General features: G+C 38.5%; 1 pseudogene; it reads right to left on the bottom strand.

The window, feature by feature from the left end:
- Positions 1-36172: 36172 nt before the first annotated feature.
- Positions 36173-70207, bottom strand: LOC123793042 (2-iminobutanoate/2-iminopropanoate deaminase-like; annotated as a pseudogene).
- Between the last annotated feature and the right edge of the window lie 1882 nt (positions 70208-72089).

Genomic DNA, 72089 nt, shown 5'->3' with positions numbered 1-72089 from the left:
CTCTTGTTGTGTCAGAAAGCTCCAATTTTGATGGTGAAATTAGAGTTGCCAACCACTAGCTGAAGTTAGCAAAATGATTCATGGCTGCAAAACAGGCAATTTTTGGAAAGACTAGGTGTTGGTTTATGCACCTGGTCTGATGACCAACATAGCTGATGGCTCAGAGAGGCAGACTTTGGAACACTACCTGTGGATCTTTCCATAAACATGAATTGTTCTTGAAAAATTTGTTGGGTTTATTGGATGTGGTAGTCTTTTCTCCATGAGATGAATGTTTCCATTTACCAATGTCAAAAGACTAAATCTCATCATTAGTTTTGGAAATCTCAAAGAACGGAGCTTTTAAAAGGTAAAATTTTTCTTTTTTTTAAAGAGATATTCAAAACTCTGGCAAGTGTCTTGCACTATAATTTGTATAAAGTGGGATGCATTCATGGAAAAAGAGGTTATTGTGCAAACCACTGGGATTCTGGGAAACTAAGATAACATCAATATCATAATACTAATTTAGTAAACTTACACTTTATTTCTCCCTCTCCCAGTGATTAAACTTACTGGATGACCTTAAATGAATCATTTAATATCTTTGTACCTCAATTCTTCTCTAGAAAATGTAAATTAAGTTGACACTGTACAAATAAGAGCTTATTTCTAAACCTTGGATCTTCAGGTGTTTTGTATATACTTATAACAACATATTGTCCATCTTCTGAATGAATTAATAAATCAATCAGATTTCAGAAGAATCAGATGTAGAAATAGCAAACTTGTTTACTTCTTGTTTGAAACTTATCCATAATAGATAAATGAAGTTTTACATCCATTACCTTTTCCCCCCCTAATATGCCAGTTTTCTTGAGCAAAACAAAATCACTGCTTCTTCCTTTGAGTTATTTTTCAAGAATCATTAGTATTTTCTCATTGTGTTTTTTTTTCTGAACAAATCATGTGTTTTAAAATAGGACCTCTCTAAAAATTGTACAAGCCTGATTTGTTTTTTAGATTGAGTTGGAGGTCCTGTCTCTATTTTAGAGTAATGATCTGGTCATGAGATCCCATTCTAAAATTTAAACCATGAGTATAATATTTCTCAAAAATTATCCTGAACAAAATTAACGATACGAGATTTTATAAAATTGGCCTCCCCCCCATTAAAACACAAATTCAAGTTCTCGTGTCAATGTCAGGAAAAAGAACTTGAAAGAGGAGACTTATTCCCAAGAGTGATCTCTAAATGAAATCATTGATAGATTGAGTTATTTTATCCATTCTGTAATAAGTTTCTTGATTCTGATTACGTATAACTTAAAATAATTTAATTAATTGGTTCATGATGTGGTTCATATATACAATGGAATATTACTCAGCCATCAGAAAGGATGAATACCCACCATTTGCATTGACATGGATGGAACTGGAGTGGTTTCAATTTTCTGAAGCAAGAAGGGAGATGGTGGGGCTAGCTACTACGATATAAACTAACATCAGCTCCTTCCCCGCAAAAAATTCCTCCTAGGGTTCATAAAGTTAACATTAAAAATAGGTAATTATTGGGGCTCCTGGGTGGCTCAATCGGGTAAGCATTTGCCTTTGGCTTGTTTCATGATCCCAGGGTCCTTGGATCAAGTCCCACATCTGGCTCCTTGTTCGGCGGAGAGCCTGCTTCTCCCTCTCCCTCTGCTCCTCAAAAATTAAAGAAGGACTCTATAAAAGTCCTTCCCCTGGTGCCTGTCCGTGGAGTGCTCTCAATCACTTGCAGTTTGGCGTTGTTCGATTAGAATTGATTTTTGCTCAAATAAACTCTTAAAATTAAAAGAAAAAAAGATATCAGCCCCAACAATAACTTTTACCAAATAGAATAAGGTACAAGACAGAGGGTAAACATTACCTTCACCACACTGCCTCTGGCTAAGACGAAGCTTCAAGACAGCAGATGTTTTATTCTTCTCATCCTGAAGGTTTGACCTTATAAAATATAGCTTTGGGTTGGCAGTGATGAAATCGTCCCAGGTTTCTGGAGGGTTTATCTGACTAATTCCTACTGTGTATGTTTCTGTGTTATTGTTATAACAGGTAGGAATAAACCTTTGGCCTTTTCTAATCTCAGTTTTCTGGCAACAGTATCACAACATACAGAAGAATAAAAGTATTTTCTGACTCCAGCGTGATTTCTCTTTAGAAATCTTTGAGAACAATTTTTCTTTTAAGCATATATATATATAAAAAAATGCTTTGCTTTCTTTGTCATAAAGATGGAATATTTACAAGGGTCTGAGAGACCTTTGTTCTGGACAGATTTTGAAAAATCTCTGAAGAAAGCTGAATTGGCTTTCATATAAGCATAATTATTCAGAAAATATACCAGATTCCTTCTGAGCTAAAACAGTACATCCTTTAATAAAAATAAGAGCTGCTAGTCTAGGAAATGAAAATAGGAAAGATGGCATAAATCAGTGTTTCTACAATTACAAATGTCGTTTAGGTGCTTCGTCTTGTGTCCACTTAGATGACTCACTGCGGTCTCATGTCCTTGCTTCCTGTGTGTAACAAAGCAAGGTGGTCACTACTGGTTTCCAGTTTGGTGAAAATTTGGGTTTAGAGTGAACTGCAACTACGGTTAGTTTTGGAGGTGAGTTGCAGAATTCACCTCTAAGTTGTTTTAGTTCTGAAGATGCTCCAGAAAGGCTCATCATGCTGACCGTTCAATGTTTCTTTGGCTGATAATTAAAATATTTCGCTCATTACATAACAATAATTAGGAATGACTCCAGTATCATCAAACACCTTCCATATAGAGCCAACTCAACGGAAATTTAAACCAATTCATGTAATGAAATGGAAAAATCTTTAAATAAAATCTGAATAAGGAAAAATGTAAAATAATGCAAGACAGGGGAGAAGGAAGGTAAACACGCAGGTCATAGTGTCTTGCAAAAGTAGTTACTAAAGTTGAGTAGGAAATTGGTTCTAGGCTTCCTGGTTTTTGAAGATAAAGAGGAAGGAGAAAAGATTATATATGTCATTATAAAGGGAAAATACACTATTCTTAGGGAAATTGTCATATTATTCTTAGAAAAGAGAGACAGGTAAAATCTCCAAAAATCATTGTCTGTGGGAGGAGAGTTGTACTTTCCATGTCCCCCTTGGTCCGTAAATTTCTTAAATCATTAGAAGATGGCATGTTTGTCAAGAACATTGAGAAAGCGTGCTGTCGGTCTACATTGGCTCAGTGGATACAGCGTGTGCTATCAAACCGTTCAGGAGACCTCATCAACAATCAGGTCTGAGGATGTGTAAGGAGTTGTATTTATGTTAATCCACCAATCTCAAATAATGTCACTACTATTGTTATATACCTCTCAGTTGGAGTCATTCCTGGGACTAAAATGATATCCACGTAAAAGCATTTGGAACCCTGTTGCTTTTAATTTATGTAATATCTATAGACTCCTCAGGGTAAAAATTAAGACCGGTGTTTTTATCCCCGGCAGTGCCTCAGAATCTTTCATGGAAAAATGTGTGAATAATCCCAGGGCCCACAAGAGTTCCACAAAATCAGAATATCTGGGGGCGAAAGACCAGCATCAATATTTGTAAAAAAGTTTTGCAGGAAAGTTTAATGTAGAGCTAGGGTTGAAAATCACTGCTTTAGTAGTTGCTACTGTTTGCTAAAGAAAAGAGATAACACTTAAAAATGAGGAGAAGGAAAAGGATTACCTACTAACAACTACCTTTAAAAATCAGTTGGTACCAGGGTGCCTGGCTGTCTCAGGCAGTAGAGCATGTGACTCTTGATCTCAGGGTAAGTTGAAGCCCCACATTGGGTGTACAGATAACTTAAAAAGAAAATCTCAAAAAGAGTTGACTGGTGCTGTCTTTTGTATTTTAGAATTGCTTCAGAATATAGCCAGTTCTCTATAAAAATTTATTAATGTGCTGTTTATAAAAAGCATGGTGTTTAAGAACTCTAATAGCATTGCCATTATTTACTCCTGTAAAATATTTAATAAAAAATGACTTCCTAATATATTAAAAATTCTGTAAAAATAACTTGCTCCAAAGTAGAGGTAAGCCCTGGCCACAGCTGTTCATGCACTGATCTCATACAGCTTCATTTTCTACCTTCCACTTACATTCAGATAGCTTGCTTAAGAGACCCCGAACAATGTGGAATGGAGATTGTGCAGAGCTGAGTGAAGTCAAAATGACTTTGAGGTTTCCTATCCATTAAGTCTTATTTCTGTAGTTACTATGGCCAAGGACAGATGGTCTGTAAAACACAAAGGCTGTACACAATGTTATCTCAAACAAATACCTCTGATGGCTCAGTAGTACAGATAAGTTATTAATAGAGAAATACCGTTTTTGGAATTTGAAGTCTAATTTATCTCTGAAGGTAGATGCGTTCCTGCCATGAATATTATTAGTGCTTCTTTTGTATCCAAACCTCACGCAGTATGTCAGTGTGATTCATCTCGAATTGGTGTGTGTTTTAAATAAGGAAAAAAGTTGTTGTGTATTTTAAATAAGAAAAAATCTATTATTTGATGGATAGAACAGAAAGCTTGTTGTTTGTGGTATGAATTTGACACTCTACCATTTATTTTTTAATTTTTTATTATTTTTTAAAGATTTTATTTATTTACTTGACAGAGATAGACAGCCAGCGAGAGAGAGAACACAAGCAGGGGGAGTGGGAGAGGAAGAAGCAGGCTCCTAGTGGAGGAGCCCGATGTGGAGCTCGATCCCAGAACGCTGGGATAACACCCTGAGTCCAAGGCAGATGCTTAACGATTGTGCCACCCAAGCGCCCCAACATTCTACCATTTAATTGGGTTGTTTGAGTTTTGGTTATATGGCTCATGGCCAGAACCCACTTCAAGATCCCCAATTCCCAGGGTCTAAAATCCATCCTATTTATTTTAAAGCTCTCTCTCATTGCCTGGAGACCACACTGTTATAATAAATAGGTATGGAGATGCTTTCTACATCTCATCTTTTCTTTCCTCTATTGAGTTTCTTTTGTTCAGTTTCTGGGTCTTTCTGTCCATCCACCTGGGTCCTTTACTTTCTCCATTTTGTGATAGGCTGTAAGAATTGATATCTCTAAGGGCGCCTGGGAGGTTCAGTCAGTTAAGTGGCTTCTGCTCAGATCCTGATACCAGGATCCTGGGATCAAGCCCCACATTGGGCTCCCTGCTCAGAGTGGGGAGCCTGCTTCTCCCTGTCCTCCTGCTCTCTCTCTCTCTCTAATAAATAAATAAAATATTAAAAAAAAAAAAGGAATTGGTATCTCTCCAGTACCTGCCACACATTTCCATTGGCATATTTAACAGGGGGCTGGAAAATTCCTCTTATGTACTTGGGATGAGTTCAGAGAGTAGTTTTTGACTCATTATATGTCTAAGGTTTTTAGATGTATGAATTTTACTCTGTTTGGGGTTGAAAACTTTGACTACAGTGTATGCAAATAAATTAGGGAAGATGTCTCAGTTCATATGATAAGAAAGAACAAATGAACTTCTTGTGACATTAGGCATTTCCAGCCTTATTGTAGTCTTCACTCGAAGAAACAGGGTAGAAAAATCAGTATGATACCTATTAATATTTACATATTAAGCATTAGACATCATGTAACATAGGTTCCTGGTCTCAAAGAACTTACAGTCTGGTAAGTTAGAAAAGACAAAAACTTCATAACAGTTAGAGAATTTAATGCATTTTAATTTGGAGCTTACTTTCCCAGTTTCTTCCTGTTACTCCCGATAGTCTGAATATTGTAGAGAATATTGAAAAGTCGTGATTGACTCCGTTACACATCTGTAAATTCCTGCTTTATCTGGGCTTCAACAGAGTCAGACTTAACTATTATCAATTCCTTTTCCTATTTCTCACAGCAACTACCTCATGTCCTCCCCACCACCTGTTGGTTCTTCTTTAAAAAACCACTTTGTTCTCACCAACGACTTTTATTTCTCGTGTTGTTGACTTTAGCCATTCTGACAAGTGTGAGGTGATATCTCATTGTAGTTTTGCATTTCCTTGATGATCAGTGATATTGAGCATCTTTTCATATGTCTGTTGGCCATCTGTATGTCTTCGTTGGAAAAATGTCTATTCATGTTTTCTGCCTATTTTTTAGTTGGATTATTAGTTTTTGGGTGTTGAGTTTTAGAAGTTCTTTATATATTTCTGATACTAATCCTTTATCAGATACATCATTTGCAAATAGCTTCTCCCATTCTGCAGGTTGCCTTTTAGTTTCATTGATTGTTTCCTTTGCTGTGCAGATGCTCTTTATTTTGATGAAGTCCCCATAGTTTATTTTTGCTTTTGTTTCTCTTCTCTCAGGAGACATATCTAGAAAGAAGTTGCCCCAGCCAATGTCAAAGAGATTACTGCCTGTGTTCTCCTCTAGGATTTTAATGGCAAGTATATGGGAAAAGGGGAACCCTCCTACACTGGTGTTGGGAATGCAAACTGGTGCAGCCACACTGGAAAACAGTATGGAGGGTTCTCAAAAAGTTAAAAATAGAGCTACCCAATGATCCAGCAATTGTGCTACTAGATATTTACCCAAAGAATACAAAAATACCAATTCAAAGGGATACATGCACCCCAGTGTTTACAGCATCATTATCAACAATAGCCAAACCATGGAAAGAGCCCAAGTGTCCATTGACAGATGAATGGGTAAAGAAGATGTGGTACATATACAATGCTATCACTCAGCCATCAAGAAGAATGATATCTTGCCATCTACAATGACATGAATGGAGCTGGAGAGTATTATGCTAGGAGAAATGTCAGTCAGAGAAAGATAAATATAATATGATTTCACTCATATGTGGAATTTATGAAAGAAAACAAATGAGCATGGGGAAAAAAAAAGAGAGAGAAAGGCAAAATAAGAAACAGACTCTTACCTACAGAAAATGAACTGTGATTACTAGAGGGGAGGTGGGTGGAGGAATGGGTGAAATAGGTGATGGGGATTAAGGAGTGCACTTGTTGTGATGAGCACCAGGTATTGTATGAAGTGTTGAATCCTTAATTGTACACCTGAAACTGATATTACGCAGTATGTTAACTAACTGGAACTTAAATAAAAACTTTAAAAATATAAAAACAACTTTATTAAATTATAATTGACATAAAAAAGCTGTACATATTTAATATACACAACTTAATGAGTTTGGAGATAAGTACACACCTGTGTAACCATCACCACAATCTGTGCCATAATCATACTCGTTTCCTCCAAAAGTTTCCTCCTGTTCCATTAATTAATTATTATTATTTTTGTGCATTAATCTTAGGTACATGTCTCTTGTTACAGTCATTTCCTGAGATTGGATTTGCTCATTTCTATCCTAATGACTTGGGATCCTCTCCACATCTGAATGTGGTCAAAAGTAGCCTGATTCACTTGGGTCATCCTAAATCCTTTTATTGGCCTCCATGCCTCTGCTCCTTCATTCTGATTTATGCCACCTTTGTCACCTTGTTCCAGCCTCAGTATTTCCCTTGTAGTTTTTTTTTTTTTTTGTATTCCTGTGATTTCGACTTTGTTTGATATGATTTTTTGTTTTTGTTCTTGGATATGCTTCCCTTAAAAGTCTCAAGTCTCTCAGAATTTAAGAAGTGCCCATGAGCGTGTCTTACTGACTCCATTTGTGACCCTCCTTCAGTTTTCACATCAGTATTCTCCACATGCAATTTCCTGTGCACATAATATATGATCTTTCATATATTGGTTTCTACCTGTGTCTCCATCTGCTCTCCAAATGGACAAATTTCTGCCGTATTGTAGTATTTACTATAACCCCAGCAAGTTTGAATTCTGACACCATTTGAGAGAGTCCAGGAGTGCTCTGGGCATTCCTCAATCTGAAGTAAAAAGAAAAGCAACACAAAGGCATAATAAAATAATGAACAAAAACATTAAAATAATTTTACAATAAAGGCATATGATAAACCAAAAATATAAAGGGAACTATCAGGTGTCTGGATAATTAAGTTATGTTAGTTATAATAATAATATGTCATTTTCAACTATCAAATTGATATAAAATTTAAAAATAATGAATCCTAGTATTAGTTATGTGTGAGAAGTTTTTATTATACTCACACTCACCTAGAAACAGGAGGCATTTCAGGCCTGCAGGGCCACACGGGAAAGCACAGACAAGATGACCAGGCTGAGGTGGGAGGGACGGGAAAGAGAGAGAGAAAAGGAGAGAGGTGCTTTATTGTAGCTTTTCTGGGAGGGACTGGATGAGACAAGGTAAGCAAGTGAAGCGAGTATGAATAATTTGGGTGGTCTCTGAATTGTTAGGGTGATTCTTTAATGTCCAGTAATTGGTCCCGGGGTGATTAAGGTGGAAATAGTAGTTGTCAGACTGTGTGAGTCCAATAAAATGAGGCAGATGCAGTACGGACTAGGATTGGTTGGTTTGCATATCAAAGACATGCTCCCAGGCAAGTCCCTGACTATCTCTAGGAATTTAGCTAAGCCTAGGAGGGACAATTCCTTCCCAGTTAGACAATGCTCCAGATGCCAGAGCATTAAGAATACACAAAATAAGAAAATGTCGTCAACACAACGATTGTGAGTAATCTCATATACATGTCATAACAATTGTTTCCCTCTTTGAATCACCAATTTTCTCTTAGAGTCCTGCAAGAGCAGAACAAAGTTAGAGAACTTTCACCATTTGATTTCAAGGATTACTGTAAAGCTACAGTAATCAACATGAAGTGGTATTGACATAAAGATAGATAAACAGATCAATGGGACAGAATAAAAGGTCCTCACCAACTGACATCTGAGAAGGTCAGCAGTTCAATTCGATTCAATTCAATGGGTGAAAACAGTCTTTTCAACAAATAGGGCTGGAATAACTGTCAAAAATATGGGGAAAAAATGGACCTTGACACTCATCTGACACCCACTCAAAATTAATTAGAGTGAAGCATGGACTTAACATCAAAACTAAAATCATGAAATTTCTAGGGGAAAAAATTTCTTTCATGAAGAACAAAACCTTCCACACGATCTTCAAGATCTTGGAGTAGGCAAAGATTTCTTAGGGAGGATAATAAATCCACTAACTTCAATAGAAAGAAAATTAAGAAATTTACCTCATTGAAATTAATATATAATGAAAAGAAGCCCAATAATAAAAAAATAGCCCAATGAAAATGAGCAAAACTCTTGAACACACATCTCATCGAAGAGTCCCAAATGGACAACAATCAAAAGAAGAGGTGCTCAACATCATTAGTTATTAGGGAAATGCAAATTAAGTCCATGATGAATTGCCACTTTTTACTCCCAATGAAATGGCTAAACTTAAAAAGACCAATAATACTAAATGTTGGTGATGAGGTGGTACAACAGGGACTCTTGTTTTGGAAATCCGTTAGTGTTGGTTTGCAAATTCAGGAGTTCCCCCCTGAAATCTGAAGTTGGCCTTTGTACATTGAGGTTAGGAGAGACGGAAAAAAGAGGCAGACCCCTCCAAGTTGGTAGGTGGCAGTCTTAATAAGCAAGGGCACTTATACAAGGGGCTTGTCTTGGGCAGCTGCAAGATGAGCAGATCTCTGCACCATCCCATCAGAATTTTAAGCATATGTAAAGGCCTTAACAGGGATTAGTCCAGATGGTCTCAACAACACATTACCCTCTCAAAAGACTGCAGCCTTGAAATGGCACCCAGTGTGGGAATGAGGGGCAGAACACATATTCCAGGGACAGGGGAAGGGATAAGAGGTTCCCATGGCCTGGGTCCATCTTGCAAATCAACCAGAGGTCACATCCTCTCAATGACCTCCTCCAACTGTTAGGTAGTTTTTATAAAATTAATCATAAATTTATCTTATGACATGCTAATTCTACTCTTAAGTATTTATCCAAAAGAATTGCCATTTTCCTCCAGATTTTCATTTATGTTCTGACTAGGTTTTGGCAATGTAGACTAAATATGTTTGTTTTTTGTTCTTAGTCCTATAATTAGGTCAAATCAATACTCAATGCCAATGAATGTGTCCTCTAGAGAAGTAAGATCTAGTTAGAATTTTTTATTACAAAAGTGACCTAATCATTTTGCTTAGATACCTTTCTCCAGCTCTGTTTCATTACAATTGTAATGCAAATAATAATAGTGTCTATAACAGTACAACCTGCTTATCTCAGGTTGTGAGGATGAAATGAGGTACTACATGTAAAACATAAATGTGGATGATGATGATGATTGTCATAATTTGTTAATCTAAATAAATGATTTGTTAATCTGGCTCCATTTTCTTGTGGGAATTTTCTTTTCAATCTGTGATTTAATTTTTCCATTTCTAGGACATTTACTTAATTTATATCTTTTTTTTTCCTTTCCTAGTCCTTTGATTTTGTTCTTTGGTAACACTGCATATGCAAATGTTGCATCTCCTTTACCTATCTTCCCCCCCCCCCTTTTTTTTAAAGATTTTATTTGTGAGTAATCTCTACACCCAATTGGGGCTCGAACTTACAACTCTGAGATAAAGAGTTGCATGCTCTATAGAATGAGCCAGCCAGGCACCCCTCCTTTACTTATCTTCCTAAAGCACCATTCCCTTTCTAATATTTTAAAATCTTTTTTCATTTTATTACGCAGTTTTATGTAACTATGCTGTATGTTTCTTATCGTGCTTTATGTGTATTTATTTTTCTTTGTGCCGCTTCCAACGTGATTGTCATTTCTGTGATGGCTCTTTTTTTCCCTCTTCCATTTCTTTCTTGAGCTGATTTAGCTTACTTTCTATCTTCTATTGTTATTTTTCCATGACTTCTCTGAATTCTAGTATCTCCAAGTTCTGTTTTTGTTTTAAAGAGGCAATTGCTTCCTTATGTTCTTCATACTTAGTACACTGTATTTGACTACAGCTTTTATTTACTCCATGTCATTATTTCTGGAATAACTGTTCTATACCTTTTATTTATTTTCTCATTGTTTTCCTTCCTCTTTAAAAAAATGGATTTCATGTAGTTCTCTTTTTTTAAAGTTATTCTTCATTTTTTGAATGAGGAGAATTATTCTTGGATAATCTATTTGCAGGAGAGTTTGATAAAGAGAGGATAGTGTTATGATCCAGACTCATAGGAATTCTACTTATGACATGGGCTGTATAAATTCTTTTAGCTTTTATTCCTCTCTAGTCAACTAAAAATGGTACTTTAGGCTGTTTCTAATCTTTATCCTTGTCTCCCACTCAGATAGTTGCCAAAATATAGCTTATCTATGTGTTTCCTAAATTAGCTCCACTCTCTCACATATTTTAGACTTGATGCCAAGTAGAATCCATTGGTTCACAACCTCTGGAGCTTCCCTGGGTGAAATCCGAAACTGGCCTCTGTACAGGGAGGACAAGGAGAGACTGAAGAAAGAGGCAGACTACTCTGGATTGGTAGGTGGCACGTTTAATACCTTCGAAGGCTTGTCTCAGGCAGCTGCAAGACAAGTAGATCTCTGCACCCACCCACCAAAATATTAAGTTTATATAGCGGTCTTAACTAGGTTCAGTTATGTATACCATCCAGTTAGTTTCAACAACAGCTTACTCTCTTAGGTCCGTGTCCTTGAAAATGCCTCCCACTGTGGGAATGGTGGGGAGAACGTACACTGCAAGGACAAGGAAATGGGTGAAGTGCCTCAATTTCCCTGGTCACATCCTCGTGATTATCTCCTCTAACAGGATCAAAGGGGCTTCCGTTATTAATCTACATAGCTCATTTATCCTGTTGTAAGTATGAAATAATTTTTAAAAATATCCTAGAGTATGCCACTTACTTTAGAGACAGCTCTGCTGTCTTTTTTGGACCTTTTTACCTATGATTGTCCTTACTCCATATATTGCTGTACTTTTTTTTTCTTTAAAGATTTTATTTATTTATTTGAGAGAGAAAGTGAGTGAGAGGGAGAGAATCTGAAGCAGACTCTGCACTGAACACAGAGCCCTACACAGGGCTTGATTCTACAACCATGAGATCATGACCTGAGCTGAAACCAAGAGTCAGACGCTCAAATGACTGAGCCACAGATGTCCCCCTCTTGCTGTACTTTCTATTTGATTTCCACAACTTTTTGTAACCCTTCTTTTGTTTTATTATATGGAGGTTCAGATTTCTTTAGTTCAATCAAAGATAGATTTATATTTTGTTTCTCATATTCCTTATAGAGGAGGCAGTGTTCAATTTATTTTATTACCATTAAATCAGAAGTTCCTCCAGACTCCTATATATCCCAATATATCAAGGTGCTTAATGGAACAAAAGGGTCTTAATTTTGTCATAGTCTTCTGAGGTTGGACAGTGGTGTGTTTCTTTTTTTTTTTTTTTTTAAAGTAACTTTTCTTTTCTTTTTTTTTCTTTTTCTTTTTTTTTTTTTTATTTATTTATTCGACAGAGATAGAGATAGCCAGCGAGAGAGGGAACACAAGCAGGGGGAGTGGGAGAGGAAGAAGCAGGCTCATAGCGGAGGAGCCTGATGTGGGGCTCGATCCCAGAACGCCGGGATCATGTCCTGAGCCGAAGGCAGACGCTTAACCGCTGTGCCACCCAGGCGCCCCCAGTGGTGTGTTTCTAAATAACAAATTTCTTTCCTCCTCATATACGTCTGCATAAATCAATGTCTATGTGTACCATTATTTATTTAAAAATGAAGGGAAAATTCTAAAATACTGATTGTGAGTATGCATGGAAGAAAACACTGCAGCCCCAAATTTTGTAGATATACCAGATTCTAAGAAAATACTAACCAGCTAACAGGTCACAAATACCAAATGGGGAGAGATGTAGAAATAAAAATCAGGGTATGGAACAGAAGTCCAGGGATAGGCAAGTCAGGGATTAATTAGAGGTTGGTGTGGGAGGAGAGGGGAGGTCAAGCAGCTCTGTTGATCTTTAAACTTGCATTTCTGAGCCATGTGGGAAAATGGTGTGTGGGTGTTTTGGCCTGGTTTAAAGGACGGTGTGTCAGCGGGAAACAAGCTTGCGGTATATATTCATTCCTCCACGCTATCTTGACCCTGCCAGCCTGGAAAATACAGCCTAGAAAATTTTTACTCATTCTTTTAGGTACAGTTCAACAATGATCAGTTCTTTCTGGCTTTCTGGGTTCCTGTTATCTCCCATTCCACTTTGATATCTTCTTGTCTCCCCTAGCTGTTTAAGCAGGTCTCTGTAGCAGAGCTTAAAAAGTGCACTTAGATTATTTGTCTGGTTTTTTTTTTAGATTATGAATGTTTAGATTATGAATTCATTGAAGGCTAGGACTTAATCTCATGATTTTTAGTTCCTAGCACATAACTTGAGATACACTGAATTCTTAATAAAGGTCACACATTTTATTGAACCATGGTGTTTTTATATGGCATTAAATGTCCTAGCATAATGGATGCCTTAGGAGTTTGATAACATTTAGTTCAGAAGTCTTCAATGCATCAGTTAAAATTTTTGTAGTGATATTTGAAATATCTGTGTACAGTTATAGTTTCTATGATTTAAATGCCTAGAAATCTTTAATATAATTGCAAATATTTTAGTTATAAAAATATGTTTCATTCATTACAAGCCTTTTTGACCATTCTGCAGAAAGTTCTAACTTTAAGGAAAGTTATAGATCATAAAATCACAGTGTGTAAAACTTTTATTGCCTGCCCTTTGTGAATTTTTCAGTTAATCTGAGGAACTTTAGTTCTAATCAACCTGGACCAAAATACGTTTCCTGAGACTGTGTTTAACTCATGGCAACAGACTAGTTGCAGAAAGATTCTAAGAGTTAACTTTCCAATGTTTTGATCATCTGTGATCTGCACATACTGTGAATACAAGCAGTAACTGCAAGTATGATTTGCTCTGTTATTTTCATGAATTAAATTTATTGAATGTTTACTATTACCGGGCACTGTGCTAAATACTTTACACAAATTATTGACTTTGATTCCTCATTTTAATGATAAGAAAACTAACTCTTGGTGAGCTTATGTAACATGCCTAACCCCACCCAACTGGCAAGTGACTGATCAGACAGTGTCACCCCAAATCCCATATTCTTCACCATTGTGCTATTTCACCTCCGTAAAGGATGAAAGAGAAATAGCTATTGAATTTGATTCATTTTGATAAAATATTGTTCAGTAATACTTCTGGTTCTTCTTCTGCAGACTCCAAGTTAGGTTTAGAGAGTCTCAGAGGTTTCGTGGCGCATGATGCAACTTAACAGAACTTTTCAATTACTATGCAGAGCATCATGGTGTCAGTCTCAAACTCCTGATTTGTGTGCTTGAAATTCCAATCCCTTGTGAAATGGCCGAGGATGTTTAAAATTGGAAGAAGCTTCAGTAGGCTGTCCTTCCATGACCTCCTTTTCTGCCTCAATCACGATGCATATGTGACTCTGGGGAGAGCACGACAGAGACCATTTGTTTCATAGCAACAAGATTATGTTTCTGGGCAGTGTGTCTGTGTGTGTGTGGGGGTGTGTGTGGTGAAAGTCTCTAATTTTTTTTATTTTTATTTATTTATTTTAAAATATTTTATTTATTTATTTGACAGAGGGTGAGAGAGCACAAAACAGGGGGAGTAGCAGAGGAAGAGGGAGAAGCAGGCTCCCCACTAAGCAGGGAGACCAACGTGGGACTCTATCCCAGGACCCTGAGATCATGACCTGAGATGAAGGGAAGTGCTTAACTGACTGAGCCACCCAGGTGCCCCATGTTTTTTTTTTTTTTTTTTAATATGTAAGGCTGAAATAAGAAACTAATTAGACAAGTAAACTGATAAACTATTTGAAAAATATAGCAAATATTTTCTTAAAAACAAAATAAATCAACACAAGGGCTAGAACAAATGACTGCATATACTGCTTCTCCTTTCTTTCTTTCTCTCTCTTTTTTTTACTCTATAAATTAATGCTGTGCCTAAACAGAAGAAAGAGAGAAACTGAAGGAGTCAAGAAGCGGGGCACGGGCTCTTGGAGCACATCTTGCCTTCAGATCCACATAATAGCCTGGGTGTGTGGTGAGCAGCTGTGAGAAAGATAGGTGATTTCCCACCCTGCAGGAGTTACTTCCTGGGGACGGAGAATGAACAGCAACACCTGCTGCTGGCAGTGAAGTGGGCACTTAATTTCAGAGAATCTGAATGCAATGAATAATTAGTAGAGAGCCTATGAAAACTAGACCAGAATATAGTTCTACATTTATGTGGAATAAATTAGAGTATCAATTTATAGGGGAATTATTAAGCTCTAGATCAGATCAGCTGTAATACTTGAATTTTGCTCTTGGATCGACTATGATAATTACTAGATTAATTTTCCAAGCCAGGTACACTGATTGACGTAGTGAATACTCCCTCTGCACTCAGAATGTACAGAGGTGAAGCAGGCAGGCCCTCTCTATCCTAACCAGCTGTTATAAACAAGGTCCTTAGGGACCTGGAGAGATATTTTTCCAAGGAAGATGTACAATGACCAACAGGCACATGAAAAGATGCTCAGCATCGCGGATCATGATGGGGAAATCAAAACCACAACGAGGTATCATCTCCTACCTTTAGGTGGTTATTTTCACACAGACAAGAGGTAAATGCTGGTGAGGATGCAGAGAAAAGGGAGAGTTGTGCACTGTTGGTGGGAATGCAAACTGGTGCAGCCACTCTGGAGAACAGTATAGAGGTTCCTCAAGAAATTCCACTGCTGGGTATATCTCCAAGAAAGTGGAATCATTATTTTGAAGAGATATCTGTACTCCCAAGCTCATTATTCATGACAGCCAGGGTAGTGGAAACAGCTGAAGTGTTTGTCAACGGACACTTAAGAATTTTTTCCTCCTCCATCTTTCTTTTTCTATCGTGTTAAAACATACATAAAATAAAGTTCACCATCTTAACCATTTTTAAGCATACACTTCGGTGGTATTAAATACATTCATTTTGTTATACAGCCATTACCACCATCCATCCTCATAACTCATTTCAATTTGTAACACTCAAGTCTATACCTATTAAACAGTAACTCCCCATTCTCCCCTCCACCCAGTTCCTGGTGAACACTATGGTCCTTCCTGTCTCTACGAGTTTGGTACTCTAATACCTCACACAGGTGGAATGACACAGTGTCTGGCTTTTTCACTCAGTATAACGTCCTCAAGGTTCACCCTGTTGTAGCATTTGCAGGATTTCCTTCCTTTTTAAGGCTGAATAAGATTCATTGACTGTATAGACCACATTTTGCTTATCCACTCATTGGTTGATGGACACTTGTATGCTTCTGTGTTTTAGCTATTGTGAACAACGCTGCTATAAATGTGGTGTACAAATAACTCTTTGAGAGTCTGCTTTGAATTCTTTTGGGTATATGTCCAGGAGAATTGCTAAATCGTATGATAGTTCTAGTTTTAATCTTTTGAGGAGCCTCCATCCTGTTTTCCCAGTGACTATACCATTTTACATTCCCACCTAACACTTGTTGCTAACACTTGTTTTGTTTTGTTTTTCCCGAAAGTAGCCCTCCCGATGGGTGTTAGGTGATATCTCATTGTAGTTTTGATTTGTATTTCCCTTACGTACAGCATCTTTTCATAAGCTTATTGGTCATTCCTATGTCTTCTTTGAAGAAATGTCTATTCAAGTCTTTGTCCATTTTTGAATCAAGTTTTTTGTTTGTTGTGTTTTAGGAGTTCTCTGTATATTCTGGGTATTAATCCCTTATCAGATACATGACTTGAAAATATTTTCTTCCATTTGTGGGTTGCCTTTTCACTCTGTGAATAGAGTCTATTGATAGATAAGGAAGATATGATATAAATATACAATGAAGTATTATTCAGCCTTAAGGAAAAAAGATTTGTTTATTTATTTATTTATTTATTTGGGGGGAGAGAGAGAGAAAGAGAGCAGGGGGAGGGGCAGAAGGAGAAGCAGACTCCCAGCAGAGCAGGGAGCCTGACGTGGGACTTGATCCCAGGACCCTGGGATCATGACCTGAGCTGAAGACTTAAACTTAACCGACTGAGCCACCCAGGTGCCCCAAGAAAGAAATCTTGTCATTTGTGACAACATGAATGAATCTGGAGGGCATTAGGCTAAGTGAAATAAGCCATATAGAGAAAGACAAATACTGCATTCAAGACAAATACTGCATCATATGTGGAATCTAAAAAACCGAAAGCTTGAACCCATAGAACAGAGAGTAGAAAAGCCATTGCCAGGGGCTGGGGGCTGGAGGGTGTGGGAAATATGGAGAGGTTGGTAAAGGGTACAAACTTTCAGTTACAAGATCAATAAGGTCTGAGGATCTAATGTATAACATGGTGATTATGTTGATAGTACTTTATTGTATAATTGGAATTTGCTTAGAGAGTAAAGTTTAAATGTTTTCACCAAAAAAAGAAAAAAAAGGAAATATATGAAGTGATGGATATATTAATTAATTCCATGTGGTAGTCTTTTCTCAATGTATGCATATATTAAATCATCAGAGTGTACACTTTAAATATTATATAATTTTATTTGTCAATTATGCCTCAGTAAAGCTGAAAAAAAAAGAGTAGTCTCTTGGAATATTTGTAAAAAAATATAAAAATAAGAAACAAAAAAACCAAGGCTTGTAAGGGTTACTGTAGTACATTATTATGGAGCTGGATTTGAAGGTAGAATGGAAAATTTTGTATATCTTCTTGGTATATGAAAAAGTTGAATCATTCCATCAGCCAATTACTATTTACTGAGCACCTATTACACGTGCTTTGATACAACAGAAGGAATTCAAGACCATGCTACCTCATCACAAAGGCCAAAAAGAAAAGGAAAGGAAGAAAAAGGGCATCAAAGATAAGACTTTACCAAACTGGCCTTGAGCCTTGGTTAGGAAGAAATCACTTAGGCAAACTAAAAATCACTGGGGCCTCCTTTGCCCTAATGTCATAGCTTGTCTCCATCTAAAATGCCATGATGGTTTGAGAGACGTCACTCATCACAGTTTTAAAATAAATGTAAATTAATATGCTGCTCCTATAATTTGAGCTCTGACTATAAGTGGAAGCTTATATGAGCTAAAAAGACTATTCATGGCAGGTCCTTTGCTGGCCCAACAGCTCCTCTCTACTACTGAGGAAGGGCTCCTCTTCTTCAACACAGGTTGCTACCATCATATGATTTTGTTAAAACCAGACACTGTACTGCCAGCCATCAGGAAATTGTCATACTGCATATACAAATATGCAACATCTTTGGTGTGCCGCCCTCCTCTCCCCTGAGTTATGCGATGGCATGACCGATGATCTTGAGTCAAGGCACCATGAGCACGTATATTAGCTAAAACTTTCCTCTGATAAAAGTGAACATTTACGGAGTGCCAGCTTATCTGACATTTATGTGTAAAGTGCTCAGAACAGCACCTGGAACACAGTAAGTGGTGGCGATATCAGAGATTTTTATGCTACTAATCTACTTGAGCCAAAAAAAAAAAAAATCTACAAGATAGATACTCTAGGATTTTTCACTAAAATACAATACACACTTTCCTAAAAACACATTCTGCAAATGTTTGCACTAAACCATCAGGGTTCATAGTGAATATAGGGTCAAGAGGAGACCATTCAAAACAAACAAGACCTCATAAGCACAGCATCCATAGAATTAATTAAAATAGCACATTTTTAAAACATAAGAAATGCCTGATAAGTAAAGTGAGAGTTTATGTGTAGTTTTTCCTGATCAATAATGTAGAAAAAATGCTATAGAAAGTGTGAGACTTTAACTTCCTAAAGATGTGGAGTTTGCTGGCCTGATGGGGGCCTAAGAAAGAACAGACACTGTTTTACAGAGATGACACGCCCCAGTCGGGAAGAAGCACGCAGATAACCATTGCGAGGCAGATTATGTGCTAAATCAAGTCACACCTACCCAACAGTACGAGGGAGCCCAGTTTGCCCCAAGAACAGCCCTGCGTTCCTCTATAGCTCACTGCCTCAGGGTCTTCCTACACTTAGCATTCAGCTGCTGGTACTCAGTGATGCGAAACACAAACACGTAGAGAAAATGTCGTATGAACCAGCACATCACTGCGTTAGATTCACAGCATTCTCTCATTTACCAGTCATGAGTGAGTCAGTTCAAATTACACAGACACATGTTGTAGCAGAACGAAGGTATCAACTCTGCTTTATAAATGAGAAAACTGATGGTGACCAGAGGGGAGGTGGGTAGGGGGATGGGTGAAATAGGTGATGGGAATTCAGGAGGGCACCTGCTCTGATGAGCACCAGGTGTTGTATGGAAGTGTTGAATCGCTATATTGTATCCCTGAAACTAATATCACACTGTATGTTAACTATCTGGAATTAAAAAACTTAAAAAATAAAGAGTACTTAGTATTTAGAGCCCTCCCCTCCCCCCAAAAAGGAAAAAAAAAAAAAAAAGAAGCAAGCCTGGGAAACTTACCTAAGGTTTACATCCCGTTAAGTGCTGAAACCAAGGTTTGAACCTCAAAGCTTAATCACTTGGCTCACTGCCTCTTTCAGATTTCATAAATGATTTCAAGAGTGAAACCTTGCAATGTATCAGAGCACACATAATAGGTGCTCAGTAAACAGTGATTGGCTGATTGAATGATTCAACTTTTTCATATACTGAAGGGATATACAGTATTCTCCATTCTACCTCCACGTCCAGCACTGTAATGAGGCACCACAGTGACTCCGACTGCCCGTTCAGACTCTGATTTGTGCAGTTTTCAATCCAATGGTGAGTCAGACACCAGCTGTCCCCTCATTGCCTTCTGTGAACTCCCCCCAAAAGAATTTGATTCAGAAAAAAACATTAGTGAGCTCTATAGAACTTGCTGGGTATTTCACAGTTGATTTGGAGGACAGAGGTAAGACTGTATATGTCTATAAGCAAAAAAACATGAAGCACTCCTTAAATATTTTTCTATAAAGTCCTTTTCTTTGCCACAAGATCATCAAATGTCACTTTGCTCACTTCCCTGATTTATTGCCTTAATTTGTAACTTTATTCTCCTTCCTTTCAGATTTTTTCTGGACTTTCAAATGTGATTTTAGTAAGGAAGGAATTTATCTCCTTCCTCAGTTCCTACCTGTTCACTTGCATACTTATATGGGAGCCCAGCAAAATGGAATCATCTAGCTACCAAGATGTAAACTCTCTGCCACTTGGTGTTATAGTAACTAAGTTTTTTTTGTTTAATTGCATACTTATTTGTCATATGTAATTCACAATATGGGGCAAAATACCAATAGATATAACTATCCTCCCAAATATTTACCTTTAACCAAATTCCTAATCAACAAAGCATACTAATGAAATGGTGTTTACTTGGTGTAGGGCAGATTGTGTGTGTGTGTGTTAGGTCCTTTACTCCTTCTTGGTCTCTTAGTCAATCACTCTAAGCCATCTATTGTGATAAGGGTCATGCGACTGTTTTATGGGCTAAATTTGTAAGGAAAAATGCTAATTCTGGCGTAGGTTCTGGGTAAGAAAAAGGAATCAAAGTTGTCTCCAGTGACCCTTGTACCCTTTATTGGCCATCATTTCCTGCTCGATGTTTTCTCTCCCTGTTCACACCAGGGGTTCTCCAAGATGCTTCAGTGCACAGCTATCCACAAACAATCACACATCTTACTGTTCTCTCTCAGTGTACCATTTCAGTCTTAGAGTGATTTTAGGAATGTGTTCTCAGATAAGTTGGCACCCAGCTGCAGCAGCTGATTAGCTTTTTGGCAAAGCAATTAGGGAATATCTATTAAAATTTTACAATACACATGCATTTTAACTCGGTAGTCCTTTACTTGGGAAGCATCACATAGAATTATGAGCCTCAGTACGTAAGAACATATTTTCAAGGATGTCTATTGCTGCATTGTGGCAAAAATAAATAAGTAAGCAAACGAATATAGGAAAGGAGAAATGAATACATAAGTCAATAAAACAAAGTAAATGTTTATCAACAGAAGAATGGCTGAATAAATTACAGTATAGGCACATGATTAAAAGTAAATATAGCTATCCTACTAGACATAGTGGGATTTACGTGAGACATGTGAAAAAAGCAAGAAACGTGTTTGTGTGTGTGTGTAATGAGATGGTTATTAGTTTACACAGGCGATATATGTACGATATGCACACCACATGTATATACATATAGACGTGCCTGTTTATGGTACATGTGTGTATGTGTATGTGTTTGTATGTCTTGTATAAACCAGAAAAAATATAGATGATAAATTCTAACTTAACCCCAGTACCTAGAGGTATGTGGCTGTATGGGGGCAGGTGATGGGGAACCTAGGCATGATAGAGGAACAAACTGAAAAAGGAAAAGATTTTTTAAAAATGAGTGTTTTAAACATGTGTGAATAATACCATATCTATGCACTTATGTGAAAATTATAAATACACGTACATATGATATTTAAAAAGTAGTTGGAATGATCTGCCCAATGTCATAAGGTAGATAGTGACTAAGTCAAGACCGGAATCCACATTGTTCCTGACGCCTCAGCTATGGCTCTTTTCAGTACTACAAGCTTTCTTAGTTCACAAATATGATTTGAGATATCAACAAAGATACAGCGGTTTGTAGAGAGACTGGGTGTGCAGCAGTGCAATACTCTAATAATCCTCGATGCTTAAAAAATAAACTTTAACCATCTTCTAAAATTTCCACCAGCCTTTCCTTTACTTAGCAAGGTCATTATCAGTGATTAGTATGAGAAAGTTCTTATTGACTGTATTTTTACAACTCTCACCTTTCCCATGCCTTTTTTTTTTTAAATCAGGTTCTTGGATGTTAAGATCATGGAAAATATTTTAGTTATTTGAGAAAATATTAGCTGCTGTACCTGTGTCCAAAATTCATCTCCTGAATATATTCCCGTTGAGGGCTTCAAGGTAGTCTTCTTTGGAAATTCTAATTGTAAAAGTAACTAATTATTTTTAGAGAGAGATAATTAGAAATTAGCCACGCATACTAAGGAATGAGAGAAAACTTACAACATTGTCTATTATGACTTCATAGTGTATAATGATAAAATATTAGGTAGGATTGTAGCTTCTTTGGAAGTTAGGACACAACACACAGGCACTGGGATAAACGAAATGCAGAATTTTTGTGAAATCCAGCTGTAAATGAATAAAGTTGTCACACAGGGCCACAGAGGACATGGAAACATGGAAACAGTAAGTTGCCATAAGAAGTGGCAAGCAAGGTGGAGTTAGCTAGGTTTCAGGGGCTCCATGTGGACTGGCTAATTTGAATAATTTCCAGGGATACTGACATAGAGGCTGTCTGGTTCCCTGGCCTGGGACGATTGGGGGGGATACCTGTTGGCCCTGGAATGTGAGAGACCCAGAAGGTAAGGGAAGGGGTTGGGGTATGGACTTCATCAACTGCTCAAGAAAGAGAACTGACTGACCTCTAGCAGGGCCTCCACTGGGTCAAGACGACATTTCAAAACAAAACTGTATTATACCTCATAAATGTCCAAAGCATGAGAATACTTCCCAAAGAAGTCTGTTTTAATCTTTCCTAACCTTTGATTCTTCTATCAGTATCATTCTTGTCTTGTTGGGCTAACTAACAACCAATTTCTTCTTTTTTTTTTTTTAATGATTTTATTTATTTATTTGACAGAGAGAGAGAGCGAGCACAAACAGGGGGAATGGCAGGCAGAGGAAGAGGGAGAAGCAGGCTCCCTACTGAGTGAGGAGCCCGACCTGTGGCTTGATCCCAGGACTCTGGGATCATGACCTGAGCCATAGGCAGATGCTTAACCGACTGAGCCACCCAGGCACCCCTAACAACCAAATTCAATAATAAGTTTCATTTGCATAAATTTCTGTGACTAATCAATAGGTAAATATTTGTATCACTTCCTTAATATACAATTCATTAGATCAAGATTATTAGAGGGTTTCTTTTCTTGAGCTTATATATGCATGCTAAAACTCACAAAATTACCTCAAGCCAGGGGCTATAATTCATTTTCTCCTAGATTCTGTCTGAGAGCTTCCTTCTATAGTCTACCCCCAAACTGAGCATTAATCACGAGGGATTATCTTCCATCTATGGAATTCTCAGTGAACTGAGAATTAAAATAGCATATAGTACCATAAAAATGACCTAGCTTTTGTTCCTCTGCTGAATAAATTAAGGAAATACACTTGGAGGCAACAATTGCTTCTGAATGTTTTCCCTGTAAATAAAAAACAATGCTGAAATAAAGCAAATTATACATGTACTTAAGGGAAATGCATTGAAAACATATTATGTGTAAATGTTTCTTCTTTTGTAAGCCTTCCTTTAAAATTATTTTCATTTAAAAACATACAGCAAATCGTCAAAATAATAGATTTTCACTGAACAGATACATTACGGGATCAGATAGAGAACATGTGTGCAAACATTTGCTTTAATGCTTAATCTTTAATCGAAGGAACTGAGTGAGTGTGCATGGAGGAGGGAATGTTTGCTCGTGCTTACCACGTGCCCAGCACTGGGGCTGCAGTTTGGACTTGTTTACACCTGCTGTGAGGGTTCTCTAGTTGTATCCATGGGACACGGTGAGCCTAGGGTCCTCCTATTCCACCATCATCCCTGGAAGAGCCGGGCCTGCAGTTTTGTAATCAAGTAAACATCATAACACCTTTGAACACTAGGTATCACCTCCATTTCACAGATGAGGGAACTGAAGCATAGGGACATTAGGTCATTGGCACACGTCACATATCTAATAAGCGACAAGACAAAGCTTTTCACTATAGTGTGGTTGTGTACTCCAGTCGTGCAAAAGATGGGAGCCATTTTTATTTTTACAGTTCCATATTTGTTTTAATATGTTGGGAAAGCTATGAAAAGCATGTCTAGCTTGTACTTTCACATAAATTATTGCCAAGTTTTAAAATGAATGAATTTTAAAGATAAATATTACGTAACTAATAGTACAAATGGTATGTGGACATGACAACATATTAGGATTAAGTTTGCTTGAACTTTTTGCTCTTTCTTAACTTACTTCTTTTTTACCAATAACTTTATGTCACATAGTTACCCATAGGACAAAATCCAAAGTTTGGCATTATACTATACCGTCTAGCTCTATCCAGCTGACCTCTAAATCTCTCTTCCTGAGAAGGTATGTACACTTTGACTTTACTGAAAATCATAAAATTACCCTCCAAAATGGTTGTGCTAATTTACATTCCACTGAGAACTGCCCACTGGAGGTCAGATAGTTGATTCACTGTATTTGAAGGGCACGGTGGGCAGGGGTCAGCTGAGTGCCCACTGCACTCTTTCCGCCTATTTTTCTATTTCAAGAGCTACATTGTATCACTTCCACTATGATACCAAATAATACAGACTCAGCATAAATAAATAAATAAAGCTATTTAAAAAATAATCAATAACTTATAAGGTATGTCTGTATATTCTGGGTAACCGATCAATGCTTATTATGCACCTCTTGTATCTAAGGCACTATATATGTTGTTTGTAACAGTAAAAATGATAAATGTGGGATCAGCCAAATTGTCAGTAGAGAAATAAATAAATAAACTCTGGTTTAATGTTACCCTGAAGGGTTTAGCTGAAAGAAAAGATAAAGAAGCAAAGAAAGTTACCAAAATGGCTAACTCTCAGTAATGTTGGAAAAAAGCAAACTACAGAATGATAATTGAGTGTGATACAACTTCTACATAAATTCTATAGCATTTAAAAATGTATACATAGTTTATGGATGTATACTTGCATAAAATGAGCTTGGAATGATACAATCGAACTTCAGTTTCATGTTACATCTGGGGATGTTGGAAAATTAGCTGGGATGGAATCTCAGTTGTTTCTAATATTTTATTCCTTAAAAGAGGGAATCTGAAGCAAATAAGGAAAAATGTTAATGGTTTAAAAATCAGAATGATAGGAAGGAGTCTTTTCTTAATAATCTTTTTTACTATTTTGTCAAATGGTTTTCTTCTGCATCTGTCACAATTTTTTTTATGATCTAGGAATTCTACTGCTAATTATTACTTAGGAGAAATGAAACATACATTCACAAAAAGACCTACACAAGCATGTTCATGGCATCTTTATTCTTTTTAAAAAACATTTTATGTATTTATTTGAGAGAAAGAGAGAGTGAGTGAGTGGGCACGAGTGGGGAAAGGGGCAGAATGAGAAGCAGACTCCATGCTGAGCAGGGAGCCCGATACGGAGCTTGCTCCCAGGACTCTGAGATCTTGACCTGAGCTGAAGGCAGATGTTTAACCCACTGAGCCACCCAGGCACCCGTGGCACCTTTATTCTTAACAGCTCTAAACTTGAAATAATACAAACGTCCACCAACAGGGGGAATGGTAGTCATATAATGAAATGCTGCTCAACCATGGGGGAAATAAACTGCTGCCACACATAATAACATGGATGAATCTCGTAACAGCTTATGTTGACCTAAAAAAAAAAAAAAGACACGAGGAAGGCACATTGTAAGATTCCATTTATATACAGCAGGGTTGGCCACATTATTTGAATAGCCCAGTGCAAAATGAAAATTGGGGGCATTGTTCATAAAGCAGGAAAAAATGTCATTAAAGGTACTAAGATATAAAGCTTTTTCTTCCTTCCAAAGCCTTTTGAATTGTGATGGCATTTTAAGTTTGTTATTCAGTGTTGTTCTCAACAAAGAAAAATTAAAAATTAAAATCATTATATTTAAATTTAATATTAAATATTAAAATTTATTGTTCATCCTTATATTGTGCAATGCTAGTTTTAAATGCAAATGTACGGACATTTATCTTGTATGCGGAATAACTGAAATTACACAATTCATATTTTGTGGCTCATGCATACATATGTATTTTGTTCTTATCCAAACACTTTCACAGTGCTGCACAAAACTCATAAAACTTTTTATTTCACGGCCTGATATATGAACATTCTGCCAATGCTCTGTCCCTTCTGCTTAATGATGAGTAAAGTCTGAAGGGTAAAGGAACTCTGGGTTACGCTCTGCCATATCTTCCCTTACCTTTCATATCATCATTTTCAGCATAAGTGATCGACCAACACAGGGAAGTAACACAGCTAGCAAAAAATATGTTAGCGCTCCTTGGTCATGAGTGTTTCCTAGAACCCCTTTGCTTTCTGTCTGTGTTTGAAGCAAGTTCTGCCTGGAATGCAAAGTGTGACTTTGGAAGTGGTGCCCATGCGTATTCATTCCTAGAGGTGACATGCTTACCTCACACTGAGTCTCCCTGAACCCTCAGTCATTATTTCTCCTCGGGAGTTCTGTCCTGGTGGGGCATCGTAAAGCCCATGTGTGAATGGGGCGACAAAGAACAGCAGAGGCACACCGTTGCCCCTTTGTCCAATCAGACTCGACTTACAGAACACAAGCTCAAAGATAAAGTTATTAAGAATTTCAAGAAAATAATAATAACAGACTAAATACGAGGCCCTTTTGAGCACAGTTATATGTATTTGCATTTTAGTTAGTGTATGGTTGAATTTCTCGAAACTCAACAAACCTAAAATCTATGCAATTTATTACATGTAAATTGTAAGTAAATAAAAAATAAAACAACAAAAGATGACACCCCTCTCCCAGTTTTCTCCTAAATTTTAATTACAGACGCTTTTTCTACTTTGATTTAATTTTTCTGGTGAATAATCATATCCCAAACAAAATTAAATTGGTTAAATAATCAATAGACTATTAGATTAAATTGATCAGTTACCAGCCTCCTTGTCCATTTCCTCCCAGCTCTGTGACCTACTTCAATAGTTGAGAATGGCAAAACTATTACACCGTCACAGAAGGTAATTTTTGTCTTGTTCCATACTTTTTTTTTTAACAAAGAAAGCACAATTATCTCTTTGAATAGTATAATACATGAAAAAGAAGATTGTAATGATCAGGCTACAGTTTCAACAAAAAAAGAAGTATTTCTTGCTTCTTTAAAGTCGTATGAAGTATGTAATGTGTCTGCAATTTATGAGGAATTTACATTCGTTTTTCTCTATGACAGTATAAGCCCCTAGAGAGAACAGGCTTTGATAGGGATCATGATATTTTGCCTCAGTGTACTCCTTTGTCCTGGTCAGGAATGCGAATTGAAGGATGCTTCCCTCAGTGTCATTATCACCACACCATCAAGAAAGATGAAAGTTCAGTATTGCCGGACTTGTGTTCACACTTAATCATCACATTTGCAATGCAATCAAGAGCTTGAACATGCTTTCTTAAGATTTTATTTTACTGTTTTCCCCACGATTAATATTAGCAGGCTAGTGAATTATTTTTACTTTTGTCTATAACACAAAAGCTAACATAACTGTTTAATTCTTAGTTCATGGAGGCAATGATTGACAGAAGTACTTTGTAAAGAGACTCACGAATACATTTTTTCTAAGTACTGTATTTTGTGTTCAGAGCCAATATTATTTCCTTGAATATTTGCTATATTTAAAAGGAAAAATCATTTTAAGAAAATACTACAAATGGAAAAAAATTTCAGACATGAAAAAGTTATTTTTAAAAGCATATTTCAGTCCAACAAATTTCTCAGTGCCTTTATATGCGGCCTATAGGAGACGATCCTTGGGCTTTGCATACAGCCAACAAAGTCATCAGACTTAGGAGCTTGTCCAAAGGAAGAGAACAAAAACATGGAAAACACTTTCTGAATCTCAAAAACCATTAGCAGAATTATTATTGTCTGAATTACTATTACGAGCAATTCAGTTTTTTTTTCTCTGTGTGAAAATTATACTGTATAGTTGAAGATGTTTCTCCTCTTACTTCGAATCAGTATTTTGCTCTTTTCACCGAATGCTCTGTATTATGGTCTCCCAGGACTTAATTCAACATTCATCCTTCTTATGCCAGCTCTTCTTTTTCTCTTAATTCAATTTTATCGTCCTTTCAACCATCAAGAGATTTTGTCTGCAAAGGGCTTCAAGAACCGATTCTCTCTTCTCTGTGTCTACTCTCCACCCTCTCTCTCTTTTTTTTAAGGATTTCATTTATTTGACAGAGATAGAGACAGCCAGCGAGAGAGGGAACACAAGCAGAGGAAGCAGGCTCCCAGCGGAGGAGCCTGATGTGGGGCTCGATCCCATAACGCCGGGATCACGCCCTGGGCGGAAGGCAGACGCTTAACCGCTGTGCCACCCAGGTACCCCTACTCTCCACTCTTCTGCTAGGCCTTCATTCTTTCTCTCTGACTTGCAACAGCACACTGCTTTTCTTCCCTGCCTTCCCCTCCAGACCGCATCATGTGTCGTCCCAGCCGAATGCATCTCCGTAAGAGGCAGTTTTGAATCTGTAACATTTAAAGAACTCAGTGAAGGCAATCTTTCAGAGAAGGACTGGTAACGTGAGGGAACGAGTATTCGCTGCTGCTCACCATCATTTGCTTCGGATGCTTCCGCCTCAGACGTGGAGTTAGAGGATTGTCCTCATCTAGGCATCTCGTCCTCATCCAGGGGTCTCGTGGTCAATATCTTTCGTGATAGTGTCAGCCAATTTTGATACAGGAAATTAGAGCTGCAAGATTCCTTTGTGTCTTTCCAAACCCAAAGAAATGTGCATTCTTAACCTTTACTCTCAAAAATAGTCCTTTATGACCATTTTATTTTTAACACTATGGACTACATTAAAAAATTATGAAATTATAATGTGTAATACACTGGAGTAAACAGGAGGGGATTTGGAGACATTGTATCATGTTTAGTGAAAAGATCGATTATATTTATTTTATATGATATAATTGTATACCGAGTATATTGTATATCGGGTGTGCTTGAAGTTTTCAAATAAAACTCTGTAGCGTTTTTAATGAGAAACATATTGCTTCCCTGAACATAACATTAATATTAGGTTTTTAATGGCTATATTTAATTTCTGAGTCATACTTTCGGATAATGATTTCTTCATTTTTCCTGACAGTCACTGTCAAAGAAAAATTTTGTTCACACAAGAATGTGATTTTAAACATTAAGTCCATTTTAAACCATTCAAGTAAAGCATTTATAACAGTTGAAACTGTATTTAAAGCAGCTCTTCCTTTTTTTTTTCCTTCAGAGATGAAACATTGGAATTATTTTTAATGCAAATAGATTTTGAATCTAGTTAACCTTTTCCATCTCAGAATTTCAAAATAACCATGAAGCTCTAATTTTCAGAATGTGGCTGCGTTTTAGAGCCATCACCTGAAGCTAGTGGGGATCACAAAAGGGAGCAGATTAGCCATAAACCCACAGAAGTATTATAAACATGTGAAGGCAGAGATTCAGAGCCACAGCCTCGGTGGTGCTGCCAAGACTTTTGCCTGACTCCCTACCCCATTCCCACCTCCCGCTCATTAAGGATACTTAGGCTGCCTGCTGACCACCTGCGCTACTTAGGACACGAACCCAAGCAGTTCTGTAGGCTCGTTGTCCGTGACCGAGAGTAACGCATGCTGCCGCTGGCTGCTGAAAGGGATGCCCTGCTGCTGGACGCCCCACGCTGGCTAACCGCGCCGTGGGGAAGCCGCAAGGACTACATGTGGCTCATCACGCTCACAGCTTGCAGCTGCGAGGGCTGCCGAGGTCAGTCCTCCACCTGCGAGGGCCGCCTCCTAGAACCCCTGCACGGAGATGCTCATTGTCAGAAGCCCTGGTCTAGGAGCCCCTGGTCATCCCAAATAGAGACAATTTCTCTCTTGAACTCCTGAACATTTGTTCTTTCTTTTCTTTTAAGATTTTACTTATTTATTTATTTATTCATTCATTCATTCATGAGAGACAGAGAGAGGGAGGCAGATGGAGATGCAGGCTCCCTGCTCCGCAGGGAACTTAATGTGGGATTCCATCCCAGGACCCTGGGATCATGACCTGAGCCGGAGGCAGACACTTAACCCACTGAGCCACCCAGGCGCTCACATTTCTACTTTTCATGGTTCTTGTCTCACTCTCATGTTTTATAGTAAAATTATTTTATTCTTCCTAATAGCAAATCATTCGTAGACTGAAACTGTGACTTATTCCTTTTGTTTCCTTGGACACTGCATCTGTAACATGCTTAGCACTCAATGAATATTTGTTGAATTGCCTTGAACATAGAAACAGAAATAAAATCTCTGAGAAGTTCAGTGATTAGCTCAAGGTTATGATGGGAAGTCAGTTAATCTATCGTTAATCTATCAGTTAAAGATTGAGGAAAATTTGGTTTTTATAACTTGTTTTATAATGTAGTGCAGATAAGCAGAATGGAGTATTCATTTACTTTGTTCTTTAGAAACAATGCTGAGATAGTTTTGCAATTACGTTCGTAAGCCTTCAAATGCAAAAGATTTTTAGGTTTTGTTGTTGTTTTTGAAACCAGGGAAATCATGTGTATTTTTCTGCAAATGAGATTTTTCCATGAAGTTCCAGTATCTAAAACAGACAAAAGTGGAGCAGCCTCGGATGATGAGAAGGCCAAACCTGACCTTCCCCCACCAACCTGTGGGCTGTCAGGCACCCCCGGGGATGCTGGGGCTCAACTGAACACAGTGTAAAAACTGCCACCATGGCATTTTCACTTGTGTGTGTTAAATGTCATTGTGTAAAGACATGGCAGATCAGACATGAAGAATCTCAGGCACCAGTCTGGCCCTACTGAATTGGAATCTACTTTTTAAGAAGATTCCCAGGCGATTCTTAAATGTACTACCGTCTGGAAACATTCATTTGGAGGATTTGGGGGATGTTAGGATAGGAAAGGGGACCAAATAAGAATTTATGTATAATAGTCATGGAAATAAGATCAAATAAATTATATACATGAAAGAAAACTACGCTGGAATTGCCTTTCTTGTGTGATTCTGGGTGAGGGTTGGGCACAGGAGAGATGCGTATAAGATTTGGAAGGTAGAGATTTTGTGAGTCCCGGTTGGTCTTCATGGGTTCTAGTTTTCCCTTGATTTCTCCAGTGTGGCGGCCAGATTTCTTTCCCTGCCTCTGACCTAGCTGACCTATAACAACTTGTGCCTGGCCAGCAGAGCCAGACACAGCAGGCTGGTGTAGACTTCTTCACCAGCTCTCCCTGTCGTTCCTGGTTAGGGATGCTTCTCTCGTTCTCCAGCTACCCCCTTCTGGAGTTTTCTTTCCCCAGCTTATCCCACAATTAAGTTTCAATCCCTAAATGAAGCCCTCATTCCATATTAGTCATTGTGGTCCTGGTTCTCCGATTAAACCCTGATACATGTATTGATTCCACTGATGATTGCGGACATGCTGCCTTCAAGTGTGGCTCATTCCGTGTGTGTGTGTGTGTGTGTGTGTGTGTGTGTGTGTGTGTGTGTTTCAAGATTTTATTTATTTATTTGAGAGAGAGAGAGAGAGCACACAAGCAGGGGGAGTGGCAGAGGGAGACGGAGAAGCAGGGAGCCTGATGGGGAGCTGAATTGCAGGACCCTGAGATCATGACCTGAGCTGAAGGCGCTTAACCGACTGAGCCACCCAGGCGCCCCCCTGCGTATTTTTTATAGGTCCTCTCTGTCAAGGTTTTCTTGAGGCCTTGAAAGAAGACTTACTTTTCTAGAAAAACTTAAACCTTGATATGCTTAACACAGTTGTTCTTTTTTGGTTTCTTGACGAGGCACTGAGGATAGCTAAGCTGCTACTTAATGCCTCTCTATATAATTTCATACAGATAAGTTAAAAAAAAAAAGCAAAAAACAACACACAACCCAATCAAGGAGCACTAAATAAGAGGAGAAAGTTCAAGAGAGATAGGCTATTAAGAGAAAGAGGACAAGGGTTATTGGAAGATATAAAAGGTAATAATAAACTAAAGTTGTTTTGTACCAAGAAGCTAATCATCCCATTGGGTCAGCCTCTCACCTTTTCCTTTACTGTGTTGTTTTATTTTTTTAGTTTTTTTTGTTTTTGTTTTTTGTTTTCAGTTAACCATTTTACATCAATCAAATGTGAGTTTCAAGTAACCAGAGGACATAGGATTCTCTGTTTTCCTGTTTTAAGTAATGTAAAATTTAAATTAAAACAACACAAAACCACAAATTTATTCTCTGATAGTTCTGGAAATTAGCTCCTGAAAAAAAAAATGACAGAATTAAAATCCAGATGTTGGCAGGGCTGGCATCCCTCGGATGTGCTAGGAGAGAATCCTGTTCCCAGCCTTTCAGCTTCTAGAGGCTGCCGCATGGCTTGTGGCTGCTGCTTCCTCCCAGCTACGTGTTTCCACAGCCACTTCACACTGATCTGCCTCCCTCCTATAAGGACCCGGGTGATGACATCAGGTGCACCTGATATTCAGGATAATCTCACCTCAAGATCTTCCATTTACCGAATCCACAAAGTCCTTTTGCCATATAAGGTATTTAAATTAAAAGGTATTTAAATTAAAACTAAAATAAAGTAATGAAAATAAAAATGAGGCCATTTTTGCTCCTTTACCCCAAATACTCCATTTCATCTCTTAGGAGTCTTCTTATACCTTAAACTGAGTTACAAAATGGAAACCAAAGACGCTAATAATTTCTTTTCCTCATAATGAAGTCTATTTAATCTGCAGCCAACTCTTTGTTGCTTCTGGAATGCATATGCATTTTGAAATTTTCTTTTCTACCCTTGCCCAGAGTATTCCACAGCTCACCTCTTCAGATGTAAGGTTATTTTATTTTTTCACAGGAAGTCCTAACATTTTTGAGCCAGCTCTTGTCTGTTTCAGGCAGTTACCTTGGAAGTCATATGTTTACTATTTTCCAGATCTTTAAAGTAGAGGAATAAAGAATGTGTGAATCGCACTACTTTTCAACCAAGACATACCTTGCTGGTGGTGCTTAAAAAGATCCTGGAACACTGCTGTCCCTCTGCTAGAATGAGAGTCCCATGAAGGCAGAGATTTTGATTTGTTCCCTGTTGTACCCCCAGTGCCCAAACAGTGCATGGCACACGGTAGACGCCCGACCAAGATTTCTTTTGTTGTTTGCCATGCATACTATTATACACGGAGTCACCTTTGAACACGAATGTCCACAACTTATTGAAGGGAGTCAGGGCAAGTTTTATTGAGGAGGAAGCATTGAAGGATCAGTGGTTCGTAATCTGTTGATTTCCATGGTTCAGTGGAGTGTTCTTTACGTACTCTGTTACCTGAATTGTGTGTTTGCACCGTTTACTGCGACAGGCTGAAAAACTGCTCCCCTCACCAGATATCCATGTCCTGATCCCTGCAATTTGTGAATGTTACCGTATATGGCAAAAGGACTTTGTGGATTCGATAAATGGAAGATCTTGAGGTGAGATTATCCTGAATATCGGGTGCCATCACCCGGGTCCTTATAGGAGGGAGGCAGATCAGTGTGAAGTGGCTGTGGAAACACGTAGCTGGGGGGAAGCAGCAGCCACAAGCCATGCGGCAGCCTCTAGAAGCTGAAAGGCTGGGAACAGGATTCTCTCCTAGCACATCCGAGGGATGCCAGCCCTGCCAACATCTGGATTTTAATTCTGTCATTTTTTTTTTCCAGGCTGCTAATTTCCAGAGCTATCAGATAATAAATTTGTGGTTTTGTGTTGTTTTAATTCATTAAATTTGTGGTAATTTGTTCCAGCAGCTGCAAGGAAACTACCACAGTGACAGTGCTTTTTTTTCTTTGTGGTCAAGTGGTTTCTTTATTTCAGGGGGTGGTCTTTGTAAATTTTGTAGCTTTGTAACTTGTTTGGCTGTCCTTAAGTTTGCAAGTGAAATAAAATTTTATAAAGCCAACAGTTCATTGCTGATTTTCCTACCAGCACCTTTGTTCCTTTATTCTGAAAATCCTCAAAGTTTAATGAAGGCAATTTTAGTATAAATTGATTATAGTTTACTTTTTAAAGTTAGAACACACTGGGTGATCTCTTAATTGAGGAACACATATCTTCACTATTTCCATAATGACATTCCTTTTATTATCTCCCTTTTGCCTCACACACACAAAAAAAACCCTTTAAATGTATATATTAACCTTTTCATTTTTCAGATAAGGAAACAAGGGAAATCAATTTATCTTGCTTAGGGTAAAATTGGATGAAGTTAGTAGGTAATTTATAAGAAGAAATTTGAATTCAAATCTATGTGCCTCTTAAGGATGTATTTTTATGCATTGTTTTATTCTGAACTCACTGGTAAAATATAATTTAAATCCAGTAAGGTGAACTTTTAATATGCAGTTGATCTTTGAACAACATGGGGGTTAGTGATACCAACTCCCGTCCAGTTGAAAATCCACTTGTAGCTTTTGACTCTCCCAAAACTTTACTAACTTGTAGCCTACTGTTGACAGGAAGCCTTACTGACAGCATCAACACCTGATTAACACTGTTGACTAACACATATTTTGTTTGTTGTATGTATATATGCTGTATTCGTATAAAAAAGTAAGCTAGAGAAAAGGAAAAAAACTCATTGGGAAGGGAAAATACATTTACAGTATTGTATTTATTAAAAAAAAAAACCCCAAATCCATATGTAAGTGTATCTGGGCCGTTCAAACCTATGTTGTTCCAGGGCCAACTGGATTGCCTTTTGTTTGAGAAATAGAAGAAAATGCCAGTAATTGGAATCTGAATTCTCTTTCACAGGAGAGGGCGGCTGCCCTACAAACAGGGCCCCTGCTGCACGTGTGTGTTGGCACAAGATTAGATCATATCGACCAGACCGAGCTTGGTGCAAGTCTGTCTGCAGAGTGTAGTAAAAGTTAGCAATTCATGGTGGTAGCCACGTCACATTAAAGACTTGATAAAGGACAAGGGAGTTAAGCCATGAAGATGAATATTTTCACTCATCTGACTGACAAATAAATCCCTTGATGGCAACTCTGTGAAAAAAAAAAATGGACAGTGTAAATTGATAAACTTTTTAGAGGCAAAATGGGTAGTGGCATATCAAAAAATAAAATGTGCATCTAACAGTTTTTGATCTAACAATTTTTACTGCCTGGGTTTGGATTCTTTCGGATCTTGTAGGATCAAAGGAGCAGACAGTGTAAGGCTAATTTTTCCCCCCGCGACGGAGGCAAATCCCCTCGGATGCCCCATGCATTAGGAAGTGTTGCACTCTGGCGGGGGGAGCAGACACTACTCCAGGTCCTGTGAGTGCGGCAGGTGCTGTTCCCTCTAATCCTTCAGGTGGTTCTTTCCCTGGCCTCACACTGTTTCCTCACATGCAGGTGCTGGTCAGTACTTGGCTGAGTACTTGCAGAGGACCATCTGCACATTCCCAGATTTCTCCCTGCAGGCAGCTTTCACTCTCTAGGTTGCCAGTTCTAGCTTCCTTTGTCTCCCCAGAGTCTCGCTTGCAGCTCCTTAACTCAGGGAGACCTTGTCCTCAGGTTGGGCTTTCCTGCATTGGGGTCTGGAAACTCTTAAAGCCGTAAACTGGCACAGTCCCAGTGTCATTTATTATCTCTTAGGGATCACTGTCCTTCAGTGTCTGAGGTTCAGTCTTTAAAGCCATTGTTCCTAATATTTCATTTGGTATTCTTGGTTGCTCTAGGCAGGAGGATAAATCTGATCTGTTATTCCATCTTGGCCAGAAGCTGAAGATTATTGCTTTCATTCATCCATCCATCCATCCATCCATCCATCCATCCATCCATTTATCTAAATCTGTGTGTCTATTTTATTTCCATTAGAAAAATATGACCTATTAAAATTTTGGTCCACTTTCTTCTCCTTTACCTCTACTGTTCAAACTTCAACACTTTAATTTTACTCAAGTGAAAGAAGAATTATATAGCTGATGTGAGAACTAAATATTTCACCTCATTAAATTAATAGGATTTAATTGAATTAGGTGTGCTCTTTATTATTTATCAGGAAAAGTGAGTCATCTCTCTTACATGTTATTTCCCTTTCCTTTTATTTATTTGAGTATGTACGTAATGAGTGTCTCTTCCCACATCCAGTAACATGAGTGTGCGTCAGCGTGATCTGTAACACTAGTACCTGGATTTGGCATCTGATCTTCAATTCATGCTCAATTCCCCTTATTATGTGGTATTTCCATAATAACCTCCAATGTTTTAGTCAGTCGTACACTTTCCAACATCAAGTGTAAAAATTCAGATGTTAATTTAAAAGCATTATGATAATTCCAGACTAAGTAATGCTGAACCCACTTTTGGCGATGCCGTTGTGAGAGGTCCTCGGCCAGCCACTGTTTCAGTCTCCACGTGGCCTCCTTCGGGCAAAGTGGCAAGCTGGTAAGTTGCAGCTCTCACAGGAAAACTACTCTTGAAATGCCGTATGTTAATTTCATTGGCAGTATTGAAGTCACTCAGGTCAGCCGGCAACACAGTTGTTTTTACCACGTTAGTGAAGTCACAGCCTGCAGCTTTCAGAATTCCACCCTTGTTTCTAAGAGCTAGTTTGGCTTCTTTTGCTGGCCCTCCTGGCTCCAGCTATCCACAGGAAGGGTCCCTGCCAGCTATCCACAGGAAGGGTCCCTGCCCTCCTGGCTCCAGCTATCCACAGGAAGGGTCCCTGCCAGCTATCCACAGGAAGGGTCCACAGGAATGTAAATGGTCCTGTCGACTCACACTGCTTGACTGTAGGAACCAATGGCCCCTGGGGCTTTCACAGTGCTGATCACCTTTCTGATCGAAGACTCCACGGTCGGGCTCCACAGCCGGCTTGCTGCCTGCCCCTCCAAGAGAACAATCCTGTACACTGTCTCTACTGCACCTCACTGGACTAACTGGACAGACAACTGCTTTTAAAAGAAGGACAAATATATAGAGGATAATTATTAACCAGAGTTTATTAGAAATAATTATTAATTGACAAAAACTATTGTTTTGCGGCCACTTACTCTTTGGAGTTTGCCTGGGTGGCTTTTTTCTGGAGCAGAAGTTTCTTCTCTTTGTGAAAGGGACATATTTTGGGGTGTCAGGGGATGGGGGGTGATACTTGCAGCCAATTCCTCCTTGATGTGCTTTACCTTCCAAACAAGCAGTTCTGGTTAAGAGTCAAGGTGCTGACAATGTGGGAAGGGCACGGATGAAGGTTGGTTCTGTAATTCTCACGGCCTTGTGCGTTTTGTCTCATTTCAGCATAACGACGGCTACCTAAGACCCTTTAAACAAATCCTGATTCCTTAAAGCTTACACCTGATTCTTTTCCTAAGCAGTCTGACATAATCACTTCCCTTCAGGATGAACTGCTTCACGTAGTCTTTTCTCTGTACAAATAGACCTGCTCACTAACTCTTAGTACTTTTTTAAGTTGTGTATCTTTTTTAGTCTCAGAACAAGTCCAAATTCCTGCACAAATCAAACACCTAATATTTTATACTTCATTCTCATGTCTCCATGTTGCCAATTTTCTGGTAAGATTCATTTAAATTTCAGCTGGAATTAATGTCAGGCACAAGCAATATGCACGTCCAGCTGGAGTTTAAAGGTGATTCCTGATCATATTTCTCTTTGAAAACTCTGGCCTTCTCTCTATTTCTCCTTCTGAGCATAGGAAGTAAGTTTTCTGTGCGGAATATCAGTCTGTGTTACTGGTGTGACTTTAAATCAAACCTAGTTTTGTCTTTTACTGTCACTGTAATACGTTGCAAAGTTATATTGCATTTTGGACGTTTTCCAAGTTTGTTTCTGATAACAACACTTTTCCCTCCGTTATGCTTTAGTGAAGCTAAGCTTCCTGTTTGGTTTGCGAAATTTATTTAAGAATGTAATGAGAGAAACATATAAACAAATCTCTCCACTTCGTTACTGACCCAAGGCAATAAAAAGATCTTGTTAATTTATAAAAACCATTTTCAGATTGTTTTTTTCCCAAAAGAAGAAGCTCTGCTCCCTGAAAGAAATAATAAACTGCCTTTTAGTCAGCTGCAAACGCATACAAACAAATCTAGCAAGGAATTAGCTTCGCAGGATATGGTTGGATTTTTCTCTGGAAGATTTCCTTTTATTTCCACATGACAGCCTTACATGCTAGCGAAGTTTGAGCGAATGTTTGAGGTGAAACGGATGAAGGAACCCCCGGCAGACAGCACTGCTTTACCTTCCCGTGACACCTTATGGCTGCATAAACTCTCCCTTCGGGGCTCACTGCTATGTGAGGACATCTGCTGGATGTCTGAGCCCAATCATGGGACTCGAACTTGAGAACCTCTTTGCAGACAAATACAACTGTATCTCTTATGCACAAATACTGGTTGGAATGGATTTCCAATACTTTGCTTTTCAAGAAGCAGGCTTTGCTTCATCCATGTTCTTGTAATCTGTTCCCCAGATTTTTTTTTTTTTTTTTGTTATTTTAGTCCCTGCCTGCCAGAAACCCACTTGACCAGTGAGGGGAAAATTTTTCTGCTGAAGTCTTAAGGTGTTTTTTTTTTTTTTTTTTACATAAAATTACTTGTTGTCACTAAATTATTGAGTCTGATTTTTCTAAGTAATTTACGTCGGATGCGGAGAGAACCAGGTTTCTTACTGGAAATATCTAAATAGTTAAATACATTTCGTTATGGTTCCTTATAAGAGTTTTACAGTGGGGCAGTACCACCCTTAGAGCTGGGTGACTGGAGCCCCCGGTCTGGGTGCCCCATCCTCCAGCCACCACTGCCTCACTGGGCTGGACCACCTGTAAACCAGAAGCTTCTGTTCTCCTGCCTCCCCCACTCCCACACCCACTTCAGGCTCTTGGGGACCACGGGATTCCCTGTGAAAATGCATGGGCTTGCTTTCATGCCCCAAGCCTGCTTTTAATGGCTGCTCAGGCATCTTCCCCAAATGGGTCACCTGAGCCCCACCTGAACTCCAGTTGTTCACCCCTGCAGCCCCCAAGGGCCACCATTGAAGGGAATGTGATCAGATCATGGGAATGTGGACTGACTTTTCCCCAGATGTGCACTGAGGCCCACTGGGATATCGAGTGGTTCTGGGTGGTGGTGGGTTGAAACCATGGGGACACAGGAACCTTAGTTTGTGTTTTTCCTGGGCTGTAACTGATTGAGGAAGGCCTTGGACAAAGAAAGAAGAAGTCATGAAAAACTGAACGTCATGTGATTTTTCTCGAAGATAGTTTATATGCATGTATATATGTAAGTACAATGAGAAGATGACGAATCCATTGTCAAGGGCAAGGGATCTTTAAATTATGTGGACTGAATTTGTTCTGGTTTCTTCTTTCATCTGTGTGCTTTCCCCCTACGTCTTGGAGTCCCTTCCCAGAGAGTGTTTCTAGCTGAGGTGAGGAAGAGCAGGAGACATGCTGAATGACCATTGGTGGGGCCAGATCACCATCCAACTGGAGCAGAGGTGAGACTGGCCATTAGTGGTAGTGGGAAGCATCATGGAATTAGCTGAGGCAATCAAGCGTTCTATATTCATCAACTGGGAGAATGAATAGGGCTTTACCAGTGCAGGTGCTCTTTTAATTTTCCTTTCTTTAAATTTAAATTCAATTATTCCAACATAGAGTACATCATTAGTTTCAGATGTAGAGTTCAGGAATTCATCAGTTGCATATAACAGCCAGTGCTCATAGCATCACGAGCCCTCCTTAATGTCTGTCACCCAGTTACCCCATCCCCCAACCCACTTCCCCTCCAGCCACTCTCAGTTTGTTTCCTATAGTTAAGAGTCTCTCATGGTTTGTCTCCTTCTCTGATTTCTTCCCATTCAGTTTTCCTTCCCTTCCCCTATAATCCTCTGCATTTTTCTTGTATTCCACATATGAGTAAAACCATAGGATAATTGTCTTTCTCTGATTGACTAATTCACTCAGCATGATGTGCGTTCCATCCATGGCATTGCAAATGGCAAGGTTTCATTTTTTTGGTGACTGGGTAATATTCCATTGTGTATATATCACATCTTCTTTACCCATTCATCTGTCGATGGACATCTGGGCTTTTTCCATAATTTGGCTATTGTGGACATTTCTGCTATAAACATTGGGGTACACGTGCCCCTTTGGATCACTACATCTGTATCTTTGGGGTAAATACCCAGTGGTGCAGTTGCTGGGTCATAGGGTAGCTCTATTTTTAACTTCTTGAGGAACTGCATACTATTTTCCAGAGTGGCTGCACCAGCGTGCGTTCCCACCAACAGTGTGAGAGGGTTCCCCTTTCTCCACATTCTTGCCATGGGAGCCCTTTTGAAGTAATAGGGAATGGGGCTTACTCCCTTGCTTAAACAACAAAAAACTGGATAACATATGTGAAACAATGGTTTATCAAGACACGACACATCAAACAACGAAGGACAGGATTCCCTGAGAGAGGAGAAACAAACAAGGTAAGCCCTACCATTCCCCCAGTTTACCACTTGAGAGTTTCCAGGCCACGGCAAAAGCAGGACACTCCCAGATGGAAGTCAGTGGTAACCCTGAGTTGATGAGATGAAACTGAGAAATCAGGTAGGCTAAGAGGCTAAAGTAGCAGGCCATTATGCTCAGTGAGGTAAGTCAGACAGAAAGACAAATACTGTATGATATCACTTATATGTAGAATAGAAAAAAGCTGAACTTGTAAAACAGGGGGTAGAATGGTGGTTGCTAGGGGACTGGGGTAGGGGAATTGGGAGACGTTTAAGTATATATACTTTCAACTAGTAGGAAAGTTCTGGAACTCTAATGCACAGCGTTGGGATTATACAATTCAACAATACTGTATTGTAAACGTCAAAGTTGCTAAGGGACTGGGTCTTAATTGTTCCCAGCATGAAAAAGTGGTCATGATGGGACAGAGGCAGTAAATGCATTAAATCCAACATGTTGTCTACTTAACTCGCACGATTCTATATGACGATTGTATCTCAGTAAAAAAAACAAACCAAAACAAAAACATTTATAGGGCAGAACACCTGAAGGAGGGAGCTTCAGAGAATTTGAGAGATCTTCAGAGGACCCCCTAGAGTCTTCCTCTGAGCACGGGACAATGCTTGTGTGTCAGGAAATTACCTGAGGACAAGGAGGAAAAGAACACTCAAAAGGTTCAGAAGGAACAATCCCCGAATAGTCTAAATACACATTTAAAAGGCAGAAATTCTCAAAAGCAATGTGGTTGGAATGACAAATGGTACCTTGATAGAACAATTAAAACTTTTAATATTAAATCGTATTTGTCTGAATTAAAAAAAACCAACCAAACTTTAAGTCTGCAATGAAAACAGATTTAGGACCACTGAGAAGATTTGTATTTTATAAACCTTGCATAAAAATTATATTTCAATTACTTATGTATTCTGACAAAACTAATTACATGTGAATGTTAAACATCTTTTCTCTAAATTTCTTCCACTCTCATCCAAAACTGTAGATGAATAAATGTATGCTGTAAAAAATTCTCGTATGATGCCACAGAACTTACTGTTTTCATGGTGTAGAGGTAATTTTTTCTTATAAAAGGTGTCCTGAATATTCAGTAGGGTCTGAATAAAAAACTGATTTGTTAGTTTTTCCGAGAGTCTTTTGGAGTCTGTGCTTCCTCTTTTAGACCAACGTTATTTATGAACCAAATTCAATATTCAGATAGGCCATTGCATATGAGTTGAGAGTTTGCCATAAACCAAGCACTTTTCTAAAATCCTTTCAACAGTTCAGTGATACAGGTACTATTATTGTCATTCCCATTTTTACAGATGAGGACCCTGAAATCCAGAAAGTTAAGGAATGAATCCAAGGCGCTCAGCACAAATCTCATGCATTCTGAGTAAGGGGCAATTATCCTGACCGTTCAGCTTTACCACGTTGGTATTTTTACTTTAGTCTTTCATGGTAATGAGAAAAGTATAAACTTCTTATATTTAAATTGAAATTATTTGTCAACCAGTATGGCAGGTGAATTTTGAGTTAATCTCTTTAGATTGGGATTCCTCTTGCTCTCTTAGCAGGACGCTCAGTTCGAGGAGGTTTTGCTGGGTCAGTACAACTCACATGTGCCCTAGCAAGGGAGCCAGCAGCACATAATTATTTCTTTTTATTCAGATCTACGTAAATAATCCCAGAATTGTTTTTTTTTAATCTTACGACCTCTTTTAAAGCGTCCAAGGATTCCATTCAAAATAATAGCTTTATTTCTGTAACAATGTACACATTTATTTCAACATACTCCAAAACTTTTGGTGATAATAAAAATATGTAGAATGCTGCTTTACTCAGCTTAAACTGCCGTAACAAAATACCATATACTGGGTGGCTTTAGCAACAGAAACTTATTTCTCACAGTTCTGGAGGCTAGAAGTTCAAGATCACGTTGACAGCATGGTCAGTTTCTGGTTGAGGACTCTCCTGGCTTGTAGATTGGCTGCCTTTTTCTGTGTCCTCACATGGTTGGGGAGGGGAGAGAGCAAACTCTTTCAAGTCTCTTCTTGTAAGGGTACTAATCCTGCCATGAGGGTCCAGTTTTCATGACCTCATCTAAACCTAATTATCTCCCACAGGAACCATCTCCAGTTAGCACCACAACGGGGATGAGGCTTCAACTTCAGTCCATGGAACATGCCTATATTACTTTCTCAGAGTTGCCCTATCATATAAAATAACCTGAATTCAAAGACTTTTGCCTCTCTAACAAGGATTTGAAAATGAAACAAATTCCTTTTTTTATTTAAAATTTTAAAAACGTGAATTTGCTTTCTAATTTTTATTTCAGTGGAAAAATTTCCCTCTATTCTAGTGCTGTTACAGGGAGTGAGTTGGAAGTAAAAGCATTTAGGTATAGGGGGCCTTTCCATGTATTGTTTCTATGTAAAATTTTGTGATCTGAATCTTTGTGACTTTCTCATTTATAGCACATCACAAAAAGCATACCCATTTCAAGGAACTATTGGTCTCAGTCAAGGAACTATGGACATAACAATCTGGATAAATGTCACATGGTAATATCACTTTAAAAAAAAAGCAATATTAGGGGTGCCTGTGTGGCTCAGTTCATTAAGCATCTGCCTTTCGGCTCAGGTCATGATCTCAGGGTCCTGGGATCGAGGCCCACATTGGGCTCCCTGGTCCCTGGGGAGTCTGCTTCTCCTTCTCTTTCCCCCTGCCCCTCTCCCTTGCTCATGCACTTGCTCTCTCTCTCTCTCTCTCTCTCTCTCTCTCAAATAAATAAACAAAATCTTTAAAAGAAAGCAGTATCACACCAAAAATAATGTGGTGTCCCCCTCCCAAAAAAACCCAAAAAACAAAACAAAACAAAAACCAACAAAAGAAAAAAACCCAAACCCAAAACCCCACATCGGGCAGCTCAATCTGGCAGTGGAGAATAGTTAACCAGAAGATGGGCAGTGTGTGCAGTAAGTGGTAAAATTACTGATCACAAGTTAGTCTGTCAAATATTTCCTTAAAAGTCTTCTCTCACTGCACCCCTTTTGCACCTCCTCTTCCTTCTGGAGTCTTTAAAATAATCCATTCTAATTCCGTTAGAATGTAATGTGAAATTTAATAGTAACAACTGTTTGAGTACAATGCAAACCTTGCATTTGCATGACCGAGCATTGGCTTCACAGCTACCAGTGAGACACCATTTTAGGGATGATGGCACAGAGGCTTAGAAAGTTCTGCAATTGTCTCAGTTTCACAGAGTTAATATGGGTTTGAGATGGACCAGCAGCTCAGGCATTTGACTCTGAAGCCCAAGCTTGTACCCAGTATATTGGAGTTGATTCATTCTGATATACATATTTATTCAGGGATAATGCTCAGATCTCCAGGAGGAAGCTGACCTGCACTGTGCGTTCCTCTCGTGTGAATGGACTGTCCTCATTCTTAGCCATCAGCTGGCTCCATCTCCAGCATCCCGGTCAGGGAAGCCCGTACAACAGCTCACTGTGAGAAACTGGTTGGTTATACCGTTTCTCTATCCAGACGAATTAGAGTTTTTCACTAGGGTGAAAAGCCTAGGGTTGGCTGAAAATAGCAAATTTGAAACTATAAAATATCAAGTACCCAAAGGCAAACGGTTTTATTTATTCTGACTTGGAAACTGTTCTGGAACATATCTCCAAATGACGAAAAATCTTTTCTACTATGGTCGGATGGAAAATTCAAGGCATAAATTTCAGGCTGGTTTTAATATCTATTGCATATGAAGAGAATGTGGAGTCTGACCTTTCCTGGTGTTTCAGAATTGTGGCTGAAACCCACAGCTGAAGACACAACAGGACACTAAGTATTCCTGAGACATTAATGGCTGCCAGGGCTCAGTAAGTGGCATTTGTCCCGACCATCACCGTTAGTTACCATCTCTCTTCCACTCCCCCATCCCATTTCCTCCTCCTGTCCCAGAATTTGAGGGAGGGAGAACATTCACAATTTATGGCTGAAGGTTCCTCCCTCTCTGTTCTCGGAGGGAGAGACCGTAGTGCTTTTCCATCCATGGAGCCAAGTGAGTCAGCTTCAATAAAATTTGGGTAGAGGCAAAGGTAAAGATAAGGAAAGTTCTACATTAATAGGTATTTTTTTTTTCCCCTGTGAGTTTATTTATTCTTTTTCAAAAAGGTAGTATAGAAGCATCAGGGTGTACTAACTTGGCTAGGACTGACTTTATTCCAGTTAAAAAAAATCTTAACAATTAAAAAAAAAGGTCACATGTTTAATGACTCATTTGTTAACTTGAGTGTTGAAAGGATGGGATGGAATGCTTGGATTTAGCTCTGCAAAAAACTAAGCCGTTTTTATTCAAAGATCATTTCCCCATGGGTCATTGTCCAGAAACATTTGCTTCGACCTTAAAGTTAGAAGTCAAAATTTCTTCCTTAAATGTATTCTGTTTGTCAATATTGCTGTCTTTCAGTTTGACTGTTTATATCAAAGAATGGCTACATTAAGGAGTGAAGAAAGCCACAAGAGGGAGGGACATTTTTTTTTAAAAGATTTTATTTTTAAGTAATCTCCACACTCAACATGGGGCTGGAACGCAGGACCCTGAGATAAAGAGTCACATGCTCTACTGATTGAGCCAGCCAGGCACCCTAGGGCAGTGGCCTTTCTAGTGCATAGGAATTCTTCATAATACCCCTGTCAGAATCAAGATGGATAAGATGGTGTTCTGCTCCATTTCAGTCGGAGATAAGTAAAAGCTATGTTCTATTCTCTCTTCTTATCCATATAAACCAAAATCTTGTTATTATTATTTAGGTCAATTGGATTCACATCCTTTTGTTATAACAAATAGTAAAACAAACAGGTTGTCTACACGGATGATGTGGTGATACTCTCATGGATTAGAAGCCCTGTCATCCTGACTGACTACTATTGCTAAGAGAACTAACTAAGTTTTCTTGGCTAATGAAGCCCAAGTTTCAAATGGTGAATATTTTAAGTATTTGTATCCAGTGACTTGGCTGTACATTTCACAGTGAACTCATTCTGGTTGGCTTAATAAGAAGCATAGCTGTTCCAAAGCGGTTCTTGTCAGCTAGGGTCCCAACTGGCTGCCTGCAGGCCCAATTCTGCTGGGAGACTGGCTGCCACACTGTTTCTGTATTTTGGTGTGTGAATGTCTTTCAGTAAGCATCTCCAATTTGCCACTGTTCACATGGAGCCCCATTGCATGTCTAGTGACGGCTAGGGCTTTTGAGTCGGCAACCTTCATTCTACTCAAACTACCCTGAGATTCCTCTATGGTGAAAGCAGCTCGTTGACAAAATAGCTGCCCTAAAAGATTTCCAGACCCAATCATCTCTATCTTGCTCTATGGGGGCTCAACGTAGTGGTTACGTAGGCTTTTGAACAAACTTAGAGAGTAAGGTAAAAGTAGACCCTGCTGGCAGGCAGTTCTGGAGTTCCCCAGCTAGTGAAGTCCTCCTAATTTATGATCAAAGGGAGAGATGTTGGAAAGAAGCCATTTATGGGACCATCATGAGGTCCTTTAGATTCAGTCCTTGCAGCAGCTTAGATCAACAGACATCTACTTGGACTATATTAGCTTTCCTATAAAAGTGTTTCTCCTGAAATGAGATTTAGTATTGTGCCCTTGGCTTTATAAAGAAGAAATGTTGGATGAAAAAAAATTTTTTTTTTTTTTTTTGTGCAAAAAGGTGATTTTATTAGAGCATGGGGACAGGACCTGTGGTGTCTGGATGAAAAAATTTTATTGATCAAAGTCTTTATATAAAGATACATGGGATACATTTCTTTATCCTGAGTACCAGGGAAAAACTCTGACTCTCTTGAATTGTCTGTGCTTCTTTTTTTTTATCACACAGTGAGAATTTTCTCACCCACAATGTTTACTTTTCTAAGTTGGTTGTCAGAATATTGAAATTAACTGAAAATTAACCCATGGATTCTTCCTTCCACAGTTACTCTCTTCTTTCTGTGGCATGGTTTCTTTCTCATCTCTCTTTCACCTGTACTGCCTTTCTATATGAATGCATATGAATTTATTGATAATCAATTTCAATGACCTTTTGAAAATATATGCCTCAAAGAGTACAAATAAATCATTAATCATAATACATAGCCATATTCAAATATGCCAAGTAACTTTACAAAACAACATATTTTATTTATTTATTTATTTGAGAGAGAGAGGGTGAACATGAGTAGGGGGAGGGGCAGAGGGAGAGGGAGAGAGAGAAACCCAAGCAGGACAATCCCAAGCAGGCTCACTCTCACGACTCTGAGATCATGACCTGAGCCGAAATCAAGAGTAGAACACTTAACCAACTGAGCCACCCACGGGTGACCCATAATATGCCAAATAACGTTTAACGATTCTATGATTCTTTGTCTTACTCTTTCTCTCTTTTTTAAACAAATAAGAAAAAGTATAGAAAAATCTAGTGTTCTAAAGTATAGATTTTCTTAAGGACATAAAGAGATGTGCAAACCAGATATTCTCTTTGACCACTGTTTGTAGTAAAAGAACAAGGACATACCTATCTGCATTTATAAAACCAGTGGCAGTTTGTTAAATACTGTATCCGTGCAATGGGATGGTATGCAGCCATTTGAAAAGACGCTGTTGTACAAGTATATTTGTTAGGTGAAAGTTGTTAGACTATTGTGATTCAAAACAATATAGTGTTAGAGTTTTTTGTTTTTGTTTTTGTCTGTTTGTTTTTTTGCACAGAAAAGTCTGGAACTATATATACACTAAGGAATTAACAATAATTGCCTCTGGGCAGTTGGAATTACATTTAACATGTATTTTATTTTTGCCTATTTGTATTTTTTTCTTTACTTTTTCCATAATAAACATAGTTTACTTTATAATAAAGGCTAACAGATTTCAAATTAAAAAGAACCAGCCAGTGGTTTGGGATTTTTTATCATGAGTGTCTGAAATGGCAAAGGAACATGAACTGTGAAGACAGGTCTGTCAGGAAGATGGGGCCCAGGAAGGAACTTCAAAGAGGGGCTCACAGATGAGCCAGGGTGCTTTGATCTTTAGTTAGCACTCCCCTGAGCACCATTTAACTCCTCTTTGTTAGTGTCTGCTGATAAGAAAACAGGGTCAGAGACCCACCTGCTCAGTACAGTAGCTTTGATGTAGAAGAGGTGGAAATCAAGGGATTTTTATTGATTTGACCCATGAAGTCTTATTACCAATGTTTATTGACATTTCTGAGAGATTTCCAGAGAGGGGCAGAAAATAATTCATTAATGTCTATAAGATAACCCCTTTTTAATGTAGAGGCATTTATGAATTTAGGGTTTAGAATTTATTAGTATCTGGGAAAAAAAGCCGCAAACACAAACCTTGATGCCTAGGAGCATTGCAGGAGGGACCAATGGTGCCCTGTTACAAGCCAGCCCTGTTATAAGCTAGTTCATTTATAAGCTAGTTCTCCAAAGCGACCCCGTGAAGTCTTTTATTCTTTTTAAAGTTTCTTCTGATTCTTTTAAAGCATGGGGATTTTATAAATTGCCAGCTTCCACTTCTCCATATGACCATTTGTACCGCGGTTTCCATTTCCAGAGCAGAGTCACTTTTAAGAAGCAGGTCTCTTGTCATTTTCCAGAAATGGCAGCTAATCCTGACTCAATCCTCAGGAATACTTAAAAGGTACAGTGTGCCCCACGGTATGCTGGAAAGTAAAACATCGGGCTGGTGGATGGTGTCTGACTGATGCGTAGAGTGTGAAAATGGAGGTAGCCATTTGGAGAACTGCTCTGCTCATGTGAAGATGGAGAGAAATGTGCTCTTCCAACCTGTGAGGTACCATCTGTCTATGGCTTTATGTAGTCGTAAATCAGAGATTTAGATGTAATGGTCTCTGCGGCAGAAACGAAACTCTCGCTCTCTGTTCCCAGTATGACCATTAAAGTCTACCTTGTATGGCAGTTTATATTCTAATGCCTGATCCTCTGCTAGGTAGTTAGAGGCCTGAAAAGACTGTGTCTTAGATTTTATTCCTTATAGTGCCTAGCGTAATGCTTTTCACCCTGTTTGCATATGGTACATGTGGATTAAAAATGACTCTATTAATATTTTCTTCTCTTTAAGCTGATGAATAAAAACTGTAAGCTAAAAAATTTATTGGTTCAACGTCTTTTTTTAATATAGATTTTATTTATTTATTTGAGAGAGAGAAAGAGAGAGGGAGAAAGGACAAGCAGGTGGGAGGAGCAGAGGGAGAGGGAGCAGCAGACTTCCCCTTGAGTGGGGAGCCCAATGTGGGGCTGGATCTCAGGACCCCAAGATCATGACCTGAGCTGAAGGCAAACACTTCAGTGACTGGGCCACCTAGATGCCCCTCCTGGTTCAAAATCTTAAGCAAAGAAAGTCTATATAAATTTGATCAAATGCCATTTCCTTGAGGTAGCTCCCAATAGTCTACACTGTAATCCATGGTAGATGGCCTCAAATAAGAAGTCCAGACTAAGTATGGACATCTCTTGTTAGTGATTGGTTTAGGAAAAGTCATGTGACCCCATACCATTCAATGGGATACAGGAAAGCCAGTAAGTGGCTTTTGAGGGAGGAAAGTATTTCACATTTTATAGAAGGAGGTATATTAAGAGATGGTTCATCTCATCCTTTGGACATTATATCTAGATGTGATATTTGGTATTCTTGCAGTTAACTTGGGGCCATGTGAAGCCAGCCTGAGGGCAAAGGCAACACAATGAAGATAGCAGAGAGGTGACAATAAACGAGGTCTTTGATACTTTATGTAGTCACGTGGCAAACAACCCTGTAAGCTGTACTCCCACAGCAAGTATTACCTTGTGACATCATGTATTTCCCTATTGTTTAAGACAATTCTTAAAATTATTTTTTGTTATCTGTAGTTAAATGCACACTGACTAATACAACCAGCACTCTAATCTCAAGAAATTTTGGAGAATATATATGTTCTAAGCACATACAAGGACAAATAATGAAAGATTGCCTTTCAGAACTTGTTGGTGAAAAAATAATACATTTTTAAAGAAACAAGGCAGTTTGGCTCAGGTCATGATCTCAGGGTCATGAGATTGAGCCCTGAGTTTGGCTCCATGCTGGGTGTGGAGCCTGCCTAAGATTCTCTCCCTCTCCCTTCCTCAACCCCTCCCCCCACTTCCGCTTTCTCTCTCTAAAAAAAGAAAGACACAGTTTATTAAAGAAACCCATGTATTTCTTAAAAACAGCTATTTGTTATTTTATTTTTATTTTTATTTATTTATTTTTTTATGATTTTATTTATTTATTTGAGAGAGAGAGAGAATGAGAGAGAGAGAGAGAGCATGAGTGGGATGAGGGGCAGAGGGAGTAACAATGCAGGGCTCGATCCCAGGACTCCGGGCTCATGACCTGAGCCGAAGGCAGATGCTTAACTGACTGAGCCACCTAGGGGCCACTTGTTATTATTATTATTATTTTTAAATCAACTTGTTATTTCAGCCCAGATGTTTATTTTTGGTTCTCCACCTGGATGCTGGAGTGTGGGGAAAAAAAGATTTGAAAAGTTGAAACCGGAGTTAGGGTCTGGTAAGCTAAGTGAAATGGAAGGGAAAGTGGGTTAAGAAACGGACTCTACGGGTTGGTGAAAAAAGAGTTAAGATAATTTATCATGCTGTCCAGACTGGGGTAGAAAGTAAGTGAATCCAGACGGGCTGAAGACCTGGAAAAGGCTCAGCATCAGCGGACTGGGATGGTGATGATGAATAGTAATAGTGGTAAAAAGGAGTTCAAGCAACAGAAGCAGAGCAGGTTATCATCATTCTTGAAACAAGCTCAAAAACATGGCTTCATTCATACGACAGCTATTTCTGGTGGGTTACTCTTAGAGCTTATAAGATCCATTCTCACATTTTTAGTAGTTAAATCAGAGACCATTGGCTGGCAAAATACTAGAAAATTTTATTTGTACATCATGATTGTGATTCTAAAGGAAAAATTTTTGAAGAGATATTCCAAGCCAAAACTTTCTTGGTTCCTCATGATAGCTACCCCATTCTAAAAGGAAATGTCTCATATCGTATTTAGCCCAGGGATTTTTTTTTTTAATTTTTAATGTAACAGAGTCATCAGTGCCTCATGCCACAAATAAAAATCCTAAATTGGTTTGATTTTTATGTTAGGTCCAAGAAACAGATAATCATATTTTTCCATTTATAACACTCATGCCTAAGGCACTCAAACTAACTGTAAGGGTGGGGAAATGTTACTTTAACAGAGAATTGATCCTTGATCTAACCACCTGGAAATGAAAACAAAGGGCTGGATATTCATACCTATTTGACCTTAAGATATTTCCAGCTAATAATGGAGAAGGTGAGTTATAATTTTTCAGGAGTTTATTCTTATCTCCATCTCAATATTAGATCTTCTTAATATTTACTTCGGTCAAGAGATTGCTGTCAAGTTGGTGTGAAGATACAAAACACAAATCAGGACTTTTTAAATAAAAATATTTTATTTGAGAGAGAGCATGAAAAGGGGAGGCAGAGGGAGAGATAGAAGAGGGAGAAGCAGACTCCCCACTGAGCAGGAAGCCTGACTGGGGCTCGATCCCAGGACCCTGGGATCATGACCTGAGCTGAAGGCAGCCGCTTAACCAATGGAGCCACCCAGGTGCCCCCAAATCAGGACTAACTCTTATAACCAAGGACTTATCCAGTGCATGTATTGATTATAAAGTATCTACATATTTTATGTAGAATATATTTTTTTAAGATTTTATTTATTTATGTGACAGAGAGACAGCCAGCGAGAGAGGGAACACAGCAGGGGAGTGGGAGAGGAAGAAGCAGGCTCCCAGCGGAGGAGCCCGATGTGGGACTCGATCCCGGAATCCCTGGATCACGCCCTGAGCCGAAGGCTGACGCTTAACGACTGCGCCACCCAGGCGCCCCATCTTTTATGTAGAATATTTCAAAGCACTGCATCATGTTCAAATATACGGTGGCAATGGTGAAGTATGTGTGTTTGAGGTGTTGGTTGGAAAGGAAAAATGAAATTTTAAAAATGTGCAAGTAAAGTATAGGAAGTTTTCACTGGAGTTATGTTGATGCTGCTGCTGATTGAACTCAATACCTAATTTTTGAGTAGGTAGTTTTCCTACAGAAAATGGTATTTTAATTTTTACCAAGTTTATTCTTACAAACTTCTGACAATGTGTATGTTAGCAGTGGATTTTCAAATTCCACAGTAATTTAGAAATATTCCAAATTGCTGATGACAAGAAATGCATCAAAAGCAAAAATACTTTAAAAGAAAAATAATATAAATCTCATATATTTTACGAGTCTATTCCAGGTATCTCCAGAGTAATCTTTGATCTTTTCCTGTGATAGAATTTTCAAGCAGCAGTAAGGAGATGGTGTGATTTCAGAGGTAGTGGTGGAAACTTTAAGTTATGCAGGGTTTTTCTCTCCTGGAAATGTGATGCCAGAAATGCCCTTAACTGCACCTCTTTCCTCTCTTTCTCTGCTTGAGCAAATTGCACCCGTGTTTCAAAACCAGTTTAAATGTTCCTTTCTCACAGAGTCTCTTAATCCTTTCTACTGAAAGGAGGATGTGGAGAGTTTGCGTCTGCCTTCTCAATGATACTGCCCGCCTGGGGGTGAATACTGGCTCATGGGTAAGTTTGGGTGAAAAAATCTTGGATATTACAAAGGTTCGTGACCCTCCAAAGCCCAACTCTACCCAACAAAATTTTATTATTAAATATTTAATTTCAGGGGAGAGATGGGAATTAGGAATTAGGAAGAAAGATATCTAAAAGGGCTCCTTAAGGTGATAATAGGCAAAAGGTTGAGAAAGATTGTTCTACATTAAAAAGTATGTAACACATACTCTGTACTTTGTCATCACTACAACCTATAGAGCCGCAGTAGGCTTGAAACGTTTGTGTGTGTAACACTGTATTGTGTTTATTGTTTATGATGGTCTACAAGCTCTTTCAAAGCAGGGTCCATGGTTCATTCATGGTTGTATTTTGTATATGTGGCATATTTTCTGTATGGTCTAAAAAATTCTTGAACTTGATTTTAACTCAAACTCTGTATCTTAACAATCCTCAATGTCTGGCTGTTCTCCAGGGTAGTTACTTGAATAAATGGTCATAGGTCGAGAAAGGATTAGAGGAATCATTACTATATATCTTTGCTATGGTGTTGGAGGGTCCTTGTTCATGGGGTTTCAGCCCCAGTCAGTAAGTTCCCAGTATGATAATTGGCTCAAGTTCAGAAACTGGGCAATGGATCTTGACTTTTAATTGGGGCAGCTGCCCTCAGCTTTCTGATCATTCATCCTTGGCTTTGATTACATAAATCTGTGATGTTCAACATGGTAGCCACATATGGCTTTGCATTTTAAATGAATTTAAATTAAATAAACAATTACATCCCCCAGTTGTACTTGCACATTCCCATGATTGCCCATTTTTGCATCTCTTGTTTTGAGAATCTTTCCATTAAATTACTGGCAAAAAGTGAAACCTTGAGCTTAAAAACTGAGATTTAAAAAACAAAACAAAAACAAAACATACCAAAAAAACTGTGAGATTTCCCTGTTCATTCTCAACTAAATTCATAACTTCCAGATGGCAAAGGAAAAATGTCTACCCTCTGCCCAAACAGAGTCTTCCCTCTGGCAGCAAAGCTGCTGGTTTTTAACCACTGAGCTTGGGAAAGGTAGGGAGCTGTTCCAGGCAAGAGTTTCCTGCCACAGACTCCTACCATCCTAGTAGTTTGTCAAATGTAAATACTTTTCTTTTTTTTTTAAAAATTATTATTATTTAAAAAAAGATTTTATTTGTTTGAGATAGAGAGCACAAGCAGGGGGAGTGGCAGAAGGAGAGGGAGAAGCAGACTCCCTGATGAGCAGGCTTCCTGACGTGGGGTTTGATCCCAGAACCCTGGGATCATGACCTGAGCTGAAGGCAGATGCCCAACCGTTGGAGCTATCCAGATGCCCTTCAAATGTAAATATTTTTCAATTTTTTGTCTGCCTTTAGCAATATCCAATGCCCTAAATTGATTGTTTTAGGCATTTTCCCCCACTTTTATATTTTTCTTTAGGGAGAGAAATCATTGACCTTTTGATGCTTCCCAAATCAGAAGTCTCTCCAAGGATATGGTTTTAGTTGGTAGAGCCATTAACATGTAGTTAATTCTCAGTAAACATGAGCTAAAAATGCCATCCATACCAATGTCTATTAGAGAGATAAAATGAAATCATATCACTTTTCTGGCAAAACATAACTTAAAACTTACGCACTTTTCTTAAAGTAGAATGCCACGTTCTTTGAGTGGTCCACCAGGCTCCACAAGATCTGTTCTCCTCCTCATCTTCATTTCTCTCCGACCATATTATCTATGACTATGCTTTTTGCTCCTTCTGCTCCAACCACTCTAGCCTCCTTGCTATTTTTCCAAATGCCAAGCACAGCTGCCCTCAGGGTTTTTTGTTTTTTTTCCACTTGCTCTTTTGGCTGGAACATTCTTCCCTGAGACATCTATATGGCTCAGTCTCTTACTTCTCATCAGTGAGTCTTTTCCTGACCACATGATATAAAAGATCAACCACCCTCTTGTCCAGCAGTCCCTAGCTTTGTTCCTTTATAGCTCTTGTTACATCTGGCAAAATAGATATTCTTGGATTGTCTACGCTACTCTAATGTCACCTTTTTTAAAATAAAGATTCTTAAAAATAGCTTTATTGAGGTAAATTGACATATAATAAACTGTTCAAATTTAAAGCATACAATATAATTTAAAATACAGATATGTAGATGTATCAGTGAAACTTTTGTCATAATCCAAATAATAAACATATCCTTCAGTTCTGAAATTACCTACCTACCATTGTAATTCTTCCCTTCAACTGGACCCTTCTCCAGACAACCACTGATCTATTTTCTAATGGTTTGCTGGCATTTTCTAGAATGTTATTAAAATGGAATCACACAACATGTATTCTGTTTTGACCTGACTTCATTTGCTCCATATAAATACTTTGTCATTCATCTATGTTCTGTATATCAATAGTTCATTCTTTTTTGTCTTAGTTCAGGCTGATAAAACAAAATACCATGGACTAGGTAGGTTATAAACAATAGAAATTTACTTCTCAGAATTCTGGAGGCTGTAAGTCTGAGATCAGGGTGCCAGCATGGTTACGTTCTGGTGAGAGCCCTCTTCCAGGCTAGACTGCCAACTTTGTGTTGTGTTCCCATTGGTGGAAAGGGTTAGGGAGCTCTGTGGGGTCTCTTTACCAAGAGCACTGTTCCCACTCATGAGTGCTCCACCCTCATGACCTAAGCACTCCCAAGGGCCCCGCCTCCTAACACCATCACACTGTGCATGAGGACTTTAACAAATGAATGGTGGGGACAGGGGGAGCACACACACTCAGACCATGGGACTTTCTATTGCTGAATGGTATTCCATTATACAGATCAGGACTGGCTTTTGCACTTCCATATAAAATTTTGGATCAACTTGTCAATCTCCACCCAAAAAGTCTATCAGGATTTTGATAGGGACCATGTTTATTCTATATACCAATTTGGGGAGAATTGCAATATTGATAACATTGAGACTTCTAATCCATAAACATGAAACGTCTCCTCATTTATTTAGCTCTTTAATTTTTATCAACAATGTTTTGTAGTTTTCAGTGTACAAGTCTTGCTCTTCTTTAGTCACATTTACTCCTGCTTTATTTTTGATGCTGTTGAGAATGTAATTTTCCATTTCATAGAAATACAGTTGGTTTTGTATATTGATCTTACCCTCCAACCTTGCCAAACTTGTTTAATTCTAGTTCCCTCTCCTTACCCCCCACCTCCTGGGAATTGTACCTATATAAGATTGTATCATCTGTAAATTAAGTACCCACATTCCTGTCCAATGCAGCTGCTTAATTTCTTTCTTCTCTTTTTTTTTTCTGTTTGCCTTATGGCACTGGCTAGAATAACCAGAATAATGTTGAAGAGAAGTAACAAAAGCCAACATCCTTGCCTTGTTTCCAATCCTAGGGTGAAAACATGCAGTTTTTCACCAACATATTAGCTGTAGTTTTTTGTTAGATGTCCTTCATCATGTTCCCTTCTATTCCTATTGGAGATTTTTTTTTATTCATCACAAATGTTGGATTTTGCCAAATACTTTTTCTGCACCTGCAAAATAGTCACTCCGTGATGGCAAAAGACAACAGCAGCTAATTTTGATGGCAGCCCTTTGACAGAAGTTGGTGCAGTAAGCAGACAGACACCACTTGATAGAGGAACAAATTATTTCCACAACAGAAGGATCCAAGCGCGGAGGTGAAGACAGAAACAAAACCTCTTCTTATACGATCTCAAAAGGTACCTGAAAATGTTGGATGTTTGCACTATATATGCATGAAGGACTCTCGACCATCTTAGGTATCCCCATTGCGCCTGATGTATGGAGAACATGGGGCAAGCAGTGCTTGTGCACACATCAGTGTGCTCTTCTGACTTTTCTTCATTGCTGTTCACAGATTTTGTGCTGTTTGTCATTTTTTCTTTCACATTTCTGTTTTTTGTCATTTAGCATCAAGTCCACTTCAACATTTTCCCAGTGGAGTCTGAAGAGTAGAAGGTCATTATGTTCTAAGCATGTATCACAGTTCGATAGTGTTTCATAGGAAGATTTGAGTTTATTTATCTGCTGTTTTTCGACAAGTATAACTTAGATTACATTTTTTTCCCATAAAATGAGTTGATAATGCTGGTGGTGAATCTGGATCAGTAGGAGCACAAGCAGTAGGGACTCGGAGAATTCCTAAAATCCAAGAGGGTAAGTTTATCCCAGGATGGCGGTAGAGACCAACTTCCCAAATTCCTTGAAAGTCACAGTGTAATAGCAGAAAATGTGATACTTCTGAAGCAGCATTTACCACAGTCTTACAGGGGTAATAAACTGGAGGCTGGTTGTTACCTTCATCAAAATATACGGCTATTTTATCAAATAAACGGAGGCAGCTGATGCCTCAGTTCCCGAAGAGTCATTTCACTGAAGTTTATCTAAACGTCCTTGGTAGCAGAGAATTCTCCCTTCTATTGGTGGGGGGCAGGGAGTTTTAGGGAACCATATAAATCTATACAATTAAGATTTTTTCTACTTTTCGTGGCCAGTTTCCCCATGGTTAGTATACTAAATCAAGGCAAGATCTATTGTCTAAGTTTTTCATTTTCATTAACATTATCATAAATATGTTCTCTCCAAGAAAGAATCCTATACTTATCAAGTACCCAAACATTTCTGGGACTCAGAAGGCCTGAGGGTTGCAGTGAAGGTCTGAGCCCATCTGGAACTTCCAATCACCTGACCCCGAAACCTCTCCACGCACAAGTGATGTCAGCTTCTTGAGGAAATTTTACTCTTGCTGTATCCTGATACCTAAAACCATGCCTGGCATATCCCAGATTTTCAACATATATTTATTGAATTAAGTGAATGAATGTACAATGTAGCAAGTTGAAGATAAATATAACAGAATCGAAAGACAAAACCATAAAGAAGATAAGACTGAGCCTTTACTCTTCCCTCCCATAACTTCTCCCCAGGTAAAAACACTTACATTGGGGCTACTGGTTATACTGGTAGGATTTCTTCCCTCGTCTCTCACAATCCACTACAAATATGGATTGTCACATAATGAAATAAGGGAGAAATGAACTTGGAAAGGATAGTGAAAGATCTCATCATGAGAACAGTCATCTTACCTGTGCAAACCTCAGGAAAGTCTTATGCACATATCTTGAACTTGAGACATCCTTATTGCTTACCGTCACATGCTATGAAGTCAATAAATACTCTCAAGTTTCTGCAATCCATAGTAGCCTCTGCCTAATTACCTGAAGCTTCCACAGAGGCCCTGGTTCCTGAGGGAAGAGTTTGATAATAACAATAATGTTAATAATTATAGCTAACATGTATTTGAAATTATTATGTGCCAGGCACTGTTAGAAGCTTTTAAGTGCATTATCTTATTTGATCCTTCTAACAACTCTATGAGGCAGGTGCTATTGTCATGCCCATTTTCTTTATGAACTAAAGCACAGAGACATTATTTATTTGGTATTAAACCCTGAAAGTTAAAGTTCAAAATGAATGGCACAGAAATTTAGAGCTACTGGACACAGAGGAGATAGTTTGAATAATAATACCATTATTTTCTCTGCCCCAGTCCAAGAAAACTTGCAGATTTCTATACTGAATTCATGCAGCTATGATCCAGAGCCTCAGAGAATCCATCTAGACCCATGGTTCTCACAGAAGCTCTTTTGTCTCCCAAGGGATGTTTGGCAATGTTTGAAGATATTTTTGATTGTCACACTGGAGGTGGGAGGCTTATTAGCATGTAGTGGGTAGAGGCCAAAGATGCTGCTAAACATTCTATAGCATGCAAGACAGACCCCCCTCCCCAGCACACCAGCAAAGAATTACCTGGCCCCAACTGTCAATAGGTTACAAAACTCTGCTCTAGATTCTCTCTTGCTCTCCATTCTGAATCTACTTTCTCTCTTTTGACAACTCTGGCTTCTGTCCCATGACTTCCTCTAGTTTCTCTCTCTCTCTCTGAATATCTTTCAGATTGCTGCTTCAGTTGGACTGTCAACTTCAACTTGATGATGGCTTTGTAAAGGTTAGATGCTTCTGGCATCATAGCCCTGCTATCCCATCTCATTTTCCAACAAACCCAGAAAGTAATTGCTGGTGAAATTACTAATGGAACTCTCAGGGGATGTGGGACTTGAATGTGTCAGATTTTAGATGGGCAGCTTTTGTTTCCCATGTGACAGATTCTAAAACCTAGAATGATTAGAAAGAAGAGAACTGGGATTTCTAAGAATCCCGGCATAGTACATAAAATCTTCACAGGAAACTTTTTTTTCCTCTTGTAAACCAGGACAACAGATTTATCATAGAAATGACTTGATATTTTTTTTTAAGAAGTATCAAATTCAGTCACTTTTGTGAATAATATTTTAGGGTGATGTATCCTGTTGTTACGATAAATTATTGTGACCCAAATAACCCTGATGAGCCTGTGTTCTTGAAAAGAACTTGTACTTTTAGGTAAGAATGGAAAGCTGACTGGGTCTTAGAAAATAGGGAAAAAAACCCCAATATTAACAAAAAGCAGTATTTTCTTCAGTTACTGATGTTTAATATTGCTAGTGTAATTAGGCTCATTTCCAATTGATTTTTTTCTTCTAGAGACTAAATTAATCTTAGAAATATATCAATGGTATTCAGTGGCATATTCTTTAAGCATTATGATTTATACACAAAGATTATTGATATCTACTTTGAAATTTTGAAAGGTGACAGACACACCATACCTCCAGGTAAAGTCTTTAATTTTGTCACCTTGTTTGGAATAAACAGACCACAGCTAAGTTTGAGTATAGATAATGAATGTATCTCACTCCCAGAAGTACCAATTGCAAAGAAGAATGTTCTTAATTGTTATGGTCATCATAACTTTAGTCTTTCATGTATTGATGTGCATTTTTTTTATATTACATGAACTAGAAACTCACCGACAAGACAAAACGGAACAGAGAATGTCAATTGCTTTTGTCTTTTTGCTTTTTCTTGCATCAGTATTCTTCAGTTCATTTTACCCTTTATTATAACCTACATCACAAAGTCGGCAAAGATAATGGGTTGATGAAAATGAATCTATTTTGGCTCTTTCTTGTAGCGCTGCTAAATTATAATTTTTTTTCTGAGATGAGATAAATAATTTGTGAAAAATGAAATGAGTCTTACTTTAGATCTTATTTTTTTCATTGCACTAAATATGAGTTTTCAAAATTGGATATTAAACTACTATAATTATACAGCTGTACATTTATGGTTACATTCACTAAAATTATTTGAAGAAAACTTTCATAAGAAAGGCAAAATGTAACCATCTACCTTAGTTTTTATCTTTGTAAAAATAGTCAAATGCTTATTGGAAAAGAGAGTTTCTTTTTATATTGTTCTTAATAAACACCAGGTAGGGACATGATATAGTTTACACACACACACACACACACACACACACACACACACACACAACTTGGTTTTCAGAAAACCAAGAATAACGTATTATGCTTTTTCTTAAACTACAACAAAATTTCACCTTAAGAGGAGTATTTCCTGAATAATCTAGAAGTCATTTTATCTTTAACACATGGGTTCCTGTTTCTAAGAAGACAAGATCAGAGGATCTTCTTTAAAAAAAATCTATTCACATAGCTTCCTGGCCACTAGTTAAAACAAAGCCATATCTTATGGGTAAAGTCAGGTCATCTCCTTTGTGACCAAAATAAATTAAAGAACTGAGACACTTTCTACCAGTTTCAGTGAGGGAGACTTCTTTTCCTATTATCTGTGTATATCCGGTGAACAGTTTTATCATCCTCAGTAAGCCAGGTGTTTCTCTCCATTCTGTTTTATTGGGGTCGGCCAAACATATGGGATATACTGAAAACACAAGTGAAGAAGTATCGACAGAAGCCCTCGTAACGAAAAAGGTATATAGATTCCATTATTGGAGTAGGCATTGTCTTAGTCTGTTTGAACTGTTATAATAAAATACCATAGACTGGGTGACTTAAACAACTAACACTTATTTCTCACAGTTCTGGAGACTGGGAAGTCCAAGGTCACGTCCAGACTTGATGTCTGGGGAGAGCTCACTTCCTGGTTCTTAGATGACCATCTTCTCACTGTGTCCTCACATGATAGAAGAGCCAACGGAGTTGTTTTGGCTCTCTTTTTATAAGGGACTAATCGCATCCATGAGGGCTCCACCCTCATGACCTAATCACTTCCCAAAAGCCCCACCTCCAAATACCATCGATTGAGTTTCAACATATGAAATTTGAAGGGACACAAACATTCAGTCCATAGAGGTGTATTTCACCACAAATCAGGGAAGGACCAGGCAGAAGTGAAATATTCTTCTGGGCTCTTTTTCTTTGTATCATGGTATAATCACCGAACTGCATTCCAGACAACAGAGCCATAGCAGAAACAAATGCCTAAAGCAGTGGCCCACTGGAATCATCTGGGAAGCTTTAAAAGATACCAATCTCTGGGCACTGCACCTAGTTATTTGAATATAACTTATCTGGGTTGGGGTCCGGGTATCAACATTTGAATAATGCCCTCTATGAGATCTAATGTTCACTCATGTCAGAGGCCCATTGGTCTATAGCTATGGAGATAATGAGATGGAATCCAAGCCAGGAATGATAGCTGCATACCAGACACAGGCAGGAGAAAACACGGATTGAAAACCAGGCTGCTGTCCTCAGAGGCAGATACTTCATCAACCCTGACTAGTGCCCCCGAGCAGCTAGCCTCCTGCACTTGATTATGCATCTGAGTCATGAAGGTCCGTGGATTTCTTGCTACTTAGGGAGGAGCTATACAAGATTTTTTTCTTGATTTTTTTTTAAAGGAATGAAAGCACTTTGATTTACTTAAAATGTACCTCATTATCACTAGTTAAATGAAACTTCAGTTTGGGATTTTTAAAAAATAATACAGTATATTTTTCCTTTGGCTTCCTTAAATTTAAACATTTTTAAAAAAGGATCACATGTTCATTATTTATAATAAAGGCTTATATTGAAAAAAAAAATGGATGGCCCTTGGCCTAACACTCTTTGTCCTCAGTCCTGGTCTCCCAAGGCAATCATTGTTAACTCTTCCAGCTGTTTCTTCTGGTGTTTATTTTCATATTTCTCAAGGACATGTTCCTACTGTTATTTTTGCTGATCAACGTTAGATCTTCTCTTTAGCTTCCTGTTTTGGTAGATGAAGAGTCAGCCTGGTGAGTGCACTTTCCCTTCCCTTCCTGGTGTGCTTTTATCACATATTTGGTTCCATTTCCAGGAACTCAGCTCTTTACTGCCTTCTCAGCATCCCGGATGCACTGGGCATTGGTCAGAGTTGATTTAAGTATCTGCCTCTCAAGAATTCAGCAACAAACCCCTTTCTCACACCCACAGGGATCATTAGGAACAGGCAGCTTTTTCTTATAAACACTTTTTAAAAAGTTTGAATAAACCCCCTTTTACTGTACAATGGAACTATCAAACATTTCCTTAAAATATCCAATTTTTGGGTACACCCCGTATTCTGAAGGGGGTTACCTTCTATGTCTCAAAAGTGACTTATTGTTCTTGGCATCAGTCTCCAATTATTCCAAGTTGCCCACTCCCCTTTTGGTTGGGACCACCTCCAGTGATTCCCAGGAGAATATCCGACACATTTATAGCCTGAGAAGAGATAAAGACAAAAATAGAACCCCAAATTCCATTTGTAGCAGGGAATCTCGCCACAATGGTGAATTATTTTCTTGGGTCGTTATTACAAGTGAATCCTTCATTACAGGTGCAGGTTCAGACAGGGTTGTCTAAAAACTAGTTTCACTGCTTTATAGAAATGCCTCTATACACTCTGGACACAGGTATGTGGAAGTGCAGAGCTGAATATAGTTAATGGTGGTGATCAAACAAGAAAAGTTTCAGGGTGTTTAGCATGAAGAAATGTGAATGCTTTGGGGGCACCTGGGTGGCTCAGTCAGTTAAGCCTCCTACTCTTGATTTCAGCTCAGGTCATGATCTCAGGGTCATAAGAACAAGTCCCCCCAGAGGGGCTTTGCACTCAGCGTGGAGTCTGCTTCTCTCTCTCCCTCGGCCCCTCCCCCCCCATGCTCTCTCTCTCCGTGTCTCTCTCTCAAATAAATAAATATGTTTTTTAAAAAAGAAATATGACTGTTTTAATTTAGAATCTCTCTCTCTTTAGTGATGAGCTTGATTTTTTTCTCTGCTTGGACTAGAGCTGCCTCCTCTTCTCTTCCAGAACATTTTCTTCTTCAATAATATAAAACTATGTGTCATTTTCTGGGTATGTGACCCCTGACTTTCCTTAGGGATCTAGCCAACAGCACTCAGGGACTCTATAGGGCAGCCACCTAGACCAGGGGGAAGACCCGTGGCTTCTCTGACATGGCTCTTTCTGGCTGGTTTTACTTCCCCTTGGTATTACCAATTCAAATTTAAATAGCTTACTCAATCTTCACCATGACAAGTATGTGAGTTGGAATTAATTTGAATGAGGCTAATTCTCCCTTTTAAGCCAGAGAACACACACCTCCTCTTTTACAAGGTGTGTGAGAATCCTGGCTAATCTCACACCCCCTGGCCTTTGTCCTTATTTCCCCTCTGCCTTCATCTTTCTTATGGCAACAGGCTCCTCAGTGGAGACCTCCTGGAGGTCTGGTATGGTGGTGTCTTTCTAAGTCCTTCCAGGCAGGCTTAATTACTACCTTCCTTTTGTTTTCATAACATCTTGTCCATATCTCTGCAACAGCTCTTTTTAATTCCACGCCGTAATTCACTTCCTTCTTCTCCAATTCCTTTATCCTCTATTTCTTACATGGTTTAGTGTTCACTGTACCTAACTCAGTGACTGAATCAAAACAGAGGCTAAATAAGTGTTTATTGAACAAATTAATGAAAGAATTCTAAGATGGAGGCATCGGGAATAGCCTATGATTTATGCTGCTTCTTCACAGGAATATATGCCTCTATTTTACTTCAGCAGAGAGTAACCACCTGTGACCAAAAGGAACCACGGACTATCAGAGAACTCAACCAAAACTGTTCAGGTGTATTTTTGAGGGTTATTGTTCTTCCAAGGGCCCGAAGTCTTTCTTCTGCACTTCAGAGACTGAGAAGACAGAATAATTGTCTAGGTATCTGCCCCTCTTCCCCACTGGGTGACCTAAGAAACATCCTTTTCTTTGCATTGCCAATGACATTGATCAGAGATCTGTGGGAAGTATCTTTTCCAAATTTGCCCTTGGCAATTAACTGAGTGAATTTTTTTTTCTTCCCAGAGACAGAGCAAAAGGGAAGAGTCTAGATAAAGCATGTTATAAGAAGAAGATAAGAGGATATTTTCCAAAGAGCCTCTAAAATTTAGAGGATCATGCCATTCAGCTTGAAAGCTGAAAACTATAGAAAGTACTTTTTAAAACTTTTTAAAAAATGATTTATTTATTTATTTAGAGAGAGAGATAGAGCACGAGCAGGGGGGAGAAGCAGAGGGAGAAGGAGAGAAAATCTTGCTGAGTGCTCAGCCCGAGCCAGATGCAGGGCTCCATCTCAGGACCCCGAAATCATGACCTGACCGGAAATCAAGAGTCAGATGCTCAACCGACTGAGCCACCCAGGTGCCCGATGAAAGTACAAATTCATGTAAGTAAAACTCAGGTAGAAACTAGAAAATAAGGGTACCTTATATACACTGTGCATGTGAATTATTAGTTTTCAGATTCTTTGCAACCAATATTTATCTTATTGTTTAACTATTTGACTTAGTTTCCTAGGAATGCTCTAACAAATTACCCCAAATCTGGTGGCTTAAAACAACAAAAATTTATTTTCTCATAGTTCTGGGGGTCAGAACTCCAAAATTAAGGTATTGGCAGGACTGCTTTCTTCTGGAGTCTCTGAAGTAGAATCCGTTCTCTGCCTCTCTCTCAGTTTCTGGGGGCTGCTGGCAACACTTGCTCTCTCGGTGTGCAGACTTCATCACAGCCATTTCTGGTCCATCCTCACATCACCTTCCCCATGTGTCAGTGTCTCAAATCTCTTTTTTCATATAAGGAATCCAGTCATTGAATTTAGGGCCCACTCCAAATCCAGGATGATCTCATCTCAAAATCCTTAATGTCATTAAATCTGCAGACTGTATTGTCAAATAAGGTGACATTCATGGATACCAGGGTTAGGATCTGGACATATCTTCTGGGGGGATAACACTCAACCCACTACACCACCTATGGCTTTTAAAAATTTCTGCACTATGTAAAAAACATGTGTGCGATTTTGTGTATGTTAAGGATATGATGACAGAAGCAAAGTACAGTGAGAAGTTGAGGCAGTTGTCTGGAAAATTCCAGGAAACTTGTCAATTTTGATCAATGTGGCTGACTATTTTAGGCTGAGTGTACTTCGAAAATTTGTATGATGCTCTGGGCAGATTCTCTTAGCCTTAAGAGATATGGAGTTGAGAAAAAGATAAGGCAATATCTAGAGGGGGGAGGCGTCAGTAGAGAACAGAAAGGCAAGGCTTTTCAGGCTAGAAAACATTCGGGAAGTCTGGTGGCTTGTGAAAATGACTTGCAACTTGGCAAAATTACTTGACCATGGGTGTCTAGAATTTGTGCTTTGATCTGTAATTCTGCAATTTAGGAAATTAATTGGAGTCAGTTGGTTAATGTTCATTGAACTCTAGATGTTCAATTTTGAGAGAATCAATAGATACATTTAGCTATTCTTTACTAGCTTCCATTGGTCAGTGATGTTTACATGATTGAATAAGGTTTTGAGTGCTTTAATCTCAATTCCTTTTAACAATTTATTTGGCCTGTGAAGGATCAGTGGATCAGTGTAGCGAATTTCAACAACAGTGGAGAATTGTATTTACATTTTCTTAAACACATCACTCTAATTTATAAAACTTCTTCTATACAGTAAATGATTTGATGTATTCCTCTAAACATGCTTTGCTTGGTTATGGAATAAATAAGACATGTTTAACAAAATACATGGTTGAGTTCTTATGATTAAAAAAGGAAAAAATTATAATTGTTAGTTAAGAAAATTGTACAACAATGAGTCATTGTTTGAATAACTTGTTTTTACGAAACTGGTGAATAAGAAACCCTTTAAAATATCAAGGCAATAAAAAAGACCATGTTAACCAGTTTTGGCCCTTTTCATTAACCAAAACATACGGAATATTTACTGCATTGTAAAGACGTCCTTGGCGCATTTGATATTGTGGGTTTCTTAACCTATCTGTTTAATTTTGAATCATAAAAAAATGCAAAGAGTAAAATCAGAGAAAGCGCAGTTGAAACAAATGTGGTAGGAAAAGAAAATAGAATCATTAGGGTGAGCGTAAACAGTCTTCAGAAAGATGTACGTGTGTTTAGGAAATGGATCGTTGAATTGATTATGGGCTAGAGAGAAAAGGATAAATATCCTGCCTTCTTACTGCTTCATTTTTCTCCTCTCCAGCTTTTAACACATTCTAAAAAGTGTTCATATTAATTACTGAAAGCAATATGAATGTGATTGGACTGAATTAAAAGTTATAGTAATATGGTCAAAGAGTATAGTATGTTTCCACTTTAGTAGAAGGAAAGAAACCACTCTCATTACTTTTAAATATCTAGCTTGCTTGGAGAGGGAGACACTGCGGGAAGACACCGTCTACCCTATCAGGCAAGGCTGGAGTAAGGAACGTGGAAAATGATATCTGCCCAGCAGTTCTTCACTGCATGCGGGAAAGGGATGTGTAACGAAGGGAACACACATGACATCTTTGTGTTCTCACCTGGGCTTTTTCTCCATTATGCAAGAAAAAATCCAAATAACTCCTGGTTAGATTTCCAAAGAAGAGGTGAGCTATAAAAAGAAACGTTTGTTAAGAAGTAGAATAAAGAGAACATAATCCTTTAGCATGGTGATTTATGAATATAGAAACCAATGGGTCCTAAGTTAAACCAGTGTGAGAAAGTGGAAAGAATTAGGAGGTTGGGCTCCAGGGCAAGAATCACTTCACCTAATTAAATGGGTGGTGGTTGGTAAACCAGCACACTTTTCTGAGCTCCAATTACTTCCTCAGTAAAATGAGGGGCTTGGTGCAGATAAGAATATCATAATGTGTGGTTGAATGAAAAGCACTAAGTCAAAGCTGCACACTTGATTTAACCTTTGGGTAGAATAGTGACATCACTATGATCGCATGCAGTTTTTACATGACATTCAGCTTTTCGGAGATATTATTCATTATTTGTAGTAGTGCCTGGGTAAGAGATGAGGAATTATCCAAAATTTCTCACCATTGTTAGGAAAACAGCTAAAACTTCACGGCTCTTTCATTTAAGGGAGGATTGATAGATTTGACTATTTAGAAACAATTGCATGGCAAATCACCATAAACAAAGCAGAAGAAAAATCGCACATTATGAAGAAAATATTTGTATCTTAAATATCTAAGAAATAAAGAAGGTACTAAATATAGGAAAGGGAAAAGCTGATAGTGCTAGAAAAATGGGTAAAAGACATGGCATGCAGTTCGCAAGAAGTGAAAACTGAGTTTCTGATCTATAAGGATACTTAAAGATATTCAAGCTCACTTATAATAGAAGAAATGCAAGTTAAAACTATATTGAGATACTATTTCTGACCTATCAGATTGGCAACAATCCACGTTTGGCAACATATTCTGTTGGCAAGGTTGTTATGAAACAGGCACTTTCGTATGGTACTAGTTGGAATGCAAAATTTTTATGTCCCTATGAAAAGAAATTTGGCAATATTTTTCCAAAGTACATGTTCATTTACTCTTTGGCCCAACATTTTAACTTCTAGGAATATAATCCAAGAACACACTAGTAAAAATGGAAATGACATCAGCAAAAAATTATTCATTGTGTTATTTGTGTATATAATAATAGGTGTTATCTATGTATAATATAGCAAAGATTTACATACACATGTAAAATTAAACATATATGTAAATATGCGTAAATGCAATTACATGTGTATGTAATAATAGTAAAGAAAAAACAAAATACAATCACATGGTATGGTACATCTCATTTATTTTATATATATATTATATACTATTATATACTATATTATAACATATTATATATTATCATAAAGGATATTATACAGAATAGTTTCATTGCTTTGATAATCCTCTGTGCTCCACCTATTAACCCCCGACAACTAACAATCTTTTTACTGTCTTCATAGTTTTGTCTTTTCCAGAATGTCATATAGTTGGAATTATACAGTATGTGTACATTTAAAGACTTGTGTCTAGATTGAACATAATAGGTTGCACATAATAGGTGAACAGAAAATAAACAAATTGAGAACTACAATAGTGATAAGAAGAAAGGACTGTTGTGAATTTTTGGAACGACAGGCTACAAATACAAAGCAGATAGATGTATACAAAGTCAGAGATCTAGCATGTGAGACAGAGATAGACATTCTTAAGAGCACCTACATTAAATGATATGATGGAAGGTAAGAAATACCATATTCCTTAAAAAGTACTTAAATACTTACTTTAGTGACAAGTGTCCAAAATTCCTACATCTAAGATGCATCTTATTGAATTAATTTTCATAGGAGCTCTTTAAATGTTCCCCAGATGGTAATAATCTGGTAGTGTTTGCACCTAAATTTACCAGAGTACTTGCTGACCACTGTCTGAGAGTACTTGCTCCTATTGAATCCTTGGAGATTAAATTTATGCTGGTGGACCATTTTAATTATCTCGATTTGAAATTTGGAAGGAAAGATACAAACCTTTAGATAGTCAAATATCAGAGCCCCATTATATTTCGACATATGAAATCAAGAGAAGAGGACCCTGAAAACAAATAAGGAAAAGTCATATGCTTTTCCTCTTACAAGTAATTCAAGTAATTCAACATAAAATCAGTATCGAATAGAATTCTATAGTTACCTTGCTTCCAGTCTGCTTATCAGAATTCCCTGCAATTGAACCTTCTTCCTTCATTCAAATAGCTATATGGGCTTTTCTTCCACAATATGCCAGTGAAATCAAGTGCACTGATTCATTGTGTTTAGTGGAATCACGTAAGAGAAAATCTGTATCTAAATTCCTGGTCATCAAGATGCTTCATTCCCTGCCCCTAACCTATCTCTTGAGCCTCATTGCCTTTCAACTCTTCAAGTACATCAAAATCCCTTCTGCCAGTAAGCCTTTGGATGTTCGCTCTGCCTGGAGCACTCCCCACCTCCCCTAGCTAACTCCTATTTACCACTCTTTGGGGCCCTGCTCAATCGTCAACTTGCTCAGAAGAGTATTCTTTGCCCCTTTAGACTAAATCAGAACTCCTCGTTATGTGTTCTCAAAATTTCTATTGTTTTTTCAAAACACTTGTCACAGTTTTTAGTTACGTATTTTATGATGTTTTGTTTTTCTGCCTCCTCTTTTAAATTGTACGGTCCATGAAGGCACGGACCTTTATGTTCTCAGCACTTAATATCGTGCCTGGGACATGTCTATGTTGTGATATCTTTGGTTTCACTTACCTTGTTGTCTTGATTCTGTACCTCTTGCTGCTTTAAACTCAGAGATGCATCCTCAAACTGAAAAGGGTCAGTTTCAATCCTGGCAGCTCATTAGAATCATCCAAGTGGGTTTTATAAATGGGTCTCACCTCAGATCAATCAAATCAGAATCTCTGGGGCAGTGATTCTCGAAGTGTGTGATGCTGTTGACCAGCACATCAGCATCTCCCACCTGGGAACTTGCTAGAAATGCAAAATCTTGTCCCCTCCCTGCACCTACTGAATCAGAAGGTGTGGGTAGAGACCAGCAAGCTGTTGAACAAGCACGCCAACTGATTCTGGTACATGTTCAAGTTTGAGAACCAAACCACTGTTTTAGCAAACATTAGAGTCAACTAGAGAGTGAATTAAAATACAGGTTGCTGGGCCCTGCCTCCAGAGCTTCTGAGTCAGTAGGTCTGGGGTGGGCCTACAAATTTATATACCAAACAAGTGCCCACATAATGCTCATGCTACTGGTCAAATTTTGAGAACCACTGCTCTAGGGCTGGGGTCAACAAACATTTTCTGTCATGACAAGATGGCAAATATTTTAGGCTTTGTGTGTCACATGGTTTCATGACAACTCCTCAACTCTGCCATTGTAGTGGGGAAAGCAGCCATGGACAGCATATAAACAAATGAGTTCTCCGGCACTGGGCTGGGTTTGGCCCAATGGGCTATTGTGTGCCAGCTCTTTGGCCTAATGGACTATAGTGAATTCTAGAGGCTGGGACCCAGGTATTTTCTCAGATGGTGGTTCTGAACCTTGTATGTACTGTATTAAAATCACTGGATAAGATTTTAAATATTCTCAATTCTCCAGACCATAATCAGTATCTCTGAAGATAGGGTCCAGGCATTAGCGTTTTTAAAGCTCCAAGTTATTTCTGGTACGCAGCCAGGTTTGGGAATTATTGGTTTGAAACCTTGGCTAATCCTCTGATTTCTGATTCTGGCTTGTTCTTGACCAGATTCCCTGGAATCTCTCTGATCCTTGACTTGTTGTTGACCCTGACCCCCGTTGACCCTGACCCCCCCTAGGGAATGTTAAGCAACTATAAACCATGTTAGGCAGGCGGATTCTAAAAAGACCTGGAAACAACATGAAGCATGTAACCTTGAACCTTTAAAATGAGCTTAATTGGCAAATAATATGTAGTTCATCAACAAAGAAATAAATCATGAAGGAATGAGTTTTGGTGGCTTGGAGACTGTCCAGCTGATCCCTATTATCTCAGGGTTGAATTACTGTGGGTCAGTTTTCCAAAGGCTGATCTCACTTCTTAAAGTATATCAAATAGTTGGGAACCAAAGGAAACTAAAGTAGTTTTTGGAGAGTCAAAAATGATTGGAACAATGAAGACACAGGACACTGTATACTTCTAGTTAACATGATTCCTTTGGTAAATCAGTCTGTTATCTTCTATTTGGAGAAAAGGATAGGGTGTGCCTGTGCACGCACATGCACACGCGCAAATGTGCACATGTGAATCTTTGTGGTTTATAATTGAGAGGCAAGAATGCCTGGAAACTTTGATGGCAGGTGTTTTCTCTTACCTGCATGCTTGGTGCTAGCACTCACTTAACAGGTCGATTAGAGGTATGGATGCTACAAAGTGTGGATTTCCTCATGAGATTCTGCAGGCTCCTGAGATTTAGTGAGGTTCCTCCAAAAGGAATGTGTCTCTCTGTGTCTGTGTGTGCAGGTGGCGTAACACGGGTCCAGTGCTCTTCAACAGAGCTTTCTGTGTTGATGGAAACTTACTATATATGCACCACCCGGTGCGGAAGTTACTGGCTACAACTGGCTCATGAACACTTGAAATGTGGCTGGTGTGAGTAAAGAATTAATTTTTAAATTAAATTAAATTATTTTTATAGCTACATATAAGAAGTGACTACAGTATTGGCCACTATGGCTTTCATCAATTAGAGCACGAATCTTTTTTTTTTTTGAAGATTTTAATTATTTATTTAACAGAGAGAGAGAGAGCCAGCGAGAGAGGGAACACAAGCAGGGGGAGTGGAAGAGGAAGAAGCAGGCTCCCAGTGGAGGAGCCCGATGTGGGGCTCGATCCCAGAACACCGGGATCACGCCCTGAGCCGAAGGCAGATGACTGAGCCACCCAGGCGCCCCTAGAGCACGAATCTTGGTATATGACCTTCACATTACTCCTACTTAAAAAGAGCCCCTCAGGCTGAACATCAATAGAGGTGGGTGTGGAATTCAATGCATCTATGACTGGGATGGGGAGAGCACGTGCCCTTGGCAGAGTTATGCCTATCTCATTTTAGTGCCAATTGTAAAAAAGTAGGAATAACTACGGTGCCTGACCAGGCACATGATGATTAGGTAGGAAAAAGGTAACAAACACCATTCTGGGATGTACTAGCTACTTTTTTTGAGGATAGCTAGTTGGTGATATCCGACAGATTGGAAATCTCAGAGGTGAGAAAAAACTTTGTGTGCAGATGCAAGGACCCCACAATAAGCTTCAGTTTATTGAACCCAGAGTTTCTCAAACTGACTCCAGAACTCATGTCTGCATGTGCGTGTGTACTATCTATTAGCAACCACAGAGCTGGTGCTCCGTGCAGCACACTTTGAGGAAGAATGCTCTATAAAATAGCTGGTTGCTGTTCCTGCTATAAATCGTATTTCCAATCATTCCGTTCATGGATTTTTCTGTTCCTTCGTTTTTGCCTTCTGCCTTCTTATGTAGCTGGGTCTATGTCAAGAGCATCCTAGGGCCTTGACGAGAGGGATTGTGCCATAAGGATCAGAGCCATGGCTCATGCCACTGGCTTGTGACTTCAGTAGCAGTTTGAGCCCCATCTAATATATTCCACTTGGTGATGGTCGGCCGCTGGGCAACTGAGTTATATTGCTCAGTGGGTCAAATAGCATTTGGTTCATGATGGGCCTCTCAGGTAACTTGGTGTCTTAATAGTGGTTTGCTTTTGAAGTTTGAGGATTTCTAATGATAATTCATTTCACTTGAAAACCTAAATGGAAAAAGAGCAAGTGATGCCTTTTGAATGTACCATGCCAAAAATGCCTGGGAAGTCAATTTCTCTAGTTCGTAATCATTTTATTATTTCACAGCATACTTAACTAAATGGAGAATAGTTTCTCATATCTAGCTTTTCTATTAATATCCACCATACCTTCCTATTAGTCTGTGCACTTAGTTTATCTTCATACATGCAGAGTGGTCTCTTTTTCACAGTTGCTCAGCCAAGCAAGATAGGGGACTATAATTATAGAGAAATGTAACCTTTTTAGCATTGAAACATTCCTTGCATAATTTTTTTTTGTTCAGAAAATAGATAACAACTGCAAAGTAAGCCATATTTACTTTCACCTTTGCCAAATTATTTATCAAATTTCAAAGGCCACGCTGGCCTAAAGAAATGTGAAAATGAGCTTAATTTCTTGTTAAAA

This window comes from Ursus americanus, chromosome 13, assembly GCF_024610735.1.
Source record: "Ursus americanus isolate L20-20 chromosome 13, mUrsAme1.1.p, whole genome shotgun sequence".
Classification (NCBI taxonomy): domain Eukaryota; kingdom Metazoa; phylum Chordata; class Mammalia; order Carnivora; family Ursidae; genus Ursus; species Ursus americanus.
This window is presented reverse-complemented; position numbering and strand designations above follow the sequence as displayed.